A 71464-nucleotide genomic window follows, 5' to 3' on the forward strand; every position below is an offset into this window, starting at 1 on the left:
CAGGGATGGGGTGTTTTCTCCCTCTGCCTTTGTGGGAACAGGATAGCGGTGTGCACAGGCACAGGAGGCCAGGGCCCGCAGGATCACGGGGCAGGTTAACGGTGCAGAGAGATGTATGTGCTGTAGATAGTAGAAGCAAAGGAAGCCAACCAAGCTCTTCTTCCCCAGAGTGTACAAGGATTGACACCACCTGTGTCACCAGGGAGCTTATCAGCTAGGCGCAATCTCAGGACTCACCCCACACCAGGCATGAGAAGTTGCATTTGAACCAAATTCTCAAGTGACTTACAGGCATGTTATCATGTAAGAAGCACCACTGTTCTAACCTGCATTCAGGGCCTGGGCCTTCAAACCACTCCCAGAACCCTCCTTTTGCTGTCCAGCTGGCCTAACTCAGACTTTGTCACCTGGATCTTAATCTGTTTCCCACGGGTCCATCCCTGTGGGTCTCTCTGTCTGCCCTTCCTCAATGGCTGGCTCTAACATTCTGTGTTCACCCCATAGCCCCAGCCCTTGGGCACTGCCTGACTGATAGCCAGCTCCATTCAGAAGGCTGGTCAAGTCCATGACTAGACCAGCTCACACACGGTCCACACACCAGAAAGCAAAGCCTGAAATTCTTGGAAGGTTAGGTATTTATTTCTGTTGTTTAAGACAAGCTCCATACAGTAAAAACAAAACACAGAGGCTGAATGGCATAGATATTAAACATCCACCTCGGACCATAGCATTTAGGATTTCCAGAGCACGTGGGTGGAGGCACTTTTGTACCGAGGCACATAGACTTTCCCAGGCTGCAGGGAGTGACCCGCTCTCTTGGGGATGCTGTTGCCAGCTGCCTAGTGAGGTAGGGAGGAACAGCAGTAGACACGGGTCAGGGCCAAAACCCAGGGCCCCTTCACGAGCTGATTGTCTGGTGGCAGATGACAACGACGCCTATTTCCTCCTGTCACCCACCTTGGGACCATTTCTGACCTGAACAGCTTTGGCAGGAGGCGGGTGGAGAAGGAAGGAAGGACTTTGTTTGGTGTCATCCTCTTTGGTGTAAGGAAGCACCCCCAGCTGGGGAGCGATGGAGAAGGAACGGCTGACACCCACTGGGGCTGGGATCGTGGGAGGTTCATGTGCCAGTGTTTTCCCTATTTCTCATTAGCAGGGAGACCACGGGCCCTCCCTGTGCCAAGCAAATGCTAATCTCTGCTCTGCTCATCCGCCTTCAGGTGAACCTCTCATAGGCCGTTTCTGGCATTCTATCAGGACCGATTTATGTGACACGCTTCTGCCTCCAGCCTGGGGAAGCACCTTAAAAAACAGACCCCCCCCCCACACACACACACACATACACAGCCCTCCTCCAGCAGCCACAGGCCTAATGAGAGGCTCCTACACTGAGTTTTTATTCTTTATCACTTAAGGACCCTAATGCAGTCTGTAGACATTAGTACGTGAAGCCTCTGGGGGCTGGCAGGGGCATCTCACGCACTCTGTTGGCCTCTGAAGGCCCTACTCTCTTGGCTTCATCAAAACATGCCTCCTGGTCCAGGAGCCCTCTGTGATCTTTGGGTTCAGAGATGACTTTTTGGCGGCTGATCATTCTAACCGGGGGAGGCAGGGCCGTAGGGGAGACTCAACAGAAAATAGCTGTTTATCAACAGAGAGTAAACCAGTTTTAGTCTGAATCAGTGATGGGTGGCATGGGACTGGGGGACAGATGTCCTGTGACCCTGGCTGTGGTCTGGCCTCTTGTGCTTTGGGGCAGCAGTGTTTTAGGGTGGTAACTTTAATGGAAAAGTCCCTCCTAACTGTTCTGAACCATAATACAGTAGTCCCCTCTTATCCTCGGGGATACTCACAGGACACCCCAACCCCCAGTGGATGCCTGAAACCTCGGATGGTATGAACTCTATATGTACATTCTTTCATATGCATACATTCCTGTGATAAGGTTTAATTAATAAATTAGGCACAGGAAGAGATGGACAGAAATAAAAACAGAATAATTATAACAACATACTGTAACAAAATGTGTGGTCTCTCTATTAAAAGTCAAGACAAGTATTCATATTTTCAGACTGCAGTTAACCTTGGAGAACTGAAAATGAGGACCATGAAACCGTGGATAAGAGGAGACTACTGTACCCCAGGAGGGGGAACCACAAGCCACTGTGATTTTCAGGGTGCTGGGAAGGAGGGCAGTTTCTCTGCCTTGCATCAACGGAGGACATTTGAAGGCACCCCGTTGTTTTTCCACAGAGCCAACTTAATGAAGACAGTCCTTCAGCCTTGAAGGCAGGTCCAAGAAGAGGCTCAGCCATGATACTCAGTGAGCAGGTGTGTGTCCCCCTCCTACTGGACCGATCTGTAAAGGGTCTACTCTAAGCCTTCCAGGGAGACATTCAGAGTAACAATGAAAAGGTGAGAAGGCACAGTGGTTTAAAGAACGGTCACCACCTACTTAATGGAGAGAAAGCAATTACACTTGCACGGAAGACAGTTCATTAGTGGCTCCACAAAGAGGTGCCTTCACACCCTCAGAGGAGGATCCATTTGCAGGCTCCGTGGTGACTCCCGACTTTCAAGGGGGAAAAAAAATCTCCCTGGCTCAGTGAGAACCAGGTGCAGCAGCTTCAGCCCCAAAGTAACCCCCACCCCACCGCCAAATGGGTGGACCTTCATTTGGCTCCCACCCTTCCCACCACTGCCCAGGGGAGAAGAGAAGGGACCACAACCCCTGCCCACTGACATCTCCTCATCTCCAGGTGCCCGTCAGGTTGCAGGTAGAGCTGTTGTCTCCCTGCCACTTATGAGTCTCAGCTCCGCATGAGCCTTGGGAGAGCTGAAGGGGGACTAGGGTGGAGGATAAAGGCCGGTACTCACCAAGGCCAAAGCCTCTTCTGTACAAAAAGTGGATATATCTCCGCAAAGGTCACAATTTAACATCTGGCACTTGCTTTTAGCTACAAGTTGAAATCTCAGGGACCCATTTTTTTTTTTTTTTAAGCTAAGTAAATATCATGGGAAGTCCTGTTATATATGTAAAATACACGTACATCTATGACGCGCACACGTGCGTCATTCTGAATATCACTGCGCACCGTTGCGTCCCAGGAATTCCAACCTCAAACCACCGCTTTGTGCGTGGACACTCCACATTGCTCCATCCAGAAAAGAAAACCCGAACAGGGCTCGGGCGGCCGACCCGCCCGGACCTCCGGAGCTGAAGCAGGCACCTCACACGTGGCTCGTCTTCTCCACCAGGATGTGGTCTGTGGGTAGCACAAACTTGATGGCGCCATCCTTCTCCCAGCCCCTGCGGATCTTGGCAAGTCTGCGGCTGAAACAGGGGAGGAGGAAGAGGACTTTGGCCAGGATGATGACGCAGGGGACCAGCAGCGTGAGCGTGAAGGTGGGCGGCAGGTAGAACTTGTAGCGGTTCTCCTCGAAGGCGCGGGTCCAGCCGTAGGTGAGTGTGTGCATTGTGGTCAGCACCAGGGCCACGAAGCCCAGCGTGGACTGCGGGAGCAAAAGGCAGGAATGAGCGCCTGCAGAGGACCCGGCGCTCCTGCCAGCCTGGTCCCCGGGAAGGGGCTGTAGAACTCAAGGCTGTGGTTTCCAGTCCCAGCCCAACCACTCAGCACAGGCGCCATCTAAACTCTCTGACGTGTCACTAGCAGAAAAATAAGACTTCTGTGTTGAAGGGATATAAGGGTTGATTAATGCAGATTCAATAAGATAACAATGCTTCCCCTGCCCCCCCCCCAACTGTGATCTGTGCTTCTGACCGCTGCCAGACAATTTTAGATGGAATTATGTTCAAAGGAACTGAAAAACACTTTAGTAGTTTTGTGTATATTTTAATGAAGAGTAACAAGTGTCCGCCAGCATACCGAAATCATAATTTCACAACTAGTTGGCTTAAGTTAAGGCTGGATTAAAAAAAAAAAAATGAAATTGATTTTGAGTTGGCTTAAAGAGAAACACAAAGTAAATAATTTATAGATGGTATGTGGATATTGCACCAATAGTTAAGGGGGTTCCAGGGACCTGTAGTCTGAAGGTGAGCTGGCACTATACAGAAAGCCTTAAATACCAGACAGATGCACTCAGTGCAGGCTGGTCTTTCACCTCCTGCCATGCTGAGTTATGAGCACCCCAGGTGGAACCCCCTAACCTTTCCCTTGGCCTGCTAAGAGCTGAACCCTAGTTTTTCTATGCAGGTGAGCTGCTCCAATTTGGGAATTTTGTAATGTAATGATGCTTAGCTGACTGAGTTGGAATCCTTTAATGCAGCCGAAACCCACACCAAAATGGTCTTACCACAGGGAGGCAAGACCATTCCAGCTCCAATTGGAAATGGCCTTCTTATATCAGGGCTCCACCCCTTGAGCCACAGATGGGCTTTTGTGGGTCACTGCCAGGTGCAACACATGCTCAGGAAGGGCTGATTCCTATAACTTTGGCCTCTTTTGCATGCCAGCATTCCCTGCACCACACAGGGAAGATGCAGATTCTTCCCAGGTGCTAGTTCCCACAGACACTGACCCAGTTCCAACGGGAGGTCCTGCCTGCCCCTGCTTTCTGTGGAGGCACCAAAGTTGCAGAGATGGCTGGAAAGTGTCTTTTATCCCTGAGCTGACCAGTCTGAAACTGGTTTCAAACTTCCGCTGCACATTAAAATCACCTAGAGATTTGGGGGTGAGGTTGGGGGAATATTAGTGCCTGAGCTCCGCCCCCCCCCCCCCAGGGAATTTAGATTAAATTGGTTTGGGGCAAGGCTCAGGCATCTGTTGTTTTTCAGAGTTCAGCAGATGATGCTAATGTGCAGCCAGGACTAAAGCACTAATTCTGGAAACTCACATCACCCACATCTTTCTCACTTGAGGTTGAAAAGTCCACATGGGTCCCTGTGCCCAGAAAGTCTGACAGGGAGGACTTAGACCTATCTGTTCCTTAGACAAAGACCCCCCTGAGGGCCTTTCAGCGCCTGTGTGCTGTGTTGTGCTTTCCTCTAGATGGGGCAGCAACAAGAAGCTGCCCAGGCCTAGCATTAGCATCTCCCTTGGGTGACATACCCTATACTCCAGAGCCTGACACATATGGGCCACCATCCCCAAACTCTAATCTGGAGAGGGAGGGATGAAGTCTTGCATTGGGACAGCAGCCCCCAGGCCCACCAGAGGCAGCCAGCTCCTCCTGTTCATACATTCTCATGGTGTGTCATCCCAAGTCCCAGGATGCAGGTGCCAGGAAGCACTAGCCTCGGGCAAAGAGTTCATAGCAAGGGACAAGAGCCAAAGGTCAGCCAATAACGAAGGGCCTCTTGACTTCCCAATCCTGGTGGAAAGCCCAGATGATTCCAGCGAGTTTCTGTCCCTAAAACTTTCTCTCCTTGGGAGCAATTTAATAATCCCAGAATGGCCAAAGGAAACCCAACAAAGGGGAGGGATTGTCACAGGGCAATTAATAACCCCCCAAGCCAGGGCCATTTTTATTTTGTGGAAGCTTGTTAGTAAAAAAGAAACAGCCAGGTCCTCGGTGGCTCCTGCTGGTGCTCAATTACTGCAGCATGAAGGGGCTCTGGACAATCGCTCATCAAGCGGGGGTCAGGCTGTTCTCTGTCATTATTTCAGGCAAGTGGCTGGAGTGAACAAGGTCACAGGAAGCTCCTCAAACTCTGGGGCAGAACTGAGGTGCTAAGAGCTGAACCCTAGTTTTTCTATGCAGGTGAGCTGCTCCAACCTGGGAATTTTGCAATCTAACGATGTTTAGCTGACTGAATTAGAATCCTTTAATGCAGCCGAAACCCACACCAAAATAATGAAACCGCCCAAAGAAATACAGCCCAAAATTAAAACTTTGAAAACAGCCTTGGAAACAAAAGGACAAATGAAAATATGAGTTGCACTATCCCAATGGCTTTTAGATAAACACAATATTATAGACCCAGGGGTCAGCTCATTGAGACCACAGGTGGTTTCGAAGCCCTGGCGGCTGTGTGAAGGTGCATGGGAGAGGAGGAAATATAATCTGGGTAGCGCCTCACTGGCCACACTAACTTGACAAGATTTGGTTTGAAACTTCGCTAAAAAAAAAAAAAAAAAATCATTCATTCAGCCAGCCACGCATGGCGGTGCATGCCTATAATCCTAGTGACTCAGGAAACTGAGGCAGGAAGATCACAAATTGAAGGTCAGTCTAGGCAACTTAGCAACTCTGCCTCAAAATAAAAAATAAAAAGAGCTGGGGGTGTAGCCCAGTGGTAGAGTGTCCCTGGGTTCAAATTCCAGTAACCCTCCAAAAAATCATCCAGCTATTACGGGGTGCATGGATCCTTAGTTGACATGTACTGGGCTCACATATTCCCAGTGACCACATGAGTGAACTCAGGCACCACACCAGGGAGCAGAATCTCCAAGAGTCTGAGAAACTTGTCTGATGGTGCAGGGCAGGAGAGGGTCTTGGCACTGACCCTAGATCTGTGTTTCCACCTCCTGTGTTCCAACCACCAGGGGGCGCCACACACTGCAGCACATGCACCTAGGGGTCACCCAGACTTCCAAGTCATCCCTCAGTATGAGTTCACAGGTCAGGGGCAAGTTTGGGCATCCCTATTCTCCAGGAGTGCTCTGTGTCGTCAAACCTTTCTAATGGTGGCTTGCCAGTAAGAAAGGCATTTTACATCACTGCACAGGAAACAACATGTATGTAGTTCCTGAGTCAATATAGCTGAAAACATCTATCCTTATACCATGTAAGCCCTCAATGTGAAACATTGAGGGCTTGCATGGTATAAGGATAGATGTTTTATTCTATTTCATTTAGAAAATGCAGGGAGCAACCCACTGGATGGATCGCATAACCCACTCAAAATTTCTACCATAGTTGGCCAAGTCTGACTTGACCTGCTTGGATACCCAGGGTTGAAGCCTCTTGGCCTCTCTCTTGCAACCTCCAATCAGAAGTGGGTGGTCAGGAGCCACTATAGTGGTGCACGACTGTAGTCCTAGCTCAGGGGCTCAGGTGGTGGACATGATCTACTCAGAGTGGGAACACAGGCGGTGGAGCTGGAAGCCAGGCTTCCTGGCTCCAGGGCATCTTGCATATCAGCTCTCTTGGGGAGACAGAGTGGCTGGGTTTTGTGGACAGAGTGAGGATATTTTGTTTCCACAAACAAAATCCTGCCTTCCTACCCATATGACCCCCATCCCCAGCTCCTGCAGTGGCAGAAGGACTTTCATATTTTTATTTTGACTCTTCAATATGTAAAGCAGGGTGCAGCTACTGGGGTCTCAGTCAGCTTTTGCTAACAAAATCAAATCCAGAGGCTTTCTCTGGCAGCCAGAGCCAGGGCACGTAATCTGTGGCTGCTTAAGGGAGCCACTTTCTGGTGAGAGGAGCAACCTGTGGTCTGTTTTAATTGTGGACAAGCCATGTACCCAGGATACTCTAGGCGGGAACAGGCAAATCCTAGATTTGAGTGTGAGACACACGGGGATTAGTGGCAGATCAGTCAAATTCCCTTCCCTCCGCCCTCTTGGCTAGCATGTGTCAGCCTGAGCACTCCTCCAGGACTTCTGAGACGAGCAGAGCCCTGGAGATTCACAGACAACGCTTTACAAAACAACCACAACCGTTTTGTTCTAAGGTACTCTAAGGATCCCCAGTCACGAATAATTAATCGCAATTACATAAAAGCAACACACTGTCACTGTCCCTGAGTCCTCACTGCACAGGGAAGATACTCAACAGATTTTTTTTGCTGACAGTGGGGGTGGATAACATTGCTGTTCTCTGCCCTGATACCATACAAAGGCAGGATCCAGCATTAGTCAGCGCCCATCCGTGGAGGAGATGGGTTAATCCACTGACCACGTGCTCTGTGTAGAGAATGGTGGGAGATGCCCAAGGAATGTCAGGAGGGTTCCTCATCCCAGTTGTCTCCATTATCATTGGAACAAGGCTCTGCCTGCCTGCTCCCTGCCTCATCCTAGCGTGATGTCCCGCATACAGCAAGTGCTCAATCCATGTACAAAAACCCTTCTGCCTCTGGCAGCATTTCCCAGAGCATGCTCTGAAGGGGGCTGATAGCTTTGAGAGCTGTCACCTGAAAAACAGGGCAGAGGTGGCGCTAAACGTCACATCAGTCTAGTTAACAGGTTGTGTATGGTACACATTGTTGGAATCTTTGATGTGCCAAAGAGAGCTATGAGTCTCTTAGGCCCCCCCTAAGGTGTAAGGATTTCTCAAATTTATTGGATGACAGATCTTCTTTTTTTCTTTTTCTGGTGGTGCAGGGGGTATGTGTGGCTAGGCAGGCAGGCTACCACTGAGCAATACCCCAACCCTAAGACATCCTTTTCTCTGGATTTTCCCAGGAATGGTGTCCTTTGGAGATGCTGTGACTCATCCCTCATGTACAGTGACCCTAAAGCTCACCTCCCCTCCTGCCCTGCATGCATCCGAGGCTTAAAAGGAACCAGAGTGCCAGGTTGGGGCATGGGGGCGTTGTGGTAGGCTGGCTTCAGTGATTCACATCTAGACCTGCAAAATGTCCCATGACTACAGGGCACAGAATTTTTGTTTGGACAGTTCAAGAACTGCAGAAGCTGAGAATGCTCGATCTGGGATTCTGTGTGCTGTTCTCTAAATTTTTTTGCATTCCTCTTCTTGGCTTCCCCTGATATCTAAAGGTGAGCTTGTCATTGGCAGTCCTATTGTCAGGAGGCCAGGAGGATCCCCAGGGTAGGAAGGCCCTGGCATCTGACTGGGTGGAAGGAAGGTTCTTGCTGGGGACAGGTGGGTGGGGCCGCTGAGGCTCCCTGGTAGAGAAATCACTACTTTACCTGTACAAAGCTGAACTCCCTCCAGTTGAGCGAGTTCGCGATGGATGGCAGAGAGGTGACGGCCAGCAGGGACAGCGTGCCGAGGGCCAGCACTCCCAGGGAGACGTATATCTCCATTCGCCAGACTTCCTCCTCCACCCAGAGGTGGCTCTTGTTGGCTACCTGGCATGGATGGAAGGAAAACCATGAACACAGAGGCAAAGGCTGGTGCCCTGGGAAGTGGGGGAGTGCATGCTAAAGAACAGGCGCTGCTACCGCCTCTACCCCCATCTGACACCCACCAAGTGCCTGAGTGTGTTCTAAGTGCTTCTCACGCATTCCCACAATCATGCCCTGAGATGGAGATCATTATTAACCCATTTTACAGGTGGAAGCGTAGAGGTCAAGTCACTTTCCCCAAGTTCTGGCGGTTCCCAGAGTCTTACACATATCTGTCTGGGAGCAGCCAACCAGCCAAGAGCAGCCAACCAGCCAGAGAGATCAACAAGAAATACACTTTGAGCAAAACTATATCACATGGGTTTTCAATCCCCACATCACAGGACAGCAAGAGGGGCTCTTTTACTATCCCCTCAGCCAGGTGGGCTCACACCTCTGCAGGCTGCCTCCTCTCCCAGCCCATCTCCTGCTGGACCCTTGGTCTCCCTGGTCCCCACAGTCTGCCTCTGGCTCATCCCTCAGGACACACAGACACACAGAGTTAATGACCCCCCCCCCAACGTTTCCTGACTCAAGTCCCCAAGTCCCCATCTTCCCACCTACTCGTTCATTTCTGTCTGAGGCATATAGCTTTGGTCCCACTGTTGCCAGGCAACAGAGACTGAAATCCATTTGCCAACCCGTTTAGCAACCACTTGGGAAGTACCTACTATGTGCTGAGCCCTGGGCTGCAGAGAGCAGGAACACCTGCTTTCACAGAGCTCTACGATCCTTACTAAGCTCCAGGGACTCATACACGGGAGACTCTCTGCAAACCTGAAGATTCCCCCTCCTCTGCCCGCCAGGACCACCCCTGCAGATGAGCCCACTCCGAGCCTGGTGACAGCCAGAGGCAGAGCACACTCAAGAGGAAGACCTTGCGTCAAGGTCCTTCCATTAGGGATCATCATCTCCCAGCCCGCCCAGGTAGCCGAGTTCCTGGAAGTCGGTGTGTTTTCTGAGAAGCCCCAAGAGATGCTCGTTACTTTTATCTCCCAGCAGAACCAGCAGCAGTAAGTGTGACAGAAAATGTGACTCTTCTTCAGTAGGCTGGTCCCTGCCTCTCAAAACAGAATGACTCACATAGGTTTATTTTTTGAGAAACTACTTCAGCTAGGAAAAAAAAAAAAAAAAAAGAAGAAAAAAGAACGTAAGCCTAGTTACCAGATAAAATATTAAAAATGAATCCAGGGGCTCAGTTAAAACAGCTGAAAGGCTTATTGAGGGGAAGTTTAAAGAAACCGAGAAAAAAAAAATTATGGGCTCTATGTTATTTAAGGCTATTAGGGGGAGACGGCTCATGTTGGAGGTATTGCTTTTTCTTGCTTTCTGCTTCTTCTTTCCCACCCGGTGCTGTTGGGATGGAACCCAGGGCTTCGCACATGCTAGGCAAGCACTCCACCACTGAGCTGCACCCCCATGTCTTTAAGCCATGAAAGGACCTGGAGACCCTGCTTCTTGTCCTGACCACTAGTCGTGACTCTGGAAAACTGTCTTGGGCCTCAGTTTCTCTACCTGAGAGACATGGATGAGATCATGTCTGAAACTACGGCTTTCCTCATGGGTCAGAAACCGCTAGGGCAGTATTAGCTAGTAGGTTGCAGCTAGGACCACACGAAGGGCACAGGTCCCCTCCACAGCAGTGCCCAAAGGGGACTGAGTCACTCCTGGCGGTATTATCCATGCTCCCAAATAAGTCATCTCCACGTGGCAAGCTGTTTGTTCATCAACTCCACTTCATTACTCACTCCTTCCTGTGTCTTGGTAAGACCAAGCAGTTAATGTCATAAGTCAGAGTTTGGAGGATTGCACACATATACCACGCCGGCTTGCAAAATGTCTTGTTATTTTCCTTTGGATGTTTCCATTCTGTGGCGATGCTGGCAAGGGAGAGGTGGGGCAAGAGAGCAGTGGACGGCCAAGGACCTGCGTCTTGGTCACCTGACAGCCTGTGAAATACATATGTGACCTCCAAGGTCCCAGTGCTACCCAGGCCTGATGGCTCTCTGCTCCCCTAGGAATCCTCCTACAAAGGACTATAGACCTGCAACTGGGTCCTCCGTGTGAGGTCTTGGTAGTCAGAAGAGGCGACCACAGAGGGGTATGGTCACTCTGAGGGTACCAAGGAGAGCGGTCATCAGCCAGAGAGGGACTCAGTTGTGGGATTTTCTTTCTCTTCTGGTTGTGGATTGGATGCTATAGGATGCAGGGGCAGGAGGCCCAGTGAGGCTGCAGCGGTGTCCCTTCTCCAAGCCCCCGTGGTGGGCAGTGGTGGGGAGAGGGTGATGCCCATGGCCTGCCACGTCAGAGGAAGAGCAGGGAGGGAAAGGGGCAGCCAGGGCAGTGGAGTCGAAGGAAGCATCACAGCTCCATAGATCTGGACTCAGATGCCAACTCTGTCTTGGGGACAGTCATGAGACCGTGGGCAGTGCCTTCCTTGCTAGGAGCACCACTGTGTCTCTGGCTGTCACCCAAGGACTAAGTGGATGGTGTGTGTGAAATGAGTAGCATGTGACTGGTACGTAGGAGAGGCTGGATATAACAAATGGCTGGGGCTCAATTCTTAGTGGCAGTTGGGCAATTAAATGAGCACTTCGCCAGGCACAGTGGCACACACCTGTAATCCCAGCGGCTCTGGAGGCTGAGAATGGGAGGATCAAAAGTTCAAAGCCAGACTCAGCAACTTAGCAAGATTCTGTCTCTAAATAAAATACAAAAAAAAAAAAGGCTGGGGTGTTGCTCAGTGGTTAGCACCCTTCATGTCAAGTCTGAGCTCTACATGCTCCTCTTAGGAGATGGCTGGCATTGGCTTTGTGGCCATTTTCAGGGTCACTCAGTGAATGTGCATGGGGACTCTGTTAGGAATCTTGGCCCTCCAGGTGTGGAAGAGCCGGCTGATGAATTGTTGTTTTAGAAAAATGACAAAATAACAGAAGAGTATACCAAACACAGCAGGTGGGTATGGAGAAGCAGATAGAAAAGCTGGGAGAGCTTAAAAGAGGCAGGGTTTTGAAGGAGGAATAGGAGTTTGCCAGACTGAAGGTGTCCCAGGGCAGGTATTCTAGGCCAAGGGAGATGAGTTTTGCCCATTTAGAGGACAATACAGGACCCAAATGAGATGTATCACAGAAGTGGGGTAGAGGAGGCTGGAGACGGGGTGTGGCTCCACTGTGAACCGTCTACCCTTATCCCAAAGACATGGGGAGTCACCTTGCAGCAGTGATGTGGCCAGAGGAGAAGTTTAGACTGTTCTCTGGTACTCATATGCAGATCAGATTTGGAGCAAGGGGGCTAGGGAAACAGTGGGCGGGTTGAACACTGATCTTGATTTTTGATTTTGATTTTGAAATGTATCTCTAGAGAACAGCACAAGCAAATCAGAAAGCACTCTTCAAATATTAGTCGCTGCTGCTCATAATATGGTCAACAAACATGGTCTCAAAGGTCTGTGCTTCCAAATCTGCAGACTCAGGGACTTCCAGGAAACCCAGAAGGAGTTTCTTGCGCCCAGGCTAATGTGTTCCTTAACCTAAAGAGCACAGTGGGCCCCTGGGTGCAGAGCAGCACTAGTGAGGTGCTATGGTGAGGAGGCGGATGGCAGGCAGGGGAAGCTACACTCGAAGCACGTGTCACCAGGGAGGCCTGCTCTGGGGGACTGGATGCATAACAGGGTCAGGTGCCCACGTACAGGACCCGGAGGATTCAACAGGTTTAATTAAGCACCTCCAGGTTAAGCGACTCCCTGCTCTGGGCTGCTTCATGTCAACCCTAGCAGCCTTCTGACCACGCCCCCAGACACAAGCTGCCCTCTGACCACGCCCCCAGACACAGCTGCCCTCTGACCACGCCCCCAGACATAGCCCCTTAGTCCAGTTCTACCTTGAGAACTTTGTGGAACAAAGTTTGCATGGCCAGCCTTTGATGCCATCCCATCCTGCAGAGTGATGGTTGCCTGGCAACCTCCACAGAGCCTGCAGCCCTAGATGGCTTTGGAATATGGGGAAAATTACCTTGTCTGTGCCCCTCTGTGCCCTGGTATTGGCATCAAAGCAAAATTGGTTAACATGACATCAAGGACCGCCTTGGCCAGGTAGAACATTTAGAGAAAGGCATAGGGCACTGTGGTCACAACGGTAATCCCAATTTAGGAGGTAGAGGCAGGGGGATTGCAAGTTCAAGGCCAGCCTTGTCAAGGCCCTGTATCAAAATTTTTAAAAAGGGGTGGTGGTGGTACTAGGGAGAAAAAAAAAAAAAGAGGAATTTAGAGAAAGGCCTGAAACACCTGCTACTCAGAGGAGAAGGCTTCCCGTTCCCCAAACACAGGGCTCAGGTTCTTCCACTCTCAGGGTCTGCCCCGTCCTGGGCAGCACAGTCCTCCCAAGAGCCCCACAGAGCCTCCTATGGAGAGGAACAGCTCTTTAGGAGTAAGAAAGAATCTGCCCGCTGGTGCCGTGGCTCACACCTGTAATCCCAGCCACTCGGATGGCCAAAGCAGCAAGTTCAAGGCCAGGCTGGGCCACTTAGAGAGACCCTGTCTCAACATACAAAATAAAAAAGAGGGCTGGGGATGTGGCTCAAGCGGTAGGGCGCTCGCCTGGCATGCGTGTTGCCCGGGTTCGATCCTCAGCACCACATACCAACAAAGATGTTGTATCCGCCGAAAACTAAAAAATAAAAATATTGAAATTCTCTCTCTCTCTCTCCCCCTCTCTTAAGAAAAAAAATAAAAAAAATAAAAATAAATAAAAAAGACTGGTGCTGTAGCTGAGTGGTAGAACACCCCTGGGGTTCAATCCCCAGTATCAAAGGGAAAAAAATCTAAGAGCATCAACATTAGAGTAGGAGAGACCTTGATCTACACACCACAACACGGGGCAAAAGAGGACCTGGGATTTGCTCAACGTCAAGACACTGGAGGGTAAGAATCCAGGGCCTGGCCTTCAGGCCTGCACACGACACCTGCTAAGGTCAATCTTACTTTTCTCTGTACCCCGCTCCTCCCCAGGGCCTAGCAGAGTAGGTGCTCAGTGAATGAGTAGAGGAATGAATGATCCAGTTCTGAGATCATATACTCTACTGCTAATTTGGCTGTTTTCCCAGGAAAAAGCACCATGGGTACAGCGTTGATCTGGAGTAGAATGGCCAAGTCTGAATCTTAGCTCTGCTCCTTATTGGCTTTGTGACTTTGGTCCAGTTACTTAACCTCTCTGTGCTTGAGTTTTCTTCATCTATAAAATAAGGTTAGTACAGTACTTGCCTTACAGAGATAAGCCAGGGATTAAATGAATTCACAGTGGGTATGTCTGTAACACTCTTAGAATGGTACCCGGAACACAACAAGCTCTTTTTTAAGGGTTCGTGACTATTATTTTTTTTTTTCCTTGCCTCTCATTTCTAGCAGGCCTCGCGCTTCTCTGCCTGAAGTCTGGGGTTCTTCCTCTCCCTTAGGAGAGACTGAGCCCACAGAGGCGATGGTGCCAGGTGTCTGTGGGTGGGGAAGACAAGGGCCCCTGAGAAGCTGCCAGCAAGAGAGCAGGAGCCCCAAGAGGAGCAGGGGCTGAGGTCTGTGGTTCCTTGGCAGGTGCCAGCCTCACTTGCCCGTCCCCTGGGTCCCCATCCTGTGAGGCCATGTGCTGGGCGTGCCTGGGGAGGGTCACGGCATCCAGAGCGGGGTCAGGAGCTGCAGGCCCACCCAGGCTGGACCAGGGGTGGAGGAGAAGCGTCTCACAGCGCCTGGGCCAGCCCTGCCGCGCGACCAGTCCTGGAGTGGGAGGGACGCACCAGCCGGCCCAGGGGTGGGGGGCCTGGAGGTGGGGTTCAGGAGCTGGAGTCGGCAGAGCGGGGCTTGAGCGCCACGGGCCTGTTTCTGGGAGTCCGGCTGCCAGCTGACACCGCCTCTGTTCCACCTGGCTTGGCCCAAAGGCGCCCCCCCTTCCCAGGGCTGCTGCTGGCAATGGAACACCATATGGCTTTTCCAAATGAATAAAAATCCCAGCCCCCCAAAATTAAAAAAAGCCACAAACCAGAAACACTGACTCTGGAAGGCCTCTCTGCATCTTAGCTGATGGCAGCTGAATCCTCCCAGGTGCTCTGACCAAAATCCCCCGAGACACCCTTGCTCCGTAACCGGCGACCCCAAGCCCATTCCATCTGCAATTCTGTGGCGCTCCTGCTTCCCAATCCGCCTCTGGTCCCTTCCTGGCCCTGTGCCGCTCCATCCTGCTGCTACCACCTCCACTTCTAGCGGTGAAGCATCAGGCAGATCACCAGCAAGACTGAGTCACTGGACCCTTCACTGGCTCCCTGCTCCTCTCAAGGGCCAAGGGCCAAGCCCTTCCTTGACCTTCAAGGCCCTGGGATCTGGCTTCTCTCTCCCAGGCCTGCACACCACCTGCCCCCTGGCTCCAGCCTCCCAGGCCTCCCAGCTGTCCCTCAAGCATGCCTGAGGGACATGTTTCTTGTGAGCTTCCACTGAATGCACCCTGACACTCAAAGTCATGGGCAGCTGGGCGTGGGCACCACCCAAGGAGCAGGATCTGCAGGCAGCCACTGGGCCAGCAGCACCAGGTACATAGACAGTGCTGGACCGACAGTGCAGGCCAAGGGGCAGGATGGGGAGGGTGTGGGGCTGATACCTGCTCGACAGCCAGGTTGACCAGCTCGTAGCGGGAGGAGCGCAGCAGAGGCAGGCAGAAGCTGTAGACGGCGTGCAGAGCCGCGCAGTAGAAGCTGAGGAGCCCAATCTGCTTGCGGTGCTGCAGCCAGTGGTCCAGCCAGTCGGGGAAGCGGCGGTATTTGGTGCCTCGTCGCAGCTGCAGAGCGGCCGCCAGCACGCCAGGCAGGTAGACCAGGGACAAGAGCACGTAGGCCACACAGGGCAGCGTGGTGTTGACCACAGACACGGGCAGCTTGTAGAACTTGTTCTTGCCGTCTTGCACATAGGGGTGCAGCACGTCGCGGACGAAGTTGTAGGCGTAGAAGCAGACAAAGAGCCCCAGGGCCAGGAGGGTGGGCACCTTCCAGCCTGGGAGGAGGCGCAGAGGCATGGCCTCTACCTCCCGGGCTGATGCCAGGGATCCCATGTCCACGGGCATGAAGCCCATGGTGTGCACCATCTCTGAGACGGTACGCTTGGCTTCTGGCTGGTCACTACAGATGGGCACCTGTGAGGAGGAAGGAAGACAATTATATGAGGTCACAGGCTATGGGAGTGGGCAGGATCTCAGTGACGGCCTGGGCCAAACTCCTCACTGTCAGCTGAGAAAAATGAGGCACAGGGGGCTCATCCAAGTGAGTGGTCAATCAACAGTCAGCATAAGGTGGCTGACTCCCAGGCCAGGGGTCTTCTCAGGGCCCCCTGTGGCCTCCCGGGCTCAAGCTCAGCATGCACAGCAAGGTCTACCACTCAAGGAGGGACACTGCAAGTGAGCGTCCTGCCCAGCTCAGGGATATCAATAGCCACAGGCCAAATGCCCACCTAGGTAGCTTCCCTGGTCCCCAGGAAGAATGGCTTTCATGACTGCAGCCTGCCTTGGAGTTACTCAGTGACAAGGTCCAGACACGGCCCAGAATGTGTACCCCTGGCTGCAAGCTCCATCCCTCAGTATGGAAGTGTGCCCTTTGATGATGTCCCTTGGTTCCGCAGGGACCTCAGCCCACCCAGAGCCTTTCTCATGCCAGCCCTGCCTCCCTTCTCTGCCCCTGGCCCAGCTGTTTCTTGTGAGCGTCCACTGAGTGCACCCTAGTGTCCTTGGATCTCCAGGCACTCCTGGGGTCATTCTGGTCCCCCAACACTAACTGAGCACTTAGTCTGTGCTGTCTTAATACACATGATCCTTGGCCTTGCCACAAGCCTGCAGGTAGGTACGACTGTCCCCGTTTTTCAGATGAAGATACTGAGGCCTGAGAACATTTTTTTTTCCTTGCCTTTTCAGGTTGGCCCCTCAGCCTGGAAAGCCCTCTCTGCTAATATGAGGCAGGTCCAGGTCAAAGCCCACTCAGTCTTCTCCGGCTAGCTCGCTTGCTCCGGTCCCTCCAGATCCTGCACCCCACTCTCGCCCACTGCAGGAGTTCTGCCATGCAGAGTGCACCCAGGCCTACAGTCAGGCTGGCCGGTTTCTCTAGACTCTCTCACAGAGCCTGGCACCCCGGCTGGACTCAGTGGTGGGCATTCTCCCACAGGTGTGGAGTCTGGCCCTCTCTCCCATGAAGGTGCAGGTGACCTTTTTGGCATTAAAACCCACCTTGTCTGGGTAGGAGCTCCTCCCGCCGAGAGATGCACACAGCTCGTCTATTCTCCAGAGATCTATACCCCCCCTCAAAAAAAAAAAAAAAAAAAAAAAAACACAAAAAACCTGCTGCTGATTGTTCTAAGAAACTTTCTCAGTTCTTAGAAGTCTTTGGCATAAACCTGATAAAGTGTGGGACCCGCCTGTCTTCTCAGGGCCTGGTATGGAAATGGGTTCTTTTTTTTCTTCCTGACTCCAGTTCTGCAGGCAAAGTCTCTCCTGTTTGGCTCCAAATACTAAAAAGTCACCACCCTGTTCTCCTCATCCCCTAGGAAGCCAGTCACCATAAGAGAAAGAGCATGGGTGCTCTGATTTGGATCAAGAACTCCTCCAGGGCTGGGGATGTGGCTCAAGCGGTAGCGCGCTCGCCTGGCATGCATGCGGCCCGGGTTTGATCCTCAGCACCACATACAAAGATGTGTCCACCGAAAAAATTAAAAAATGAATATTAAAATTCTCTCTCTCTCTCTCTCTCTTTAAAAAACAAAAAACAAAAAACTCCTCCAAAGGCCTGTTGAAGGCTTGGTCCCCAGCTGATGGCACTGATGGGAGGTGGCAGAAACTCTAGGAGGGAGTAAATAGCTGACAGTGTATCCCTGAAGGGTATATTTTGTCCCAGCCTTTCTGTCTCTTTTTGACTAGTCACCATGAAGTGAGCTGCTGTTCTCCACCATGCCTTCCTGGCCAAGATGACCTGACTTACCATTGGCCCAGAGCAAGGGAGCCAGTTGTCTGTGAACTGAAACTTCTGACACCATCAGCCAAAATACATCTTTTCTCCTTTAAGCTGATTTATCTCAGGTATTTTGTCACAGTGACAAAAAGCTGAGCAACACAATAGGTTTCAGACCCATATGAATAGGATTCAAATCCTTCATCAGCTATATGCTTTGAAATAAGATCATCAGCATCTCTAAGCCTCAGTTTCCTGGCTGGACAATGGAATTTGGCAGTGATGTGCAAGACTGGCTAAGACAAGGTGCATATAAAGCTTGGCATGCTGATAGCCCTCAAAGAAAATGAGCCATTTATATTTATTGTGATGATACTTGTTATTCTCCCTGAACATACCTGCCTGTTCCCATCCCTTGGGCCAGCCTGCAGGGTCCAGGCGGAGATGACGTTGAAGGCCTTGACCACCGTGCAGGTGGGGAAGAGAGAGGCCAGGTATTCGGCGTTGGACTCGCGATGCTGGAGGTGCTCCTGCTCCGTGGGATTGCTCACGTCCACCAGGATCTTGCCGGCTAGCTGGTCACTGAGATCACACAGCGAGGAGTAGTGCTCTCGGAACACAGCCAGGAAGATGACTTCTGGGGAGCTCACCGCCTCCTCCCTCAGAGTCACCTGGGCTGAGGAGGGGAACAGCCCCGCTGTGCGCTTGGGATTACGGCTTCCCACCACCACGCTGAAGCCAGAGCCTATAAGGCGTGTGGCCAGGGAGCGGGCAAAGTCCCCACTGCCCAGAATGCCCACTTTGGGGGCCTCGCTGGGGGCCTCCGCCAAGCTGCCGTCACTGTCCACCAGACGGCGACTGATCAGTGGCTTGTCCATCTCTCCTGACATTTTGGTGGCTGTAAGAGAAAGCAGGAACACCATCACTGAGTGTTCCTTCCCCCCGCTCCATGCCCCCTTTTGTCCACTGTGGAGGGTCACACACTCACTTTGCAGGCGTTCTCTGAGTGCTACCATGTGCTAGCATCAGGGGACATGCTGAGCAAGACCAGCTCCTGCCCTGAGGAGGGCACAGACTCAGGAAGAGGAGGGTGACGGACTCCTGTCCTCCATCCTTTGCCTCTCCTGCAGAATTACCTCCTCGGGACAAATTGGCAGGGGTGGGAATCCTGGGAAGGAGGACATGGCGCTTACACAGCCAATGCTGTGCAGTCACACACTCCTTTTCCAAAGGATTATGCTCTGGACAGTGTCACCAGCCAGGAGTGGCCACTCAACCCAGCCTTGTCATGGCTGTGTGTTGTCTGTGGTCACTGGCAGGGTTAACATGTTCCTGGGCAGGGCCTCCTCCTATGACTCTGGACGTCACTATTTGTCACCGGGCCTGGCACAGACCTGGTGCTCAATGTTTGCTGAATGAATGGATGAACACCAAAACCCTCCTCCGAGGGTCTGGGGAGACATGGGAATGAATCGGACCCTGAGATACGGTGGGTGTCCTTCGATGGTGTTATGGTTTAGAGTGGTGTCCCCCAAAAGCTCATGAGACGATGCAAGAAGGTTTGGAGAAGTGATTGGGTTATAGCCTCAACCTAATCAGTGAATTGATCCCCCGATGAGATTCACTGAGTGGTAACCGGAGGCAGGTGGGCTGTGGCCGGAGGAAGTGGTTCACTGGAGACGTGGCTCTGGGGTATCTATTTTGTATCTGTCAAGTGGAGACACTCTCTGCTTTCTGATCATGACGTGAGCTGATGCTCTCTGCTACTCCTCCACCATGATGTCGGGCCTCACCTCCAGCCCCAAGGAAATGGAGCCAACTGTCTAGGGACCGCGACCTCTAAAATCCTGAGCCCTCAAATAAACTCTTCCTCGCCTACAGTGGTGCTGGCCGGGTCATTTAGTCACAGTAGTGAAAAAGCTGACGACTAAAGCAGGTGGGAAAATGACATTTTAATTGCTACCAACTTCTAATTGAAATTGGCTCTTTCCTTCACGTATGAAGCAACGAACCACAGAGTATTGGCAGGACCTGTGTGTCACCAGGACTGATCGATGTCAAATCACAAATTCAATTGTCAAAGAGTTCTCTGAGTACTAGTTAAACTTACCTTTAATTTCAAATTACAGTAGAGTGGGGATTCAATCTGCAGAACCCCGCCTCCCCCCCACACACACATTAAGGTAGATATTAAGCTTGCTACTAGATCTTGTTCCTTATGTGAATACATACTACATGCATGCATGTAAATAAGCATGCATATTACTAAAATGCATCTCTTTCGTGGTACTGGGGACTGAACCCACACATGCTTTACCACCGAGCTATATCCCTGGCACTTTTTATTTTGAGTCAGGGTCTCACAAAGTTGCTCAGGTTGGCCTTGAACTTGCAATCCTCCTGTCTTCAGCCTCTGAAGTTACTGGGATTACAGACGTGTCCTAGTTTAAACTGGAGAAACTGAGGCTCAGAGGATTGAGAACCTGGTTCCAGGCAGTGACTGTCCCTTGAGAATTACAGGACACAGTTCCCATCCTGCCTCTGCCCCCTTAACCTCTCACTCTTTCAAGTGGTTTTAAAACATCACCCTTGTCTCTTATAGGACAGCAGGGACTGGCCAAGCTAAGCCCCTGTGGGTGGTTTTGTGGCAACCATGCCTGCTTCCTGACTGCAGATGGAGGGGCCACGCCCACACAGGACACACGGTGCCAGGCACTCCCCGCACCCCATCTCACCAGACTCGACCTCCTGCAAAATGGGAAAGGAGACTTTCTGCCTGGTTCTTGGACGTTCCCCAGTGAGGGAGATGAGCTACCCTTTGTTAAGTGCCCATGGGCTTCCGGACCCACCCCACCTTGCAGACTTGGAGTCACATACCATGACAGGAAGGGCTATGCTCTAGAAGGAGCCAGACAGCCCGGCATGGGAGGCTGAGGCAGGAGGATCATGAGTTCAAAGTCAGCCTTAGCAATGACAAGGAGCTGAGCAACTCAGCGAGACCCTGTCCCTAAATAAAATACAAAATAGGGCTGGGGATGTAGCTTAGTGGCTGAGTGCCCCTGAGTTCAATCCCTGGTACAAAAAAAAAAAAAAAAAAAGCCAGACTGCTGTGTTCTGATTGACTCTAGTACCTATGGAGTGACCTAGCGATAGCGCCTGTCTGTGACTCAGACTCAATTTCCCCAGCTGTAAAAGGGAAACAGAGAGCTCAGAACAGCACTGGGCACGTGTTAAGCACTTGCTAAAGGGCAAGTGATTACTAAGCACATACTGGTCGCCAGAAGAAGCCGAGCTCTGCACCAGCAGCAGGCAGGAGGTAGAGGAGGAGGTGGAGGAGGAGGAGGTGAAGACCCCTCCAGAACCCTGCTGGCCCCAGGAACAGGATGAGAGCTGGTGGGAAGGGAGCTGGGGCAGCGGCTCCACAGACCAGCATTAGGGACCCTCCCAGAGATTCCAGGGTCCTTGTGGTTGGAAGGATGAGGCTTCCCCTGTGGTCAGGCAAGGCTGGAATGGGCATCCCAGCTGCGCAGAGCCAGGGGGCAGTTCTGCCCTGAGAGGGAGGGAGGGGAGCACATAGAGGCTTCCAGACGGTGTTCCCACACTTGCTAGCATGTGGATCCCAAGCAGATCCCCTCCTGGACAGTAGCCTGTACTTGTCTTTGCTCACTTCCTCCTGTCTCCTAAGTAACTGTGCAGAATGCTCAGAGAAGTATAAAGATGGCCAAGACACAGGGGCCACTCTTGGCTGGTGCCCATCTCATCTGTGCATGTGGGGGAGGGGGGCTCGGATAAGACCATTCATCAAGCACTGGACACGGGTGCTGGGTAGCTCGGAGGGGTGCAGGCCTGGCTGGGGCTCTTGTCCAGGGGACTGACACCACCTCCCAAGGGGAAGCCAAGGAAGGCTACACACACACACGCATGTGCCACCTGATGGTGCTTGAAGAAGCCCGGATTGGCTTACTGCCTAAAAACAAATGGAGCCAACCCAAAGTTAGGGAAGGCTCTCAGACTCAGACTTTGAGTCTTACCTACGCTATACCCCAGATCTAGCATCACAGGTGGGAAGGGATTGTATGGATGGCCCTCAAGTTCATTGCTCCAAACAATTTTGGAGCAAATTTGGTATCTGCTTCCTTTTAGGGAGTTGAAGGGCAGCCACAGCAAAGGGATATCAGGGGTGGAGGCCAGGAACCTGGGGCTGGGCCCATCTCTGTGCCCAACTGGTACTGGGACCCTGGAGTATCACCAAATTTATCTGAGAGGCTTCTCTGACACGAGCCACTGAACTAGATCCTCTCCAAGTCCCTCCCAGTCCTGGCAGTCTAGCAATCCACTTAAAAGTCCCTGACAGCTGGGCATGGACCTGGAATCTCAGCTACTCCAGAGGCTGAGGTAGGAGGATTGCAGGCTCGAGGCCAGCCTCAACAACTTAGCGAAAGCCTCAGCAATTTACAGAGACCCTGTCTCAAAATACAAAATAAAAAAACGGCTGGGGTGTAGAGGTAAAAGCACCCCGGGTTCCATCCCTATTACCACTCCCCTCCTGCCTACACAAACATGACACACCTCTAAAGCACTTCTTGCCAGGACATCAGTCCTTGGGACAGGAAAATGCTGGGTGGACAGGTCACTCTGTGAGACCTCCCTGCCCCAGGGCAGCTCCTTCCTCTGCATTCCCAAGGCAAAGACAAAGCCCACTGGAGTCAGGGGAGCTATTAGGTGGGTGGCTGAGGGTCTGGGCCAGGCTGCAGGGGTCAGGTCATGGTCACAAGGTCACTAGCTAGCTGGACACCTTTGGGCAAGTTATGTAGCCTCCCTGTGACTTAGTTCCCTCTGTTTCAAGGCAGGGACACTGGTTTACTTCCTTAAGGGTTGTGCAAGGACAAAGGGGCTAATGTGTGGAGGAGCTCAGAGTTCTGTGTGTGTGTGTGTGTGTGTGTGTGTGTGTGTGTGTTGTCCTCCAAGTTCCTCATGGGCAGTGGTCACATCAAATTCTGCCCTCCTGGTGCCCAGCATGAAGCCTGCTGCAGGTCTGAAGACCAGTGGGGGTGGGGACAGGCTAGGTGATACTAGTCCTGGAGGCCCCAGAGGCCCAGCAGTGGTGTCTACCGGCTCTTGCTTGTGCCTGTGGCCTGAGCGTGAGGGTGGATCCACTGGTCTGGGCCCAGGCTCTCTGAGGTTCTATTTATAGGTCCGGTGAGAGAGCAGAGAGGGGATCAAATTGCAGCTGCTGGGTGGAGGCCTGAGGCCCACACAGCCCTGATCTGTGGAAAGGGCATAGAGGTTGGTTGTCCCGATATCCTGGTCTCTGCCTAGACTTGCCTGTCCCCTCTCACTTCCTAGCAGGGCCAAAACCTGGGCTGTGATTGTGGCTGGGAGACTCACCTGGCCCAGAGGCTGCCTGTCAGCTCCCCCGTGCTCTTGGGCAGGCTACTGACTGTCGTAATGATAGCACACGGGGCCCTTCAGACCCGCGCCAGAGCAGAACTCCTTCCAAAATGCATTATGCACTTTAAGAGCAGGCAGCCAAGCCCTCACCCAGAACCCAGCAATCATCCCAAGCTGCTGGGCTTCCCCTTGATCTTTTTTTATCCTTTTTTTTTTTTTTTTAAATCAAGGATTTAACCCAGGGGCCCTTAACCACTGAGCCACATCCCCAGCCCTTTTTATATTTTATTTTGAGACACAGTCTCACTAAGTTGCTCAGGGCCTCACTAAGTTGCTGAGGCTGGCTTTGAACTTGTGATCCTCCTGCCTCAGCTTCTTGAGCCACTGGGGTTACAGTGCGCCACTGTACCTGACTAATCTTTTTGTTTTTCCTTTCTTGGTGCCGGGGATGGACCCAGGGCTTTGTGCATGCTAAGCTCACGCTCTACCACTGAGTAACACCCCTCGTCCCTAATGGTTTCAGAAAACATTTTTGTAGGTTCTCCACCTCCTTTCTCACTGTCAGAACTTTGCCAAAGGTGCCTGTCTGACTCTGCAAATCTTCCCCTCACCCCCACCTCCAGGACCTCCAACTTGCTACAGACAAGAAATATCCAGAGCAGACCATGAAAAAAGTGAAGATGAGCCAGGTGCAGGGATGTACACCTGCAATCCCATCCACTCAGGAGGCAGAGACAGGAGGATCACAAATTGGAGGCCAGCAACTTAGCAAGAGCCTTAGCAATCTAGCCATACCCTGTCTCAAAATAAATAAAATGGGCTGGGTATGTACCTCAGTGGTAAAGGGCTCATGGGTTCATCCCCCAGTACCAAAAAAGAAAAAAAAAGGAGTGAGTTGGGCATTGGGGGGTATGTACCTCTAATCCCAGCTACTTGGGAGGCTGAGGCAGGAGGATTTCAAATTTGAGGTCAGCCTAGGCAGGGCCAAGATACTGTCTCAAAATAGGAAGTAATTTTTAAAGAGAACTAGGGGAGTAGTTCCGTCATAGAATACCTTCCTGGGTTTAATTTCTATACCACCAAAAAAAAAAAAAAAGTGTTCACCAATGTTCATAGTCTCATTATTTGTAATACCCCAGAAAGTATAAATCACCAAATGTACATCAACGAATGAATGAATGGTGAAACAAAATGGCCTACCCATATAACAGAATAACATTTAACCATAAAAGGGAACTAAGTGTTAATACCTGCTCCAACATGCATGAACCTTGAAAGTATTATGCTCAGTGAAAGAAGCCAGTTGCAAAGGGCCACACATTATATGACCATACTTATATGAAAAGTCTAAGGTAGGCAAATCCAGACGGAAAGGAGATCAGTGGTTGCTAGGGAATGTGAGGCTCACAGAAAATGGCAGCAAATGCCCACCGTCTAGGGTCCATTTTTGCAGTGATGTAAATATTATAAAATTGATGGTGGCGATGGCTGCATAGTTCAGAACAGACTAAAAACCATTGACTTGGAGACTTTATAAATGGGTACATTGTATAGTATGTGCAGTAAAACTCCATAAAGTCAACATTAAAAAAAAAAAAAAAAGGTTTAGGAGCTGCATCTCATGATGAGTTTCTTGCTGGCAGTATCCTGAGGGGTTGCAAGGTATCACATGGTGAGTGACTTTTATAGCAAACCCCGAAAAAGCTTTCTATGCTTTGCCAGCATGTGAGAGGCCCTGGGTTCAGTTCCCAGCACTGCAAAGAAAAAAAAAAAAAACTATATATATATATGGAAGAAATTGAGATGTCACTGACTGTTCTTAGTGTGTGATACACTAAGAGGAAGCAGGACTGGGTGAGCCCCTAGGGATGCTCCGTGAGCTCCATGCATGGATTTTGCAGCATCAGTGCTGGTGGCTCTGCAGCTTCTAAAGCTGTTCTCTAGCTGTTTTCCACACCGCTGAGGTCTCTAAGCCCCGTGCCTCTAGAATTGAGGCTCATGTCATGGGTCCTGCAGACTGTTGTTGCAGGGACAGGAATGGTACCTTGGGTACCTCTTGGCCTTGGTGGGCGCTGTGGCTTTGGCTCACGGCTCCCTCTCTGTGCTCCCACCCACACAAGCAGACAGCTCTTCCAGGGCCGTGTGGATTGAAGACATGTGCTAAGGGCTGAGGTCCACCCACCCATTCCCAGGATGGTCAGTGAACTGGACGGATGTGTCCCAGTGGGTGGGAGGTGGGAGGCATCATCCTCTATTCACCCAGATGTCTGGGCGGTTATGTAAGGGCATGCGACTGGAGGCCGGCTCACAGATGCAAATCTGCTTGCTGGGCTATAGGTCTGATTCCTTCCCCTGCTATGGTTTAAATATGGTTTGTCCCCTCTGAAACTCATGTTGAAATATCCCCATTAGGAGACACTAAAAGGTAGGATCAGGTGGGAACTTCGAGAGGTAACTGGGGCTCTGCCCTCATGAATGGATTAATCCACTCATATGATTAGCAGATGTATGGGTTAATGGGTCACCTCCAGAGGGTTTGCTATAAAAGTCACTCACCATGTGATACCCTGCAACCCCTCAGGACACTGCCAGCAAGAAACTCATCATAAGATGCAGCTCCTAAACCTTAGATCAGAATTGTGAGCTAGAATAAACGTCTTTTTCTTATTAAGTACCCCGCCTTAGGTATTTTATGATAGCAACAGAAAATGAACTAAGACATCTCCTTTTCTCCCCAAATTCATATCTTCCCTAATTAGGCAGAGGATCAGACCAGCCCCTGGGACTCTCCAAATCACACCCCCAAGTCACAATCAGTCCTTGGGAACTTGCCCAACCAGGCCGCATTGCTGCCTGCAATGTAGCCATCAGAACATGAGCTCAGGAAAGCATTTGAACATTCTGGATTATTCAGGATCCATCGCTTTAGTAAATTGCAAGCAAGGGCACAGCACGGAGGTAGTTGAATTCATATCCCATCCTGACCACTTACTAGCCAGGTAGCCTGGACAAATCACTTTACTCTGCGTCCCATCTCCTCATCGACACAATGGGGCAACAGCACTTACTTCATTCAGTTGTACTTGGGGTTCTAGGAGATAAATGCTATACTCTGGGACCGTTAAATTCACTCAATTTTCATTTTATTCCTCTCTCTCTAGGATTTTTTTTTTTTAAAAAAAAGCTTTGTATAAAGCAGAAATAGATGCACCCAAATCAATATAGCGTTCTCTGCAAAATGGAAAAATTTACTTGCAAACTTTCTAACATGTGCTCTGAGATAATGCCCTGGAGGTATAAACTCATTTCCCCCCATGACAGCTGGAGGAGAGGAGACACAAATGTCTGGGACTTGGGGAAGAAGAGGGGGACAATAGACCCAGGGGAGAGGGGTACAGGGGGGAGAGAGGTAGAGTAGGGGAAAGGCAGCATAATGGGCAGATAGATATCAGGGTGGTTTGGCATTGAAGCAACAGGCTCCCTGCCAGGGACAGTCCTCATGCCATGGGGTCACCAAGCCACCCCTCCTCAACAGTTTCCAGCTCTTGATCAAGCCTGTACCAGCTGCCCCTCTGCCTCCACTGCCCTCAAGAGCAACCTCTGTCCCTACTTTCCTGTCCATCTCCTCCTAGGACTCCAAGCTCCTCAAAGACAGGAAATAGCAAACTCACCTCTGTGACCCCAGCACTCAAAGTGGTGGCTGGCACATGTTAGGTCAAATTGAGGTGCATGAGCATCACCTGAGGCTTGAAACCTACTGCTGGGCTCCTTCTTTGGAGCTCCCGATGTTGCTGCTCCAGGGACCACACTTGGAAACTACTACAGTAAGCGCTCCGTAAAGGACCATGGAAGGGGATGACTTATTGAAACCACTTGCATGCAAGAGCCCCTCTAGATCTAGATGTGCTCCTGGGTCTTTACAGTCAAACCCAGCTCCCAGCCCACCACCTTCATCAACCCTCCTTGACCATGCAGACTCCCATATTTCCCTATGTTCCTATCGGTCTTGAGGGTCAGGTGCACGGGCCCTATTCCTGCACCCTCTTGGCTGCTCAGAGAGGGGTCTTTCTGGTGAGCCAATACAGCCAATTCTATGCCCCCTCCCCTGCCACATATGGTCACCAGGCCCAGAGTAAGCTGGGGGAGAAGAGTGGTACTGGGGATCATAAAGATCCTGGGGGCTTGGGAGCACCTCACCTCCTCCCAACTAGAATGAGCCAGACCAGCATGGAAGACTCTCCTGTTGGAACACTCCATTACTACCTATAGGGGCAGGAGGGCAGCTAGTGTCGGGCGGGAAGGGGAAGAGGCTGGCCCAGTGCTCAGCACCAAGACCAGGAGCTCCAGGCAGCACAGAATGCTCAAGCCCTTGGGTCCTCTTGACACCCCCAAGGGTGTCTTTCACTTTGGAATCCATGTGGGCGGTGCCTATGAAGAAATGGTCAGACCTTCCAAGGCTTCTCCATGAAATGCCCTGATTCACGATTGCCTGAGGACCTCCTATATTCCCAGCAGGGAGCAAGGCACTGGGGCCCTGCTGGTGGCCAGATGACAGCCTGCCTTCTTTTTCTTTTGGGTACCAAGGATTGAACTCAGGGGCACTGGAACACTGGGCCACATCCCCAGCCCTACTTTGTATTTTATTTGGAGACAGGGTCTCACTGAGTTGCTTAGCAGCTTGCTTTTGCTGAGTCTGGCTTTGAACTCAGGATCCTCCTGCCTCAGCCTCCCAAATGGCTGGGATTACAGGTGTGCACCACCACACCTAGCTGACAGCCTGACTTCTTAAGATCTGCTATAAGGGGCAGCAGGAAGTAAAATGCTCCAACAAAGGTACTGCAGGCACTGGGAGATCCAGGGAGGAAGGACTTCGTTCCATTCAGGGACGGGCATGTGGGGGCAGCCAGCTCCCAGTGGGCTGGTTAATCCAGCCGCGCCACAGACCATCAGCAGTGGTGGCTGAATTTGCAGTCTCAGCGTCTGGGGTGGGGTTGTTTCTTGCTTTCCAGGGAGACTTGGAGCTCTAAAGCCTGGGGCCAGTGGGTCTTGTGGGCTGTGGCTGTCCCTCCCCACCCCTCCCCTTCCCATGGTGCAGGATTTGCAGAATCAGGAATGAGCTCTGGCCCTGCTGTTGAGAAGGATAGATGTGGGAGCAAAGAAAGGGCAGAGGCGGCCAAGACACACACGGGCAGCTCCAGGGCATCTGCCAGCAGGCTCAGCCTGCCTCCCTTCGCCTGAGTCTTGGACTCGGAGGTGTACGTCTCCCGTCTCCCCCTGGGCTGCCTAGTCATGAGCTGCCTTTTCCAGTAAGCCTCGGGGGACCCTCCCCTGACCCTTGGCAGCCTCTTCTTCTTGGCTCATAGGGACACTGAACTTGGCCTCCACTCTTCAGCTGCTCTGCGTGGGGAGCATCATGCAGCCACCTCCCTATCCCTGTCAGGGCCACCTCGGACTTTCCCAAGAGTCCCAGGGAGCTCAAAGGGATAGACCCAGAAACAGCCCTGGCTTCCCCTTAGGCCAGAACAGAGGGGACCTCAAAATCTGAGGCTCCTTCTGCTCTTCTATGCCATTACCATTGACTATGCGCCCTGGTTCTCTTGTTGGTCACCACACCAGATGGACGCCACTTCTTTCTCACTTCTGTGCCTCTTGCACCTCATCTGTGACCCAGTAGGTGCTCAATTAATGTTTGCAGTTTGAGAGACTAAACTCCCAGATTCTGTGCCTGAGGACAGGGTGTGCTTGTGGGTCTTCACTCAGAACCTAGCTGGAGCCTCCTAGCACCTAATGAAGTAACATCAGGAGCTTCTAACTCTACTGCAGCCTGGAGGTATGGCCAAGCATTTCACTATTTGATAAACTTACGAACACAGCAGCCTTATGTACAGGTGAGTTTAAATACTGCCAATAAGTATGAGAATCTGAGTAGACTCCTGCAGCTTTGGCCTAAGTGGAAAATCAAACAACAAATCTGAGGTGCACTGATATGCAGCCTGGTATGGGGGTACCCATGGAAGGAGGCTTTAGAGATGCTGAGGGTCAATGGCTCTAGGGCCCAAGGGCTTTTGGGGCCATTGCAGATATGCGGTCTCCTTGGCCCTTCCCAACAGGCACCAGTCTGGTGTACAGCCTTATGTCCACCTAGACCCTTTGCTTTTTCTCTGACTTATTCTTTTTTCCTGCAAAGTCCTTTCCCTCCAATTAATGAAGCTCAAGTTCCAACAAGAAGGCCTGACTCCTCTTTAAGACAGAATTGATCTCTCCTCTGCCCCCCCACCCCGGCTTTCTGCACACAGGTGACAGGATAAAGCCAGATACCTGCCTTTAGCGGTCCAAGAAGGCAATGGGGGAGCCTTACCCCTACCCCCATCTATCTCTATCAACCCTTCCACATGCCAATGTGAATATTAGACCTAACGCCCTTTGATATGAATAATTCACATTTCCCCAGTCAGGTAAGATGAATCATAGCTTCTAGAAAGTTTCTCTCATTTTATTGACTGAAACATACCCAAGTTCCTTGACTTAATGATGGGGTGACATCCAATAAGCCCATTATAAGTTGAAAATATCAAAAATTGAAAACATTGTAACTTGCTTACTGCTAGCCTGGGAAAAAGATCCGAATCTAAAATATGAAGTGTGCAATTTCTACTGAATATGCATTGCTTTCAGCCCACTGTAAAGCCAAGAAATCCTAAATCAAACCATCCATTGTCGGTTGGAGACCGTCTATACAACGTAAGTAAAAATTAGGGCACTTGCTATGCAAATAGAAGCAAGTCTTAGGGAAGTCTCCTAGTTGCATGCTTCTGCCACATGACTGTCCTTGTGTGGTAACCCAGGGTTTCCCCTGGGGCACAGAGGCAGTGGGCAGGCACATCCCAGCACCCCGCAAGTGCCTGGCACAGGAACATCAATCACAGTGCCAGGAGTCAAAAGCCAGAAGTGGCTAAGGGGCGAGGCCAGACTCACCCATGGGAGGATCACGACAGTCGGTGGCTGTGGGCTTGCGGGTGTGACCTGTGGAAACCTATCATTACTTCCACTTTGCAGATCTCAAAACAGAGGCTCAAACAGGTTAAGGGACTTCCTCCAGGACCCAGTTGGCTCCTGCCTGCTTCAGGCTGCCTCTGTGTGGGTGAGGGTGGCAGGTGGGCGTCACATTGGGTCCCCTGGTCAGCATGAGGCTCAGGCCAGCTCTCTTCCTGTCCTGCTCCCTTCTCCTCACTGAGCTGCTTAAAACGCTCCTCAGCCTCACGTTCAAGGCCAGACTTGCAAACCTGGAGCTGCCCTCTATCCCAGACCCTGGACCACGGCAGCACAACCCCAGGCTGTCCTTCCTGGACCTTCTCAGGATTAGAAGTCCAGTGCTCCAGGTCCCTCTCCTCACAGGACCCCCAACCTCCCACAGTTGACCGGAGGGGAGAGGCGACAGAGGATGCCAGTCTCAAACCGGGGTTTAAAAGCCAGCAATAGCAACATTCAGTTAATCAGTGCATTTCTATTTTCTCTGTGGGCATTTTTCCCTTTCTGAGGGACTCTTACAAACATTTTACTGTTACATTTCTTGTAATACTGCCTGGAATCGTTATTTAGACATCATAAAAAAATCATTATATTTTTAAAAGGAAGGCGGATATGTTCCGACCAGAGAGAAGACAGAAAGCTCAGGCGGGCACGCAGGCCAGTCCACACGTCCACATACGTGCGCCTTCAGTCTGAGAGAAAACAGAATTTTTTTTTATCCCCACACCACTTTGCAAAATAAAAGTGAATGAATAATTGATAGGGCTTTTTACAAACATCGAGATTTTCAAATCATGCTAGAAAAATCCGGTTCAATTACTTGCAGCAGCAATTCCGTGATAAACCAGCACACAAATGGATACCAAGAAGTAAAATTTATAATTCCCAATGGGCCTGTATTCTACAGAAATGCGTCGTAAACATTAACTTTTTTTTTTTTTTTTAAACAACACACCCGAACCCACAGAGCTATTGCTCTCGCTACCTGCAGGCTCTCTGCGTGATAAATACTTGAACCCTTTACTTTGAAAGCGCTCCTGACAATCGCCTAGACGCCCATCCCTCAAAAGATGTGCACACAAGATGATCTCCCACTTTATTTGGGGATCCTATTAGACAGTGCTCTTTGCTGCCAATTCCAGTCCTTCAAGAGGAATCAAATTATTTGGACTCCCTAGAGATGCGAAGGACACAGTCCAGCAGGCCAGGGGACTGGCCGGCAAGGAGGGAGCCCACCCCTCCCCATGCCACCTCCCCCCAGGATCGGTACCCCAACAGGACTTACCAACAACAGGCAGGTGCGACATCTGGATGAGAGGGTCTGGAGCTCTGGAGCTCCTGGCAGCCCCACGGCAAGCTGGGTCACCCCTTTCCCCTATGGATCTCCAACCTGTGGCCAGGGCTGAGGGCTGCCTCCCCTTCGGCCTGCACTCCAGCTGGCCACAGGGAAGGGCCCGGGGTGGTGACTGCTGCTCGGTTGGAGAGTGCACTGAGAGACAGCAGTTCTGGCCCGAGACTTCCTGTTTGGGCAGGAAACCTCGCTGGGGATAATTAGTGGCTCAGACTCTAGTGCCTTTGCTACAGGAACTAAGGCGGGACAGCCAGCAGAACCCAAGATGCATAAAATGAATAAATGTCATCCAGCATCCAGCACAAGGCAGACTACCTCGCAGAAAGAGAGAGGGAGAAAGAGAGAAGGCGTTGAGATTCTCCAAGATCCAAAGCCAAACATAATGGCTACAGAACAGGGCGATTTATCAGTTTCTGCAGGGGTAATTTATTGCAATCACCCTGACATTGGCTTAGTGATAATTCTCTCAGCATTTTGCACTTACAAAAGCTTACTGTCATCTTTACTTTCCAGACAGACGGTGAGGAAAAAGACAGACGGATGGACAGTCCTGTTTTGTGGACAAGTATATTTGATTGTTTTCAATTTGTTTGAAAACTAGCCATCTTGGAATATGGAATCTGAGTAACCCCGAGCATCTGATAACCAGAATACCTCCCCCTGGGATTCAGGCAGGGTTACTCTATATGACAACCAACCAGAGCCAGGCTGCATCATTCTGTCTGCTATGACCTCCTGTGTCTTGTCTCTCCTACTGTAGGGAAAACTTCTGAGGACAGGGGTAAATTCTGGAATCTCCCTAGAGTCCAGCACTACCCTCCTTCCAGTCCCCTGCTTCCTCTCCAGTTTAGCCAATTACTTCCACTTCCTGGCCCATCCCAATCCCCCTTCCTTGAAGATCCATTCCAAGCTCTTGGGCACATATGGTGCCTGCCAATCCCCTAGAGCCTCCAACAATCTCTCCCACTCTGAATTCAGAGAGGCAGCTGTGTTAGTTGGTGGCTACTAGATAGGCCTGACTCAGCCACCTGTTACTGTGATGTTGGACAGGTTGCTTTCCCTCTCTCTTCTGATGATACTGCTCATGTCCTTGCTCTTTGGGGACCACTTACCACCCACCATGTGTGGCTCTGAACTCCTCCCCCTCTGTGGCTGTGGGTGCACTACCATCACCACCCTGTGTCAGCTGAAGGCAGGGACCTGCACATCCCTCACCCCTGCAAATCTACACCACCCCACATCTTCCATGTTCTGCTCCCTGTGAGGTTGGCAGATGCCTGTTAAGCCAATGGAGCTCAAGCAGGGCTTTCAGACATTCGAGAACCCTGGAATCCACTGAGATTGCCCGGGGAGCTTCAGGGGCAGGTGTGCAGGCAGTTCCAAGCCTAGAGTCCCTGATTCAGTAGACTGGGGCGGGGTTCAGGGCTCTGTGTTCCTATCAAAGTTGCTGAGTGCTCTCTGAATTCCCTTGGAAAAGCCATCCTGTGCAGAAGCCACACTTCCCTAGAAAACACAGCCCCCAGACTCGAGTGGAAAGGGGCTTGCAAGCACCCCACAGTCCCTCAGTGCTCCAGGTCAGCTGTGACACCTCTCCTGGAGTTCTGAGACCCTGCTGCACCCTGAGCTCCCCAGTCTTGAAAGCCCTCTCCCATTGGTATTCCAGATACCAGATACCCTGCCAGATGTTCAACAGGAGTTGTAGCAAGAAAGAACAAAAGGCAGCCACACTGGAACTTTCAACAGCAGAGCATGTGGTCTCTACCCTGCAGCTCTCTGAACTAGGACAACGGGAGGGCCGGGCTTTCCTGATGGCAGCCACCTCTGACCCTTGCGTCACAATCCTTGATGGCTAGGTCTAGACCATATTGCTTCTTTCCTTTCCATTTGTGGGTACCACCACCTCCCCACAGCCTGACAGCCATCCCACAATGCCTATAGTAACAGGAGGGGTCCCTCCATCCCAGACCCTAGCCCACCAGCCTTAGGAGCCCTACTGTCTGCAAGTAAACTAGGCAGCCTACTCCCCCATGATAAGATTAGCGGTGCCAGGCCTGGTGGCACACGCCTATAATCTCAGGGGCTTGGGAGGCTGAGACAGGAGGACTGCGAGTTCAAAGTCAGCCTCAGCAACTTAGCAGGTCCCTAAAGAACTCAGCAAGACCCTGTCTCTAAATAATATACAAAAAAAGGACTGTGGAGGTGGCTCAGTGGTTAAGTGCCCCTGGGTTCAATCGCCGGTACCAAAAAAAAAAAAAAAAAAAAAAAAAGATTAGCAGGCCCCTCCCCATTCCATTCCATTTATACCACTAATTGGTGTTATAATCTTGGTGTTGTAACTTTTTTTTTTTTCCAGTTTAATCTCCTAATCTTACCGCTCAAAAAGGCTTAAAAACCAGCTGTTTGACGTTGGGGGTGAACTGAATGGTAGAGCATTTGCCTAGCATGCTCAATGTCCGGAGTTCCATCCCCAGCACAGTAAGAAATTATTTAAAATATGCAGCCAGGCATGGTGGTGCATGCCTATAATCCCAGCAATTTTGGAGGCAGAGGAAGGATTGCAAGTTCAAGGCCAGTCTCGGTAACTTAGTAAAAACCTGCCTCAAAATAAAACATTAAAGGGACTGGGGATGTAGCTCAGTGGCAAAGCACCCCTGAGTTCAATTCTTAGTACCCAAGACAAAATTGCTCTGCTTGGTTAGAATCTAACTACCTGTCATGAAGTGGAAGATGGAGGTAGGAAAATTTTACCACCTGATTACAGAACAAGTTGTGCTCACCTGTTGCAGGTGACGATGTGATGTACGAGGGGAAGAGTTTAGTATGGAGGAATTCCACAGACAGGGTTGCTGTGGTACTGAAACAACTGAACCATGGTCAACTCAGAGCAATGTTTCTGGAGAGCTGGCCACACTTGAATAGGAGGGACACACTCTGCCCTGGGTTGAGAAACCATGCAGTTTATGATTCACTAGCATCCATCGACCCTGGCAGCAACACAGCAGTCAATATCCCCAACTTGAGGGTGGGGAGGTGCTGTCTCTGATTTTGGATCCTGGCTTACAATAGCTGTGGGTCCTGGGCCTCTCTGAGGTTGTTTCCTTACTTGTATTAAAAAATATGTAGATGGTAAGTGCCTCTGGGAGTGACAAATGATGGTTGTGACATTCACCCTGGCAGAAGTGGGGCTCAGAGTACCTGGCACAAAGTGAGTGCTCAGTAAGTGTTTGTTGAATGAATAAAAGATGAAGCAGAATTTGGATAGGCATATAGTTAAGTGGTTAGGAGTCTCAGGACTGGGGATGAAAGAAGAGACTGGAATCTCATCCGTCCTTGAGAACGTTATGTGGTTGGGAGAACAGCATTATCCATCTCTTAAGAGTTTAGAGGAACAAATGAGCTCATGCCTGTTCTCTGCTTGGTCCAGGGCCTGGCACATGGGAGGCTGAATGGCAAGGGTGAGGACTGCATTTCAGGTGTGATGTTGGGGGTGTGTGAAGGGCTGACAGAGGAAATGCAAAGAGGTTTGGGAACCATGAGAGGTAGAGTTGGATAGGTGGGTGGGCCTAGGTAGCAGGGGGCAGCCAGGAGGAAGTGAAACTTCTATAGTCAAATGTTTGCATTCCACCCAGAGCACCTGCCCCATCCTCTGCCTTCCTGTCTCCAAGTTCTCCTGAAATGGGATGGGGGGTTTGGGGGGCAGGGGTGTGGAAGAGGCACATGCTCCTTTAAGTTCCAGGAGGAAGAATACAGCCAATTTGGCCTTAGATTTTTAATAACTACTGAAATTGGCAGACTTCCTCCTTTTAAATCAAGGGGGCCATTTCTGATTCCCAAACTAGAAACCAGTTACATACAGTGCTTAGCTTAGCTCCCACCTGGCAACTAGGCATGGTAAAGAGGGCAAGAAGAGGTGCATCCAGTCGTAGTTGAAAGGCAGAGGAACCCAAGTTCCTGAATGGCCTCCTTCCTACTGCACCCCAACTGTCTGAAGACCACCCTAGCCCACTGAGCTTCTCCTCTGCAGGATGGACACAGAATGAAGCAGACTTCTCCTCCAGGCTGAGAGGCACTGGCCAAGACTTCGAGCTGGCAACCCTGGACCCTGGAGCTGGAGCCAGCTCTGCCACAAAGAGAATCTTGGAGGTCACTCTCTGAGCTTCAGTTACCTTTTCCAGGGAACCCAGGGTTCAGACTAAAACAGCAATGAGTCTGTAAAGTCCCATTGGATTAACGCACATATCCTAGGGGAAGAGAGAGGGCCTGATGTCTCGTAACATTTCCACAACCCAGTGCTCCACACAGTGAACCCACAAGCTGCCATCATCATTCCTGCTTGATGGGATGAAGAAACAAGTTCAAGACTTCAATGAAAGCTGAGCTGCAGGCTCTCTGCCCTATAGGCAGTCAGCTACCACTTCCCCAACCTGGCACTCAGGTGTTCCACTTTGGACTTTGTCCGAAACTTTCACTTTTTAATTTCCCCGAGACTTTGCCTATCACTCTGGTCTCTGATAAGTTCAGGGAGGAAAGGGCTACGGGACAAAGGACAGGAAACATGAATGGGAGAGGAATCCACCTATTTGACGTCTCTAGGCTGGACAGGGCACATCTGTGGTCCCAGCTTGACCAAGACCTTAACAGGATCCCCCAAGATCTCAAAAGGCTTGGGCTAAGGCTGTTCAACTCTCAAGTGACTGACCAGGGATCTGGCCTAAAAACTCAGTGGGCTCTAAGGCCAGCATCACCTGATGTCAACTCCATACCTTCCTCCCAGGTTGCCTGGTTGAGGCCACCTGTGCACCACTGAAGGTCTCTCAGAGAGCTTTCTCCTCCTCCTCCTCTCCCAGAGACACCTTCTACCCCACTCTATCCACTCATCCCTCAGACACTGAAGCACCTGCTCCCAACAGCTCCTCTGCAAGCTGCTGTAGAGGTGGGCCCAGGCCCTCCAGGTGCACCTGACTGATTCCATCCACTGAACGTGGGACTGGGGATTTGCATTTTTTTAAACAATATTTTTTAGTTGTGATGGACCTTTATTTATTCATATGTGGTGCTGAGAATGAAACCCAGTGCCTCACACATCCTAGGTAAGTGCACTTCCACTGAGCTACAGCCCCAGTCCAGATTGGCATTTTTTAACAGAGCCTCCAGGTGACTGAGAGGGCACACCCATTGAGACCCTTTGGTCTTGTGGACATGCTGGTCTCTAGCACTGCATTGTTTGGACTGCCAGGATCCTCTGAGGACCCAGCCTGTCCCTCTCCACTAGTAGGCTCCTCCTGGCTCCCAAGTCAGATAAATCAGGGTTCAAATCTTGTGCAACTTGCTAACTGAGTGTCTTTGCAAAATACCCAGGCTCGCTGAGGCTCAGCATCTCCATCTGTAACAAGAGATAATAAAGATGCCTTCCTGCTGTGATGATTAGCTGGGATACTGTGTGCAGAGCCCTTAGCAAGAGGCCTGGAACACAGAAACGTGCAATAAATGTTTGCTATTAATTATATCATGACTGCACTCTGATGGACAGAAATACTTCCCTGGGGCATTTCCAGAACCCCACTTCTGGAGCCTGTCGCAGAAGTGGCTCCGAACACCCTCCTGCCCTGTGCCAGGGCTTCAAAAGAACCTGTGGGAATTTTCCTTTTCCCGGCAGATTGCGCCTCTTGACTCCCACACGAAAAAACTGCCAGTCGCACCCTCCTTCATCTAGCCAGAGTGACCAAAGTTCCCATCACACCTCTCCGGGCAGCCTGCCCCCAAATTTCAGGGAACTGGATAGGAGGGGGAACTTCCCAGGCAAGGGCTCTGTGGGCAGGGGCGGGCACTGGGCAGTCCAGCCTCCTCTGGACCAAGGTCCCGCGCCCCTGCTGGGACTGTGCTGGAGCCAAGGGCCGGGAGAGGAAGATCCAGGAAGGTCCCGCCCATGGCTGCCCGCCCTCCCCGGGGACCCGCTGCACAGAGCCTGAGGGCTTGCGGAAGGCTCTCGGCCGGGGACCGCCAGGAAGGGCGCTTGGAGGTGCACCCCGAACTCTGATCGCCTGCTTCTCCCCAGTTCGGTCCCTGGCCCTGCCCACCCCGCCAGGTGCGCGCGGCTTCTGTCCCTAGAAGAGGAAGCGCACCGGGTGGGGAACCAGGACCCGGTTCTTCTACCACCGGTCGCACGTGGCTCGGTCCTAAAGCATGGAGGTCGCCAGGCGAGTGGCGATGGCTCGGGGTGCAACTGGGTGGGAGATGGGCTGGGGTCCCGGTAACGCGGCGCAGCGCACGGGGACAGGGAAGGTCACTCACCTCGGCGGCCCGCCGCTCGGTGCAGCGGCAGTGGCTGCAGGTCCGAGGCGGAGGCGGTGGCTCGCTCCCAGGCTCCTCCTCTGCCCGCGCCCCGCCCACCCGCGGGGGCAGGAGCTGCGCTGGAGGTGGCCTCCAGCCAGCCCGCCACTGCTTATCCGGCTCGGCCACCTCTCTCCCGGCCGCAATCAGGAGTGGCAGAGAACTCGGTCCCTGCCCAGCCCTGCAACCCCGGCAGCGGAGGAAGCGACCAACCAGCCTCCGCCTCGTGCCCTCGGCGGGAGGTTTGGAAACAGCCCTGCAGCTTATCTGTCGGCACACAGTTAAAGCGAGCAGAACTCCGGCGTGGAGTACAAGGTGACCTCGTCCCCAGCCCCGACCTGAGGGCCAGCTCAAATCCAAGTCCATTTCATGGCCGTGGTCATACTGGCAGGCCAAGTGGCAGGTTAAACATGCACAGGTGGGCAGAGCCCCCCCCCCCCCCGCCAGCCGGCTAGGTGGACACCCCTTTCTTCCCCTCCAATGGAAGTGAGGGCAGGAGGCCCCGCCCCCTCCTTCTAACAAGGTCGCATCCAAGTCCTCATAATCTGTCTCTTGTCAGCCTTTAGGGTGGACCTTTGACCTTTCCTTATAGTCTGCAGTTCCTATGCCTGGGGGCTGGGGGTCAGCCTCAGTTCCCCAGGATGTGCTGGACCTTTGCCTAACCCCTTGCCCCAGACACTGCCCACTGCTGCCCGGACCCCTCATTCCACAGGCACAACAGGGAGGTCCTTACAGGCGAGGAAACGGGGGCTGATGGTAAAGGGGAGACACCAACTTCACTCAGCATCTGGAAGGCTGAATGGAGGTTTCCTAACCCCTGGGACTTTTTCTAGAATACTCCTGGGAGGAGGGGGCGCATATTCCACCAGCCCCTGATAAGCAGCTTCAAGTTACTCTTAGGAAGTGTAAGACTCCTGTTTTCCAGGAAACCAAAATGCATGAGCGATAAGCTCTGGGGAGCCAGAGGTGGGGGTGCTAGGCCTCCAGAATGGCCCTGCCCTAGGACCCCAAAAGGTACAGCAGAACCAAGGAGGCAGAGTTCTGCCCTAAAGGCTGATGTGAGCCCCCGTCCGGCCCTGTCCTCCCATCAGCTCATGAGACCCACATTGAGCACCTTGTGCCTTCTCACCACCATGGGCTTCCTCCTGCCTGCAATGTCCCCCTCTCCCCAGCTCTGCTGGCCTGGACTGTCACCTGTCTTCTTCAAGGATGTACTGACAGGATGTACCGAGGTGCGTTGAACACCTTCTATGGGTCAGACTCTGGTGTCCTGAACCAGCCCAAGGCAGAGCAGTCAGATTCACCCTTGAAAGACCTTTAACAGATCATGTCACTCCTCTGCTCAAAACCGTCCCTTGGCTCCCAAGGGTGTGTCAGAGCAAAAGCCAAATCCTTGGAATAGCATGAGTGGCTCTGGACCCCATCTTCTATCCTCCTTTCTACTCAAGCTCCACCCTACTGAGCTGGCCCCCTTCTTTTTCCTCAAATAGATCAGACAGGGCCATGACCCTTGCAGTTCCTTCTGCTGACCCAGAAATCCCCACCACCCCTCCTTTCCTCCTTCATTTGCTGAAATGTGGCCTTCAGGAGCCTACCCTCATCTCCTCCACCCTGGATCCTTGGATGACTTCCTTCCTTCCTTCCTCCCTTCCTTTCCATAGTCTTTATCATTTTCTAATACACTGTAGCGTGTACTTTTTTATGTCTATTGTGTAGTAACTTTCTCCCACGGAAATGGAATCCCTCCAGGGCAGGGATTCTTGTCTGTTTTACTCATTGCTAAAGTAGCACGTGGCATGTAGTAGGTGCTCAGTAAATATTTGTCAAATGAACACACTTCCTGTCGCCCTCTTTCAACTCCTTCAGCAGCTCTGAGAAGTTTCCACCAAGGTTCCTGCCCACGCTGCTGTCCTGTGTGCTCAACAACCATGTGATGCTGTACCTGCATTTATGGGTCTCTGTGCCTGGGGTTGCTGAATGTTCTATGTACAGAGGCCCTAGGATCATCTTTTCCTTGAAGAGGAGACTAGCCCTTTAGCTATAAGGACAAGAGTATCCAGAATGAAGCCAGGCACATGCCTGTAATCCCAGTGACTCAGGAGGCTGAGGCAGGAGTTCAAGGCCAGCCGAGGTAACTTAGTGGAACCTTGTCTCAAGGTAAATTTTAAAAGGGCTGGGGATGTAGCTCAGTGGTAGAGCAACCTCTGAATTTAATTCCCAGCACCACTAAGTAAACAAGAGTCTCTAGGGCGATAATCTAGATTTATCTTCTACTTGGGCCAGAGGAAACTGGGATGTTGATCACTCTCAGCTTCTTGGATTGATCCAGCATTTGTAGGCTGGGACAGCATACATCCATTTCACCAAATAAATCCTCTAATTGACTATTAAAATGAGATGTCCGCAGGAAGCCATGAGCCTCAATGTACTCTGACAGCCCTGGCCAGGAGCCAGGCCACCTGGATCTGTTCCTGCCTGGCTGGATGGGGTAGGCTGAGTCCCAAGGAAACTAGTGTTCCTTGCAGAATTGTGTGCTTTTCCCAGTAGACGGAGCACCCAGAGATTCCCTTCTGTGAGGGAGGGGATGAGGCTGTACTCAGGCAGAAGGGTCTTGAGGGTGACAGGCAAATGAGAGAATTGTCTTTGCCTTCATGAAGACCCAGTGTCACCCATGTTGGCCACACCCAGAGCCGAGAGAAGGCCAGGCAACTGGACCTTGAGGCAAGCTGGCAGAAATGTGTTGGGCCCTGGGATTTACATATATGAATGGTGGTGCCATGCATGCACATGGCCCTGGGTTCCATCCCCAGCACCACAAAATAAAACAAGGCCAGGTGCAGTGGCATATGCCTGTAATCCCAGTGGCTTCAAAGGCTGAGGTAGGAGGATTGCAAATTTAAGTCCAGCCTCAGCAAAAAAAAAGTGGGGGTGGGGCTGGGGCTGGGCCTGGGAATGTTGCTTAGTGGTTACAAGCCCCTGGGTTCAATCCCTGGTACTAAGGAAGGAAGGAAGGAAGGAAGGAAGGAAACAAAAAACAACAATGATAACAAATCTTTTAAACATATATGAATATGGGCTGGGGTTGTGGCTCAGCAGTAGAATGCTTACCTAGCACATGCAGGGTCCTGGGTTCGATCCTCAGCACCACATAAAAATACATAAATAAAGATATTGAGTCCAAGTACAACTAAAATATATATATGAATACACAGATGTCTTCCACAGCACATGATTGTGAACCAGTGTTGTATATTGCACGGCATTGTATGGCGTGGCTTACAGGACATTGGAAACCCCCCATCCACATCCCAAATCTACCCCAAGGTCAGTAGTCTGCTGTGGTGCAAGGTGGCCCTCCTTGCAGTCCTCTGTTGAAACCTGAGGCTCTCCAGAGCAGATAAGTTTTCTGAGCTCAGGGTAATAAGACTGTGAGTCCACAGGGAGATTTAACGGTGGCTGACGCAAGAGCATGAGGAAGGTTCTACAGGCAGGTGCTGTCGGGAGGGTGGGTAAAGGACTGGGTGGTGTAGGGAGGATCCCATTTTTCTATGGAATCTGCCTGGTATTTAGTAGTACTCAAGAAACTTGGCTTGTGATTAGATCAAGGTGACCAACCAAGTGTAGGTGGCCCAGTACCTCTAGGAAGCATTTGCTAAGGCCAGGCGCAGCTGCTTCGTATCTACAGCAGTTATAGTATTGCCATTCCAGTCGGGGGAGATTAGAATGGCACCCTAGAAAGCTTGAGAAGTCTGGGCTTCAGCTCTTTCTATTCCGTGACACCAGGAAGGGTTTTAGAACTGCAGCGTCAGGCCAGCTCCAGAGTTCCTGGATTAGACTTGCATTTTAACAAGCCCCCCTAGAACATTATGCACATTCAAGACTGAAAGCACTGGTTCACAGTACAACTGAGGAAACTGGCAGCTCATTGCACACCTGGGTCAAGGCGGGTCAATAGAAGCCTGTAATTGAACGACCCTCGCCCTCACCAGGTTGCACTTCAATATTATGTTCTGCTTTCCCGAAGGTCCTCAGGAGCCAAAGACCCTCTTTAATCTGATCTCAATTTCTATAAATATGAGGCAAATGAATCTACCCTTCATAGCACTCAGTGCCTGTTACACGAAACTTCAAAGGAAAAAAAAAAAAAAAGACAAATACACTTACTCTTTCCTGAACGCAGTTCCTTAGACAGCTCAGCCATTCCATTGGTGGGGCTCCTTTCCAATAACTGATCTTATTTCCCTTTCCACCATGGTGACTAGGACACTCAGAACCATGTTTCTGACTCGATTATCCATATTAAACACATATGATTTCTACATTCTTTTTTTCCTAATCCATGAGTCTATGTTTAGTTTACTATCACCTTATTGTTAAGCTTTCCATTGTAAATTATCCCAAGCCAACACTAGGAACAAAATAAATAGGAAAGTTGTGTGGACTACCATGGCAAATTCCCCCTTTCTTTTTTTTTTTTTTTTCTTTTTCCCAGTGCTGGAGATTGCGCAGGGTGTCCTGCATGCTCGGCAAATGCTCTCCCACTGGGCTAACCCGCCAGCCCTCCCTGTTTTCTTTGGATTACTGTCATCCTTTCACGGTCATGGCATGACTTCTACCGAATTCTGGAAAAAGGATGAAGGGGCTGGAGGAAGCATGCCTCCCTGGACATCTGCCAGAAGTTGTTAAGAAACCCCAACAGCTGGTGGGGGAGTTGGCACAGGATGCTCCCGCTGGACTACATGCCACTCCCTGCGTCCTCCCGGCCCATCAGAGCCCAGCTCACCAGGTCTGCAGTGGGAGGTGCTGTCCTCATCAGGTGACTTTCCACAGTCCTGAGGAGTGACGGTAGGGCAGGAGCCCTGGTCACCAGGAATCTCAGCCGCCATGTCTCTGAGTGCTGCTCCTTCTGCTGTGAGGACCCGGGGCTGGGTGGCTGGAGCTCACTCAACACAGCTCCGGTGGTGGAGACCAGGATGGACAGAGGCTTAAGGGCAGGCAGATTACAGCTGGACTCTGCAGGCGGGGCATGCAGGTCAGTGGCCCCAGGATCATCTGCAAACACTGAGATCAAGGACAGAGATAAAACCTCCCTCCAGGGTTGGGGTTGTGATTAACCTGCCCAGTTCTCTGCTCCCCTGGTCTTGGCCCCCAAGGGGACGTGAGGGAAGGGAATGACATTTGCTCATCTGGCAGAGACTCTCCATTTTTCAGATGAGGATGTTACCTGCTTAGCGTCACATAGTGAGGAAATGGCAGATCTGGAATTTGAACCAGGTTCCCCTGATCTTCCCAGATCTTACCCTACCTCTCTTCCCTAATCTCCCCTAACTGGAAAGGCAGGACCATGTCTAACTTAGACAGGAAGCAGCTGCTCCTGGGCTCAGCTTCCTGGAGGTGTTGGGCCAGCTTCCCTAACTTGGGCTGGTCACCTTGGTCTAATTATGAGCCAACTAGAGGCTTCTGCAGGGAGTGGCCTGCACACCTTTGGTGACAGCTTGAGGACTGGGGGCAGTGTGGCTTGGGCCCAGCAAGGGTAATGCATGCAGAATGACTGGAGGGAGATAATTCTCTTCCAAACACTCCCTGCAGTGCACCTCCCCCTGCTTAGGGAGATCTCTCCATTTGTCCCCAGTCTCTTAGCAAGGCTGTTACCAAAATCTCAGTCCTTGTCCCTGAGGCCAATCCAATAACAAGGACGTGGTTTTGAGAAAAAGGAAAAAGAAGGTTTATTGCTTTGCTGGCAAAGGAGAAGCACAAGGGACTCCTATCCCAGAGGCTGATTCTGCCCTTCCGGGGGAATAGGAGGCTTTTATTTGTTTATTTTTTTAATTTGTTCTGTTTCATTATATACGACAGTAGAGTGCATTTTGACATATTTTACACACATGGAGTATAACTTTCCATTCTTGGGGCTGTACATGATGTGGAGTTACACTGGTCATGAATTCATGTATGAACATTGGAAAGTTCTGTACAATTCATTCCACTGTCTTTCCTTTTCCCATGCCTCCTCCCTTCTGTTTATTCCCCTTTGTCTAATCCAATAAACTTTTATTCTTCTCCCCAACAGGAGGTTTTTAAAGAAGTGACTCAAGGCTACATTCCGTGGCGTTCTCTGTTGGAGTTGTAATTCACTCCTTAATTTGGGAGATAGTCACTTCTGAGATCTTCAGGAGCCATCCCCAAGTCTGGATGACTTCCTGCCTGTGGTGGGTGTGGGCTCAAGGACTCCCTAGGATGGGAAGAAAGGTAATCCAGTTTCCCCTGAGATTAGGGAGGGGAAAAGATTAGGGAGGAGCAGGGAGAGAAACAGGCTCTTTTAAAAAACATAAGTTGCAGTGGCAGAGCAGCAAGGGCTGTGTTCCAAGCATGATGTGGACCACTGTTAAAAGGTGACTGCTCCGTATATCGCATCTACCTGTGGTCTGTCTGGTGTTCTGGCTGCCTTCTTGATACCATGCAAGAGGGCCGTCATTCAGAGCCATCTTTAGTCACTACTGATGACTGTGAGACTAGGGCAAAGGACAGGAAGTCAGTGTAGATAATAAATGGTCAGGTCGGAAAGATGGGAGCTAATTATCAAAGAAAAGGAGATGGGATGCTAATACCTCATTAGGGGGAAGGATGGGACTTAGACTTTCCAACACAGTGATTACCTCCTGTGGCTGCTCTTTCCTGCCTTTGAACAAGGCAAGTTCTATTTGAGAGCCATATGTCTCCCGGAAGGCACCCCCTAGGGAAAGAAAGGAAGTGGAGGGGTCTATAAAAAAGCAAGACACTCCCATTCCCATGAGTACCAGCTCTAGGTCCTAGCTTCTCTCTGGAGAAGTTCACTATCTCTGTTCCTTCTCTTAACTAAAACTTGCTTTCTGTGCTTGCCTGGGTGCTTCTTGGGTGGGGGTGGGGGTGGGGCGGAGTGAGGACCCAATCCTGATTTCCAAGGCCAGTCTCAATGCAGCATGGGAGAAGCCTGGTCCCTCTGAGGTGAGTGGGGGGATGGAGAGGAAATGATGACCCGGGATCTGCTTCTGTGCCCAGGGTCCTGGGCCACAGCAAACCAGGCCTAGGGTCTCCAGGGAAGTGGAGGGGCAAGACTTTGGCCTCTGGAGGCATTCACAGTAGGTGGGATGGAGCTCAGTGGTAGAGAGTTTACTTAGCATACAGGGACCTTGGGTTCAAAGCCCAGCACTGCAAAGAAAGGAAAAGAAAACAAGAGGAGAGGGGAGGGGAGGGGAGGAGAAGAAAAAAGAAAAGAAAAAAACATGTGCAGACTTTGGAGCCAAACAAACCAGGGTTCAAATCCACCCTTTCCACTAGCCTCATGGTTTCCTCCCCTGCAAATTGGGGACGTATATACATGTGGAGCTGGTTGTGAACATTAAGTGAAACATCACTAGGAAAGTGCCTGACATTTGGTAGGTGTTTATTAAAACTCTGTTAGACCAAGCAAGCATGGTGGTATGTGCCTGTAGTCCCAGCTATTCGGGAGGCTGAGGCAGGAGGATGGCTTGGGCCAAAGGACTTGAATACCAGCAAATGCACAATGTAGCTAGACCTCGTCTTAGAACAACAACAACAACAAAAAAAAAGCAATCAGACTGAGACAGGGGCACAGAACAGGTGGTCAGCCTAGATAGTAAATGATCAAGTTGAAAAGATGAGGGCTAATTGGCTAATTATCAAGGAAACGGGTTGCTAACACCTCCTGGGAGTCGCTCCTCCCAACCCAAGGGGTTGCTAATGATCATCCTGGGGCTGCTCTTTTCCTGCCCTTCCAGACATAGGCAGGTGGGTAGGGAGAGGGCACCTGGGATCTATAAAAAAGGTGAGACACACCCACTCCTGGGGATACCCAGCTCTGGGTCCCCTGGTCTCTAGAGAAGTTATCTGGGTGTCTCTCAAATAGAACTTGCCTTGTAAGCTTGCCTTGGTGTTTCTGAGTGCTCAGTGTTCAACACCTGGGGAACCAGGACCCCCTCCTGATTTCTAAGACTGGTATCAAGACCCTTGCAGTGGAAAGTCTGCTGAAAAAGTCAGTTCTCTGAAGACATGTGTCTCCTGGAAGGCCCACCTAGGAAGTTCCTCCCCAGGAAGAGGACTTCCTGGGAGAAGCCCAGGGAACTTGCTGTCCTCCACTGACACCTGCCCAGGGCAAGGAACTCTGGTAGGAAATGGCCACCAGCCTTAGTGAGCACCCGAGGACCCTGGTGTGGGAATCAGGCATGGTGGCTGGCCACTCCCAGGCTCTCTTCTTGCTGGGCCTCTCTCTCTTGCCAGCTTGAGGTAGCTGAGGCCTTGGTGTTGCAACCTCCCTCACTGCTGTGAGAGCTGCTGGGAACAGGCTCTGGCCTGGGCACAGATTGGGGGCCTGGGAGGCACAGCAGGAGCCAGGGCTGGGGAGGGCGGGATGAGCCAGGGGAGGCCTTGGTTCCTTTGGTGAGAAGCCAGGCTTCATCATGCTGGCAGGGATATTTTAAGAGTGTCTTTGATAATAATGGCAAGCATTTGTTTGATCACTTGCCACATACCAGGCCCTGTTCTAAGCATTAAGCATTAGAATTTCAAGACCCCAGGCCTACTTTGACACCTAGAAAGAACAGGCTTTCAAGCTTGCTTTATTTTTATTATTATTATTATTATTATTATTATTATTGTTATTGTTATTATTATTATCTGCAGAGCTCAGGATGAAACCCAGGGCCTCCTGAACATGCTAGGCAAATGCTAAGCCTCACCCCAGCCACTGCTTTTTTTTTGAAAGAAGCTTTCCTTAGAGAAGAAAATTCCAGAGAGTTTCTCCAATCAAGGTCAGAGGAACCTTGATTCTGAGGCAATGTCCACTGCCTCTCAACATGTTGCAGCACAGTAATCTTTGGGGTCATTTTGTGATTCTTTGGACGCTTAATCCCCTCCATGTTCCCAGGTATAAATGAGGGGGGTCTCAAATATTCTGAGGTGCCTGAAGCTTTTGCAGATGCCCTTGGAGGAAAGTGGATTGAACAAGGGTGGGACTTGAACCTTATCCAGTCTTATCCAGAACCAGGGATTTTGCCTTAAAAGTCTACCCTGAGTTTAACATCCCTGAAGTTCCCTCCACACCCAGTCTAATCGGGGTAAATTATGCTTTTTTTGAAGTATTAGAGATGCCAAAACCCACCAATCCAAATGGAAGCCAGCAAAGGCAGTGCGCATAATCATGGGGACAGCACGGGACAGGTTCAGGACACACACTTTGCTCAGAGTAGGGGAGGGGCTTTGGGGGTCCACTGTCATGAAGCCCAGGAGTCCATCTCTCTGCCGATGCCCCGTTTCCTGGGACTAAAAGCTGCCTGAAGACATTAATTGGCTACAGGACGCACTTGGAATATAGAACGTATGCAGATTTATGCAAACACATGCAAATGAACCTGGCCTTAGGCTGGGTGCCCTGGGATGGCAGCTGGTTGCGGTGGGGTGCTCCCCTCCTGGTTTTCACTTCCAACTTTGCCTTAAGCCTCAGAGGACTCGGCAGGGACCCGCCCACCTGCTTTCCTTCCACAAGGTCCCTCTTCTCAGCAGGACAACAAGGAGCTATGGAGCACCAACTAGGAACAGGTGCCACAGAGCAAGAAAGCACCATGGGCTTGAGGGGATGCCCGTGAGGCTGGGAGAGGTGTAGGGGACTTCTCTGTCCCACAGCCAGAGGCAGAGGAAATGGACTCCTATCTACAGCTGCCTGGCTTTGATTCTGAGATAGCAATTTGGTGATAGAGGGGGACCAAAAGGGATAAAGTGCTGGGCATGGTGGTTCACACCTGTCATCTCAGCTACTCAGGAGGTGGAGGCAGGAGGATCACAAACTTGAGGCCAGTCTCCACAATTTAGGAAGGCCCTAAGCAATGGGCTTAGAGATGTAGCTTAGTGGTAAGTGCCCCCTAGGTTCAATCCCTAGTACCATAAATAAATAAATAACACAAAACAAAACAAAATAAAAAACCCCATAAAATGAGAGAAGTGCCCAGGAACCATTGGAATGCAGGAAATGCTCATGAACTTTGAAATGCCAAATAAGCATTCCTGAGCACCCTAGCCCAGGTCTTTAGCCTGTGACCTTGGCCCATGCCCTTGACCCATGCCCTTGCCTGCAAAAAGTGAGAGGAGGGCAACTTGCAAGCACAGGGAAAACAGGCATGAAAACTGCATTCGTCCGCCCCATCCACCTCTCCTCCAGCCTCTGCAACTGTTCCTCTATAAATATTAACACACCCACACCCATGGGTTGCTGCCTCTCCCTCTGGAGGTGCCCCCCTCTTTCTTGATTTACACCCAAAGCTTCTCACTCTCAAGATGGCTGGCATTCTCCTTTGCAGTGAAGATTCTCCCTTGAATGTTGCATTTCTTACTCGCCAAGACATCCGTCCGTCCCTTGAGATAGCCCACCTTTTCTCTCAAATGTGTATCTGCTTTCCTAAATAAATCTGTCGGTGTCTCTACCTGGCTCATGCTGAGATTCTTTTCCGTCACAGACGCCAAGAACCCCACTTGTCCTGAGTCGAGGTTCTCTCCAGAAACTCCTGTGATGGCAAGTCCAGCAGCCTTCGCCATGCGCTGCTGTGCTACCAGGTCCATAAGTAACGAGGGCTGGGCTTGTCACTCCATGGTAGATAGAGCACTTGCCTAGCACACCTGCTTAAACAAATAAATAAACGTTGGAAATAAATAATTCAAGTGTGTGCATACAGCTGGGCACAGGGTCCCCTAGTGCCTGGCTCTGTAAATGTTAATGCACAAAAGCTGGACTTTAAGGTACACAAAGCCTATCAAAGGTGTGGGGGTGGGGTAGGGGGTTGGTTTTGTTGCTATTTTCTTAAGTTGGCCAAGTCCAGGCCAGAATGCACCCTGGTATTTAGGGTGGGGTCTTCTTGCTACAGGGAAGGGGTATTCCGGTCATTTACCAAAGAAGTGAATGGTGTGGGAGTGGTGGTAGGGGAGCCTTGGACTTGTCGAGTGAGGTCCCTTGGGGCCTGGAGAGCTTTGGCTTGAACACTCTGATGGGATGGAGCTGCCACCTTCCTCCTTCCCTGCTCACATCATGTAGTCCTCAGGCCCAGGAGTCACCACTTGGGCACAGGCACAGGTTGAGGGAAGCAGGCTGAGGTCTGAGTGAGCCCAGAGGACTGGACTGGGCTAAGTACAGCTTCGAGTGTGTTTCGCTTAAAGTCATAGCTGGGCTTGGTTTGCGATCAGGGATTCATCTCCTTCCTCTCCAAAGCCAGCGGGGACATCAGTGGTCCCCAGTGGATAGAACTCATCTCGTGTGATCAACATCAACGAGACATTATTGCAGTGGCCAGATGCAAGGCAGGGGGCGGGCTCCCTGCTCTCGGCCCTGGGAGACCGTTTTCTGAGAAATATTCAGAAATCACAGTGGTGGGGCGGGTGGGCATGCGTCCCTTGGGAGGGGATGGATTTTTGGGGTAGGTGGTGGTAAGGGCTTGTGTTATAGAGATTTCAGCCTCGAAAGCAAGAGTGATCCCATTAGGGCATCACAAGGTGACAGGCTCAGGGACCCACATACCTCAACTTCCCTCTGTCTCAAGGACCAGCCAGGCAGAGCGTGGTGGGACAACACAGCTAAGGACAGTGTGGTGAGCAGAAATGGCCAAAGGTGGCCAGGGATCCAGTATCCCCAGGGTGGGATACCCCGCAGCCAGGCTCCTCCACCGCCGACCTCTGAGCCCTGCGGATCTTTCCCAGTCCCCTGTACTTCAGGATTCGACTGGGCCCTAGTGAAACAGGCATAACTCTCACTTCCCGGAGCTATCAGACAAGGAGCAGGTACAATTACCAGTAAAATAAGACGCCAAACCCCACAGCAGACGCTCCAGTCCTTGGCAGAGGGCAAACCTGAGCTGCTGGCGGTGTGACCCTCTGGGCTGCGGGGCAGAGGTGGGGGAGGCCTGAGCACTTAGCGGGGTGGGGGGAAGGCTCAGTCCTTTCCCAGGTCCATTAGTGCTCAGGAGGCGAGCAAGTGCTGGCAGATGAACCACAGGCCTCGAACGTTCCTTGGACAAGGGCCTCCCCTCGGGGGCTCACACGGTGCCAGTGGCCCCAGAGCGGGCATAAGGCAGCCAGGGCTTCTCTGCCTTTTGGAAAAAGGAGAGTGAGGAGGAAAACAAGAAGCCTGCCTTATACAGACTTCCTCAAGAGTGTGTTTGGGCAGTGAGCCTGAGGACTGGGGGTCTCTGGCATAGACCCACTTGAGTCTCAGGCCTGGGAGCCATTTTTTGACCTCTCACCAGAAGGGCTTCCCACCTGACAGTCCCACAGTCCCCATTCAGCCTCAAAAATGCTCTTTCTTGCAGCACTACAGAGGCCCTACAGGAGCGAGGCAGGAAACATGCTGGGTGAGGGGCTGAAGGCTCTCGTTCTCCCCCTGACTGACCCTGGGCTCCTTGTGGATGTGTAGGTGGGTTTTGCTGCTCCTGTGAACTGAGGCTGCACATTCATCCTCGCTAACATCTCTGTGCTCTTGTAAGGGAGGACCTTTTTGAGACCTTCCCTTCCGTATGCCCATTTTGCAGCTTTGAATACTGATCTCCTGCAGTGAGACTGGAAGGAAGCCATGTGATGGGTGGCACCTTATGAATCATCAAATCAGTGCCATGCCATGGTTTTTGGTTTAAGAATGTTTCCTTAATTTACAGCAACAGGAAATGAGCTGGGTTTTATTTTGATCCCAACAGTGATACTTTGAATGTTGTACACAGTATATTTTTTAAAGGACCATATAAAAATACCCTGTCATAAGCTACAAGAAAGAAAATCCAAAGATTGATCCCACTGCTTTCCTCTTTGCTAGAACTATGACCTGCTGCTACAGTTTTTTTTTTTTTAATTTTAAATAGTTTAGAAATATTTATTTTTTAGTTTTAGGGGGACACAATATCTTTATTTTATTTTTATGTGGTGTTGAGGATCGAACCCAGTGCCTCGTGCATGCCAGGCGGGCACACTACCACTTGAGCCACATCCCCAGCCCTGCTGCTACAGTTTTAAGGAGATTTTCAGTTGTTTAAACTATACAGCCAGGAAAGTCTAAGGAATTAAAGAAACATGAATTAAAAATGATGGTGTAGCAGAACATGAACTGCAACCAGTAAAGAAATGGAAGTTAGAGCTGGACGTGGTGGCACACGCCTGTAATTCCAGCTACTAGGGAGGCTCAAGCAAGAAGATTGCAAGTTCAAAGTCAACCTGGGTAACTTAGCAAGGCCCTCTCTCAAAATAAAATAAAAAGGATGGGGATTTAGCTCAGTGCTTGCCTAGCATACATGAAGCCCTGGGTCTCTCTCTCTCTCTCTCTCTCTTACACACACACACACACACACAACACACACGCACGCACGCACAAATCCTTTGTTGGATGGTTGGTTTATCAAATGGGTATAAAACTATGGTTTTCAAGTTTGTGTCATGTGATTGCACAACCTGATCCTATATGTACAGAATCAAATGTTTTGTACCTATAAGCTAAATAAAAAGCACTATGAGACACATTTACTCTTATGATGTGTGATATGATCTGACTTCCCCCTACCCTGTACTGAGAATCAAACTCAGTGATGCTTTACCACTGAGCCACATCCCCAGCCTTTTTCAATTTTTTAATTTTGAGATTGGCTTCAAACTTGCCTCAGTCTCCTGTGTAGCTGGGATTATGCGAGTACCATATACCATTAGCCCAGCTATAAAACTTTAGTCTTTTTCAATAAAAGGAAATCTTGTCAGTCCATATCTTTCTCTTTCTGTCTTTATACTAGGGATGGAACCCAGGGGTACTTTACCACTGAGCTAGAACCTCAGCCCTTTCTTAAATTTTTTATTTTGATACAGGGTCTCACTAGGTTGCTGAGGGTCTCACTGAATTGCTGAGGCTGGCCTCAAACTTGTGATCTTCCTGCCTCAGCCTCTGGCATAGCTGGGATTACAGGTGTGCACCACTTCACCCAGCTTTGACGAGTTACACTTTCTAATGGTTACCAAAGTTTGCAAATCCAGCTTGTGGCCACCTTGACATACATCATGGTTATTATGGTGCTGGGTTGGTTCTAGCTTTTTGGTTGAGTATACTGGAGCCTGGGTGGATGAGAAGCAGAGATGGAGAATTTTCCCAATTGCACATTTTCTTTCTTTTTGTACCCAGGATTGAACTCAGGGTCACTCAACCACTGAGCCACGTCCCCAGCCTATTTTGTATTTCATTTAGAGACAGGGTTTCACTGAGTTGTTTAGTGAGTTGCTTTTGCTGAGCCTGGTTTTGAACTCATGATCCTCCCACCTCAACCTCTTGAGCCACTGGGCCAATTACACACTTTCTTTTCTTTCTTTCTTTTTTGGTAGTTGTAGATGGACAGAACACCTTTATTTTGTTTGTTTATTTATACATGGTGCTAAGGATTGAACTGGTGCCTTGCACATGCTAGGCATGTGCTCTGCCACTGAGCTACTGCCCCAGCCCCAATTATACACTTTCTTTGAGCATGTACCTCTAGGGCGTGTATTATGGTTTGGATATGCAACAATCCCTCAGAGCTCATGTTATTGCAAGAATGTTCAGAGCTGAAATGATTACATTATGAGAGCTGTAACCTAATCAGTGGATTAATCCATCTGATGGATTAATAATTTGAATTGACTTACTGGGTGGTAACTGTAGGTGGGTAGGCATGGCTGGAGGAAGTAGGTCACTGGGGTTGTGCCTTTGGGGTTTATATTTTTTCCCGATGCCTCTTGCTTTCTCTTTCTTTGCTTCCTGGAGGCCAGGAGCTGAGCACCTTTCTTCCCCCAAACCCTTCCACCCTGATATGCTGCCTCACCTAGGGCCCAGAACAACACAGTCAGCTGACCATGGACCATGGACTGAAACCTATGAATTGTGGGCCAAAATAAACTTCCTCTTCTATGTGCCAGGTCTTCTGGCATGAAAAGCTAACACAATGATTGCTTAGGTCAGAGGTATCCACTTTGCATCCTGAAGGGATCCAGGATTCCCTAAAGGGCTTGGTGTCTCTGTGTCGTGAGGGGGCAAAATTGTGACATATGCAGTTGAGGGGAGAAATAAAAAATGTCCAAGCGCTTCTGCCCCTTTCAATGCTTTATTCACTCAAATTACTCAATACAATTTCACTCTATAGGTTCTTTTTTTTTAAATATTTTATTTTTTAGTTTTTTTGGCGGACACAACATCTTTGTTTGTATGTGGTGCTGAGGATCGAACCAGTGGTACTGAGAATCGAACCCGGGACGCACGCATGCCAGGCGAGCGCGCTACCGCTTGAGCCACATCCCCAGCCCCACTCTATAGGTTCTTAATCAAGAAAATGACAATCCTTAATGCTAGGCACTGCAACAGACAAAATCAATTCACAGCAAACAATTCTAGATTAATTCTAAGCACTGAAAAACACACTTAATCATGACAGGCTAATGATAGACATTTCCTCTGCTTGCTAAGTTCAAATGTCAGATCAAAAGTCTCAAGCCTTAGGCTTTAAGTCCAGCAGATGCACACTCACTCAGACTGCAGTGACCAGGTCTGGAACCAAGGCAGGCTTTTCCTGGCGTGGAGTGGACGACCAGTTGAGGAGAGGGTTGTAGGGAGAAGTTGTGGCTCTCACCAAGGTTCAGGCAGGGAGGTAGAGTAGAGAGTGGTGGGGCTCACGCAAGAGGCTCAGGAATGAGGACAAGTGATGGGGTGTCAGGTCCTCATCAGGCTCTCCAGCTAGAGTGCATCCTTGTCTCGGCTGGCTGAATTCTTGTTCATTTGCTCTATTATTTATACTAAATTTTGGGGCTTTTAACCCCCCCCCCTTTCAATCCTTATCAGCTACCACTGGATTTCTCAGTGACATCATTTACCCTGGGGTCAGAAACACCTGGTCTGGTGGTCTCCACCCTGATCTTCTCACTTTTCCCTTCTTATCAGACAAGGACAGCCTGCCAGGGGCTTCACTCTGTTTATCAGGGTGAAGGGAAGTGACTTGTTTGAGGCCACAACTGGAGGGCTCTATGGGTTCTGTGGGTGTGTCTTGTGAAACTGCAGGTTTTCAAATGGCTCGGGCCTAAGGCCATCCTCACACTTTGACTTAGCCACACTATTCCAAACTCCTTATCTAAACACTGGGAATGTGGAGCCAATAACATCATGAACCTTCTATCCAGGGCACACTGGGATTGTCCCAACCTGAACTTGACTTCCTTCTCCCTTAACATTTTCCATTTTTCTTTCCAATCTTTAAAATATCCTGCCCAGAGTAACTTAGAAATACCTGAAAAAAAAAAAAATTCATAATGTAAAATAAAATACCTTACCCAGTTAGAGGGATGAGCCACTAGAGGCTGGAGTGCTGTGTGTGTGGCAGGGCTGCCTGGAGTTGGCCAGGGTCTGAGCGAAGAAGAGGGACGGGCAGGCTTGCCTTGGGGACTTTGGGGACTCAGTGGGAGCTGCACAGGTGTGGAGCCCTGATGCAGAGGAGAGGGTACCATACCACCTGCCATGCCCCTCTTTCTGGGCCTTCTCCAGCCCCTCAGATGTCAGCACCAGAACTTACACAATCCAGCACCTGACCTGGGCAAAGACCTGCCCAAGCTGCCACTTACATGATGGTCAGCAGCCCTAGCTTTTGCCCCAACTGTCCTGCTCTTCCCAGAGAAGAGTGCTCTTCACCCCTGAATGGCCAGTCTGTCTCCTTTGCATTGGTCCAGGTAGATGTTTCTGAAATGAGGACAGACGTAATCTTATTTCTAAAAGGCAAGTTGAGCTCCTGGGTCTGGGGGAGGAAGGCAGATGGTGGGATCCTTTAGAGAGAGATTGTAGAACTGCTCCTTTGGGACAAGGCCTCTAAGGAGTCATTTAGCTGAAAAAAGGCAGACTCCCCTCCAGGCTCTCAGCCCATACCTGGGGCAGAGAGCCAGACACATGGAACATAAATTGTCCTGCATCTCCAAATGACAGGGATTTTGAATTTCAGGCTACCTGGTAAAGAATGAGAGGCTGGTGCTCAAAGCCAGGTAGACGGATGGGATGACACAGGGGTCCCTTAAACTCGGGGCACCCCATCGCTTCTTTCTAGAAATCACGATGTGAGATGTTCTGCTAGGAGTTATTTCCAGCCCCACATGTCATTTCTGCACCAAGGTGCCAGCCTTTCCTAGAGCTGTGGTCCTGAGTTCCTTCCCTGTCCTCTGAGGGGGAGGAACAGGGAAAGGCTGTGTCCACGCTAGGAGTGCAGGACGCGGAGTGTGAGTTCTGGAAGCCCACCTCTCAAGTTGTCTGAGAGAATCTCTTGTTTGCATATTTCAGCCTGGGATCCCACAGTCCCCCCCAACCCCCCCTTGGCTGGGGCCCACAGCTGGAGCCCTACACCCAGCTTTCTTCTCTGGTCTAAGCCCAAAGTCTCAGTGATGCCTTCACGGGAGTCCCACTAAGCCCACAGTCCCAGCCCCTGTGCATTGAGTTAGAGGCAGGCGTGCGCATGCGCATAGGTGCAGAATGAAGGTTGGGGAGCAGGATGAAGGAGGAGTCAAGTCAAAGGTGCATTGTTGAGCTGATCTCTGCTCCATTAGAAGCTTCTGGGGAGGGTGTAGGCATTTGCCCATCACCCTGCAGCCACACACCTGGATTAAGGGCTGCTACAGGGACCCTTGACTGTCCTGCTTGCTGCCAGTGACGCCTCTCAAAACCAGAAAAATCCTGGGGCCTCATAGGGAGTGAAAGCATGCAGAAAGCACAGGCTCTGTGAAAAGTCCGCAGGAGCTGAGCTCAGCCCAGGCCTCTGATCCCAGAGACTTGGGAAGCTGAGGCAGGAGGATCACAAGTTCAAGGCCAGCCTGGGCAACTTAGCAAGGCCTTGACTTAAAATAAAAAAATAAAAAGAGTTGGCGATGTGCCTCAGTGATAGAGCACCCCGGGCTCAATTCCTAGTACCAAAAATAAAAATAATAGAATAAAGCCTGCAGGCAGCTTGGCTATGTTCAGAGGGTGGTTGAGGGGGTGTGAGATGGGGCAATACATCTGATACAGCCAGGGACAGTCCCAGAAGGACCACATCATCCAGATTGACTCTCAGATACCACAACCCCTGCCCTTGGGCACATCTTTCACCATCAGGCTGAGGAAAAAGCCTGAAGGTGCCAAACAATTGGTGAGGCCAGAGACTCTTACCAAATCCAGTTTCACAACCACTTAGCAGTACATGATGATGCCAGAGCTGAAAGGAATTTCTTTCTTTTTCTTTTTCTTTCTTTCTTTCTTTTTTTTTTTTTTTTGTCGGGTCTTGCTATGTTGCCCAGGTTGGTCTTAAATTCTTAGGATCAAGTGACCCTCTTGCCTCAGCCTCCCTAGCAGGTGGGACTAGAGGTGAATGCTACTTGCCTGACTTGAAAGGAATTCCAAGAATCCTCTAGTTAATTCTAGTCCAATCTTCTCACTTCAAGATATGAAAATTGAGCCAGGTGTAGTGGCTCAACCAGAGACCTTGGGAGGCTAAAGCAGGAGGATCACAAGTTGGAGGCCAGCCTCAGCAATTTAGCAAGATCCTCAGCAACTTAGTGAGATCCTGACTCAAAATAAACAGTTAAAAGGATGTGGGTCCGTGGCAAAGTGCCCCTGGGAAAGTTGAGATCCATTTGAAACAGTCTCTTTGAAATTAAAGGCAACATCCTGATAACTGTTTTTCTGCATCTGTGTTTCCTCATCCTGAAGGTAGAGGCTGAAGAGCTGCACTCCTGGCCTGACAGGGTCTTACTAAGGTTTCCCAGGCTGGCCTCAAGCTTGGATTCTCCTCACTCAGCCTCCCAAGTAGCTGGAATTGCAGGCATGCACCACTGCACCGGGCTTGCTTCCTCTTTTCTTATAAAAACTTTCTGTGTGGGACTGGGGATATGGCTCAAGCGGTATCGCGCTCGCCTGGCATGCGTGTGGCCCGGGTTCAATCCTCAGCATCACATACAAAAAACAAAGATGTTGTGTCCACCGATAACTAGAAATAAATATTAAAAATTCTGTCTCTCTCTCTCTCTCTCTCTCTCTCTCTCTTTTTCTCCCTCTCTCACTCTCTCTTTAAAAAATCAAATACCCCCCCCCAAAATAAAAACTTTCTGTGCCCTTGAGTCCCTTAAAGACTCAAAGGTAAGCTTTGTGACAGAAAAATTTCTACTACCTTCCTCAAAGTCAGTATTTTCTTTCTTTCTTTTTTTTTTCTTTTTTTCTTTTTTTTTTTTGGTACCAGGAATTGAACAAAGAGGTGCTTCACCACTGAGCCACATCCCCAGCCCTTTTAATCTTTTGAGACAGGTTCTCACTAAGTGGCTGAGACTGGCTTTGAACTTGTGATCCTCCTGCCTCAACTTCCTGAATTGCTGGGATTATAGGTGTGGGCTGCACATAGTTCAGAGTCAGCTATGAATAAACCTAGGTTCATGCCAAACTGCCTCCAGGGCTTTTAGTGGAGCAATGAGAGGTAAATGGATTCCCTCTTGTAATACATGTATTAATTTGTTCAACATTTTATGACAGGGAAAAGGGAGAGAAGGTAAGCAGCTTCCAAAGTTGGCCCCTGTGTGATGAATTCTTAGGTCCTAGGAGGGCCCAATCTCCTCTGTAAAGATGGGGAGACAGAGGCACGCAGAGAGGAAATATGGCATGCCCTCCAAACACCCACCAGCAAATCAAGAGGGCAGATGCGTAACCACTACCAGAGGACAAATGCTACAGCAGAGGTGCATTTCAGGAACCCAAGCGTTCCCAAGATGGGGTGGGAGTGGGCGAGGCGGGCTTCCAAAACACCTCTGCTGACTTAGGGCACCACTGGTGAGTGAGTCCTCATTATTTCGGACACATCTCAGAAGACCTCTGGGGACCTTTGTTAAAGTCTTTGACCATCTCCTCCAATTATTAATGGATATTGATCTGCAAATAAATGCTGAAATGCAAAAAGTATGGGTTCCATTTAGACAATAGGCATCAATTTTTGTGGTAGAATTTGGAGCTACAGTAACACGAACACTCCTGCCTTTAACCTCTTGTTCTCTCTCTTTGACCTTGGATGATTGATTTTTCTTCTCTGGGGCCTCAGTTTCTCCACATATATAACCCCTGTTACAGTCTCGCCCTACCGGCTCCATGACTGACAGGCTGAAAGTGTGGGCCAGCCCCTAGGGCCACACACAGTGCAAGCAGCCTTCCAGATAACCAAAACCAATCTCCTCTGTAAAGATGGGGAGACAGAGGCACGCAGAGAGGAAATATGGCATGCCCTCCAAACACCCACCAGCAAATCAAGAGGGCAGACGTGTAACCACTACCAGAGGACAAATGCCACAGCAGAGGTGCATTTCAGGAACCCAAGCGTTCCCAAGAGCTGTGTGGCAAAGTCTGTCCAGGAAGCTTCAGATGATGGGAACTGGGCCGAAAGCAGCCTTAAATTCCCAGATGCCACAGGGGGTGGCCTCTGCCAGCATCATGTGCCCCTCCCTGTGCCCCTTCAATGATCATCATGGCTCTGCCTACAGGGGACCTGCCTAGACTCCTCCGAGAATCTCGGGAGACCTAGGGGAACATGCAGGTACTCGAGGTAGTCAGAAAGACAGATGAGGTTACAGGGCAGGGACTGTCTGGCAAGGGCACTGTGGCCATCAACCTGGACATCAGGTGCCACCATGTGCCCTGCTGCCTCTGCAGCTAGGGTCTGTGACACTACTTCAGCCAGCAGGACTTCTGACCTGCCCTTCTGTTAGGTGTCACTGTAGATCCCAAACCCTGGTTGGAATATCTGACTCTCTGAATGTGGGCCTGCTGCCCAGCTGCCCAACTGCCCAGCTGCCCAGCTGCCCAGGCCAAGGAGAACAAGGCAGGGAGGGCCTCCCTATCCCCCCCACTCAAGGAGACAGGGCCCACCCTTCCCCTACACTCACCCAAGGCCCATTCCTGAAATTGGGCCTCTCCTGTGGATTTATCCTGCACCTCCTGGGCCTCTGTGGCCACCTATGGTATAGGGGTGGTGGGAGCAGGAGGAAGTGTGCCGGTGCTTATTGGAGCCCATCGGCATGACATTACCCTGTGCTCGGCTGCAGAGATCTTTTCATAGTTCTCTGCCTGTGTTATAAATGTTAATTTTCTGAATGCAAAATGTTGTGCCAGGCCTTTTCCTTCCTGATGGCAGAGCTAGTCTCAGGGGCCTCCGTTAGCCCCCGGGTTGGTGGCTGTTGAGGGGTGGCAGGAGATTTCCCCTGACCATGTACTCCTTGCATTTGGAGCTGATTGGCCCTGTGGCATGCTCATTGCTCAGCCAACAGGAAATAGCAGTGGCCCCAAAAGATCACTCTGAGGCAAGCATCCCTTCACTGGCTTACTGTCCCGTGTGTCCATCCATCCACCTGTCCATCCTTCCATCCATCTTTCATGCATCATTAATGAACACCTGCTCATGTGTGCCCGGAGACCTGTGAGGTGAGGGAAAGGCGGGGGATGCAGAAATTTAAAAAATGAACAACACTCCCGTGTCTTATGCGCTGAAGTACAGGGAGGTTGATTGCGATAGATATCATTTGTGGCAGACTCACTGGGTTCTGGGTCCTTGCTAGGCCTCACCTGGGCTGCAGATGTGCTGAAAATCCCAGTATGTCTCCCCTGAGATTAAAGTCTCAAGGGAGGAAGGAGATTCATACAAAGGGCCCATATCAGGAAAATGCCTTCTACTTTCTAGAAGCACTGGAGAAAGTGGGTTAGCTCTTGCTGGGGGAATGAAAGAATGTCACATTATTTTAAATACTCAAAAACAAATTAAACTGGCTGCAAACCCCCATTTGTCAAGCTAGATGAGAAACCTGCATCTGTCAGGTTTGGGGCAGGCCTTACCCCGGGGAAGCATTCAGGCAAGAAACTTGACCAGTCCCTCCTTTGGGCATCCTTGCATGTGCCCTGTAGTGGATGCTGTGGCATGCCACCCAGATCCTCCTTCTGGACATTTCCCAGCTGCCTCTGGTATTAGCTACGGATAAAGAGATGGCTGCATCCCTCTCTGAAGGCAGATGACTTGTGGCAGTTTATAGCACCTCTGAGAGCAGCCCACCTTCTGGCAGTGGGTTGGGGCCATTCCACTTGCCTCAATTTGGGACAACACTAAAGGGCCATCTAGTGTCAGAGCACCTCATGGGGTCGGCTGAGGCCTTAGTTGTGGCTACATTTCTGTCTAGCTTTATCCTCTTCCCAGTCTTGCTTTGGTCTTTTCCTTGCAAATGTCTGTCCCCTGCATGCAAATCCCACCTAAGATACACTTTGGGCATTTTCTCCACATCTGACTATTTATTGGCCTCCTCCAATAGTTCTAGAAACTTCTTGAGGGCAGGGACTATGAGTTTTTACTAGGTGCTCATCAGCTGGCCCAGAACAACAGAGTATCAAGGTGGTCCGGAGAAGAATGGGCCAGCTAGGAAGAGTGGTTTCCTGGTGGAGGTGGCTTCAGAGCTGAGACCAGAGCTCACCCTGCATGTACCCGCTGGCCTGGATAGCCATGCACAGGGGCTCAGGCGAGGGACTCCAAGACTGGTGTCCATCAGGCTCTCAAGGAGGGTGGCCATCATGAATCCCCAATGCCCTGCAAGGGAATTCCTAAGCTGCAGCGAGGATGAGAATCCACAGAGAAAAGTGTGGGTAGTTGAGTCCCTCAGTGGGAAGGCTGGCAAGGTAGGAGAAGCCAAGGTTGACCTTGGAGCCTGCAGCCTGAGTGGGCAGGAGGATGGGGAACAGTGGCCCATGATGCTGCTTCTGGTGGACGGAGCGTACGGAGAATGGGTGAAAAACACCTTGCAAACCCATCTCTGAAGCTGAGGAGAAGTTGGGGAGGGCTGGATGGACACACAGACTTGGCAGGTATAGGGGGAAAGCCAAGAAACCTCAGGTGTCCACTGGATAATGTGGAGGGAGAGGACAGCCTGAATTCAACTCAGAGGTAGGGGAACAGAGACAGAGCAGGAGAGCCAGGAGTCAGCGGTTGTGAGACCGGGAGGGAGGGCTCATTAGGGATGGCCTGCCTAAGTTCCTTTGGCTGATGTGGTCTCCATTAGGGGAGTCGATGTTGCTTGGAGGTCAAGGAAGCCTGGGCCACCAGGAGCCTGGTGGGGAGGCTCCTGGTGGCTTTGAGAGGCTAGCTAGGGCCCCGGTTGGGAGTGTTACTGGAATCCCAGGCTACAGGCCTGACTCTGAGGGTTCCAAAAAATCAGGTCCAGCCACTCACCCCAAAGCCAACTGGAAAAAGTAATGGCAAAGAACAGGAAAGGAAGTTGAATCAAGATGCTACTTTGAGAAGAGGAGTGGGAGGAACCTCTCAGCCCTGTCTTCAGAGACTGACAGAGCTTTAGGGTTATGCAGAGGAAGGACAGGGGTAGAGGGTGAGGGGACACCTGATCAAACACTCTCGGTCAGACTGCGGTCTGGTTGATTGTTACCTCGGTTCCGGTTCTGCTGGTGGCTCCAGGGAAGCTTTTTTTTTTTTTTTTTCCACTGGAGGGGACAGTCTCCTTGTGCTTCACAGCATGCTTATCATCAGACCTGTGCTTACGGAAGGGGACAATTCAGTTCCCATGAGGTGATTGCTCCTGCTTAGGGGGACAGTGTCATGGTGGGGTGATCGGCCTGGAAGGCTGTGCTGTTCCTGGAAGGTGAAGGGCTATGGCTGTGTCACTGGAGAAGAGACACCCCCCGAAGAAGGTCCTGAGGAGTTCCCAGAGAGAGGGGACTCTTGACTCAAGACATGTGGGCTCCTTGAGGTACTGGCGGAAAATAATTTCAGCACATGTCGGTAGAGGCCCAGAGATTTATTTAGGAAAGCCAGGGGTACACATTCAAGGGAGAAGGTGGGTCGTCTCAATGTTTTGGGGGTTCCTGGCTCTTCTTTGAAAAGAAAATTGGTGAGGGTTGGATATGGAAAGGTACGTAGGGACGACATCAGTTTGGTGATTTCAAGATGGTGTATGGTAGTCTGGTCATAAGCCCAAGTTCCACTCCAGGAGTCTGGAACAGGACATTGTAAAAACTGGTGATTGAAGGTTCCTGCAAAGCAGAAAATATCTCAGCTGCTCTTGCAGGCTCAGCCTAGAGGCTGATGGTAGATATCGGACTGGTAGATAATGGTGGAAAGTTCCCCTAACTTATTGGTTTTTCAAAATAGCCTATTTCTCTTTGCTTGATCTATTTATTGGTGGGCTAATTAACATTATCATCAGTGAGTGACTTTATGGTTTACAGATTTCCCAGAGATTTGGGAGTGACAGGCCTGGTAGACAGACTGGCTTAGGGAGAGATGGACCTGGAATATTTTTGTGGAATTTTGGATTAAAATTATATTTCCACCAGGTATGGGAGTGCATGTGTATAATCTCAGAGCCTTCAGAGGCTGAAGCAGGAGGGTAGCAAGTTTGAGGTCAGCCTCTGCAACATAGTGAGACCTTGTGGCCAAATAAAAAGTAAAAATATTTTAAAAAGTGCTGAGAATGTAGCTTAGAGTTAAAGTATCCTTGGGTTCAATTCCCAGTACTATTTATCTATCCATATCTATAATATATATATATATATATATATTTACACATATATGTATACATATGCATATATATATGTGTGTGTGTATATATATAGAGATGTGTGTGTGTGCATGTGTGTGTGTGTGTGTGTGTGTGTGTGTGTGCATATTTCCTTGAATTCCCTTTATGTCTTCTTTCTACCTTTTTTTTTTTTTAAACTTCTCTATCCTACTTCATCTGGAGACTTCCAGGTGCCACTCCAGGAGTCTGGAACAGGACATTGTAAACACTGGCAATTGAAGGGTCCTGCAAGGCTGAAAATATCCCAGCGGCTCTTGCATGCTCAGTCGGAAGGCAGGTGGATGGCCTGCTCTAGATGAACACTCCTTAAATGATTAACATGCCTACGTGCAGAGTTGAAAGAGAACTGAACCAAAGTCGAAGGCAAAGGGGACAGATGCAGAATGAAGGCAGAGATGTCCGGCTTTATCCTGCTTTTAGTTACCTATCAGGCAACTGCAGACCCAAGGGAAGAGTCGGCACTTTTAGCAAGGCTGCCTCCGGGTCCCTGGTGTAAGAGCACAAACCCCGGGGTAAGGATTAGAGTTGTGCTGGGTTCAGGCTGCAGCTCATTTACTTGCAGCCTCTGTGTAACCGTGGAGTAATGGACTCCTCTGTGCCTGTGACACAAGGATGCAACACTTAAAAAATCGCATGGCATCGTGCTTTTTGCCTGGCCACTGGGAGTGCCAGTAGCCTGCAGTTGCTGTCATTGCGGGGAAGGGAAGGCAGGAAGAGCTTTGAGAGGCTGGGGCCCATTCCACTGGGGTTTGTTTCTGAAGGGAGGGCCCAGGAGTGGGCTGAGGGAAAGTGGGAAGCTGACCCTGGAGGCAATGGCTGATGCACAGGTGCAGGGAGAGGGAGATCTGGAAGCTTCCTTGGGCTCCTCCGGACTGGCAGGAGTGGGCCCAGCGGCATGAACCATTTTCTCTCATCACAGGTCTGCTCATGACTGGAAAATACGGGATGATGGTAGATTTGGTCATTAAGTAAATGGGATAAAGAAATAATTGGAAAATGGATCCCTGTCCGGAAGGAGTGGAATTGTTCCCTGGGCTATTGTCCGTGCCCTGGCTCTCTGAGTAATCTGCCTGAGCCAGGCAAAAAAAAGGACGTCAGGATCAAGAGCAAAGAGAAACTGTGCCTTGAAAAGAACCGGAAATTACCTGCTGCAGTAACAAGAGCTTTTGTTTCCTGAACAGGAGGAAAAAGTGCCTGAGTGTTCCCTGGGAGTGGGAGGAAGATGGTTACAGTGAGTCCCCACTGGCCAGCAATGCGGGAAGGAGTGGGGGTGGGGATCCAGACCCAGGGGGCGGGGGTGACAGGAGTGCCCCAGGCTGGACAGGGCTGTGTGGGCTGCAGGTGCTTTTGCCTGCAAGTCCATCTAACATGGGATGTCGACTGCCATGGCCTCTGCAGTCGACATCCCATGTTCAGCCTTCAGCAAACCCACCCGACCAGATGGAGCTCCTTGGGCAGAAAGGTGGGATGGTTACCTAGGACACAGACCTGGGGGTAGGGAGAATGAATTTTCTGAAGAAGAGAGTATGGGTAGGATGGATGGGTATCACCTCTTTCCTGTCCCCCCAGATGCTTTATGAAAAATTCATGGTGTTGTATAAAGATGCTAACCTGATGGGGCACACCAGTGATCCCAGTGGCTCTCAGGAGGCTGAGGCTGGAGGATGGCAAGTTCAAGGGCAGCCTGGGCAATTTAGCAAGACTCTATCTCAAAATAAATAAAAAATTCAAAAAGGGCTGGTGTCATAGCTCAGTGGTGGAATACCCCTTGATTTCATCTCCAGTATTGGGGGTGGAGAAAGGAAATTCGGATGTTCCAGGTCCATCCCCTCACCCCCAGGGGCACTCAAGGGGAACAACCTTAATGCCCACCCCCAGCCCTCCCTACACCTGATTGTGAAATGCACCAATAGAAACGGTGCTTTCTCCTCCCCGTGTGACTTCATGGCAGCAAGCACTGTATTAGGCACCTGCTAATGTTTAAAAAGTTTTCTCTTCTTCTAAAAGGTCAGGGTCAGTCCCAAATGGAGCTTCCCAAGTTCAGTCAAATATGTGAGTGGGACTGTGCTCCCTTTCCCCGTTCTAAGCTGGAAGAGCATACCGCAAACCTTGGTGGTGGGGGAGGGCCGTAGCATCAGACTTACTTCACTTGCTTGTGTAAAGACAAGTTTCTTGGCTTTCATCCAGGGTCACGGAAATAAAATCCATACAATCAAGGACTTTAATGAAATAACTAGATGCTTGACTTGAAGGGAAAACTCTATTTAACGTGCCATATTCCCTGCTGGGGATATAGCTCAGTGTGGGCCCTGGGTTCAATCCCAAGCACAGCAAAAAAAAAAAAAAAAAAAAAAAATACAATAAAGTAAAGTGCTCTACCTCTACCCAAACATAGGTTACCCTGGATGAAAGAGTTTTATGCAGAAATTGTTACAAATTGTCCTTGGTTTTACAAAGAATAAAAACATTGCAATTCTCTGAACAAGAAATGTGAGGATTTTTTGTTTTGTTTTGTTCAACATTGAGAGCCAAACAGCTTATTAGCAGAGATGAAAGTTGAATGGAGGAAGGGGAAGTTTCCATAAAATCATTTCTTCCTTACATTTTTATTCGATGTCCATCAAAACATAACATTAGTCAGGCAAGAGAGAGAAAAGAGGAAGAAAGGAAGGGATTGGGGTGTGGCTCAGTGGTACAGCACTCGCCTCACCCATGTGAGGCACTGTGTTCAATCCTCAGCACCACAGACAAAAATTAAAAAAAAAAAATAAAGTTATTTAAAAAAGAGTAATTGTAGCCGGGCATGGTGGGTACATGCCTTCAATCCCAGTGGCTGGGGAAGCTGAGGCAGGAGGATCGCGAGTTCAAAGGCAGCCTCAGCAAAAGCAAGGCGCTAAGCAACTCAGTGAGACCCTGTCTCTAAATAAAATACAAAATAGGGCTGGGGATGTGGCTCAGGAGCTGAGGGCCCCTGAGTTCAATGCCCAGTACCAAAATAAATAATAAATAAATAAATAATCATTATTATTATTATTATTATTATTTTTTTTTTTTAAGGAAGGAAAGGGGGGAAAAATCAAAGCTTTTGCACACACATTAGTGTGTTGTTGTTTGTCCTCAGAGCTTCCTGTGTGCTGGCTTTTCTTTAGCTGCCGTCCAAAAAAGAGGCTCCGGTTCCACACCAAGGATGCCCAGGCGCAGCAAGAGCAAGATACCTTTACTTCCTGGAAGTTCTGCCTCCTGAGTCAAGAACTTGCTTGGGCCAGTCTCATCTTCTGCTGCTCCATATCACCTTCACCCTCCTTTCTGGTAATTTCCGTTCTTCTCAGTCCAGGGAATTCCACAGCCATTTCTCCTAGAAGAGGAAAGAACAGCCAGGGGAAGCTGCTGCCTCCCATTTTTTCCCACACAGACAGACACATGTGCTGTGATGGTTGATTTTAGATGTCAGTTTGACTGGGCCCATCACCTCTCACCATCACTATACTGAGGCCCAAACCTCCCACAAGGGACCCCTGGGGACAAACCACATTTAAATCACAGCAGTCTCCAAGAGGTGGACCATACACGTGATGGTTTCTTCGTGTGCTTGGTGTGTTCTTCCTTTTTCTTATTTTTATTTTTTAAGCTCCAGGATGCTGGGATAAAGGCCCTTCTGTTGCTACTGTTCAGAGTGGATCTCTGAAGCCACTTCATTTTTGGTGGGTGGAGGGTGTTACTGGGGACTGAACACAGGGACACTCGACCACTGAGCCACATCCCAGCCCTATTTTGCATTTTATTTAGAGACAGGGTCTCACTGAGTTGCTTAGCCTTGCTTTTTTTTTTTTTTTTTGAGGCTGGCTTTAAACTTGCTATCCTCCTACCTCAGCCTCCTGAGCTGCTGGGATTATAGGTGTGTGCCAGGCCTGAAGCCACTTCTGGATGGAGGACTCCCCTGGCTAAGCAGAAGGCACTCAGTTCTCCACTCGGGCTGTTACCAACGTTGCCAAAGGCTGGTACCTTTATAGTCCTTGGCAGTCTGGAGCAATTGCTCACCCAGAGTATAGGCACATTTTCTTTTCTTTTTTTGATACTGGAGATTGAACCTGTGGGTGCTTTACCACCTAGAATAATTCTCAGCCCTTTTTAAATTTTTTATTTTGAGACGGGCTCTTTCTAAGTTGCTTAGGTCCTCACTAAGTTGCTGAGGTTTCAAACATGCAATCCTCCCACCTCAGCCTCCTGAGTTGGTGGGATTACAGCCATGTGCTACTATGCCCAGCTTCTATGCAGTGTTTTCTTGCTTCAAATTTACTGCATGCCTTCAAGCATGGTGACTGGTATTAGGCATTTAGGAATATAGAGATATCTTATATGGGGAAAGAAGTTCTGTATCTATCAAGTTGTATGCTAACAATTAATAGGTGAACTCTAAGGCTTCCATTCAGATTAAGAGATAGGCTGGGTATGGTGACCCATACTAGTAATCCCACTGAATCTGAAGAAAGATCACCAAGTTCAAGACCATCCTGACAAAACCCTGTCTAAAATAAATAAAATAAAATAAAGTAAACAGCTGGTGATGTAGTTTAGTGATCACCTATCATGTGTAAAACCCTGGGTGTTCAATCCTCAACATTGCAAACCAACAGAAAAACAAACAAACAAACAAACAAAAAAAACTGCACTGTAGGGCTGAGGTTGTGGCTCAGTGGTAGAGCGCTTGCCTAGCACATGTGAGGCACTGGGTTTGATCCTCAGCACCACATATAAATAAATAAATAAATAGATGGTTAAAAAATTGCATTGTATACTTGTGAGTGAATGAGAATGAAAAAGGCAGATAGCCTCTTTGTGTGCTTTTGGGAATAGTTTTGACCTTGTGGACCCCCAGAAACAGTCTTAAGGACTGAGTTCCAAATCACTTAGAGGACCACTCAAGTATATTGATATTGATCCATGTAGATTATTGTTAACAATGTCTTAGGCTTAGTGCTTTAGCTTAGATTCCACCAAAAACCCGGGATAAGGGGTTGTATTCAGCTTGTTTATTTTGGGAAGTGATTCCGGGGATCAGAAATTAGGAGTCAGGGAAGCAGAGAAAGCCAGTTATAGCAGAGGGCAATCATTTAATTGGAGACCTTCAGAGAGATCATGTAGAAGTTGCCTAGAACTGTGTTCCTGAGACCTGAAAGTGTGTGATACTTATATACTGGCTCCCATCTCCTAGACAGCAAGAATTGGTCCAGGAAGGATTCATCCCTGAAGCTTGTAGATTTGTCCCTGCTCCAGGATGCCGGGGGCAGGAAGGAAGACATACCTGGACCTATAAGATTCCCAACACATTGAGTGGGAAAGCCAAGATCCAGAATAATGTACATAGAAAACATCCTTTATATAAATATCAAAACCACTAAATAATAGTATGTATTATTATGCACTGCCTAACAATGTTTGATTCATGGAGGACACTACATACAAGTGTGATCCCATAAGTTTATATGGCCTACTGCCACTGTAGCCATCTTAGTTTGTGTAAGCATACTTTGTGATAGTCACACAATAACAAAGTCACCAACAAGGTATTTGTCAGAATGTATCACTGTCATTAAGCCATGCATGACTGTATACACGTGCCTGTTTACAATTATATACACTGTATCATTTACATGTGTGAATGTACATGTATTTACATATGCAAATATGTTAAATACATATACATGTGTACATATATTTAAAAGTGTTGGATTAACGCATGATACATTTCCAGGGAAGATATTTGGCTTGGAGGTGTGGGTCATTTAAGAGAATGCTAACTTTTTTTTCTGTAATTTTCTACTTTCTTTTTCCCTCAAGCTGTGCAAACTGAAGATTGGAAATCTGAAGAGTTCACTGAAGTTAATTCATAGCATTTGCCTGCTCATCCCTTTCTTCCTGGGGAACAAGACAGGGACTCACATCATGCCCATCAAAGGGGCTTCAAGGGAACGGCTTGTAGAGTTTGGAGTACCTATGTTGTCTTAGTCCATTCATGCTGCTGTAACAAAATACCCAAACTGGGTTATTTATAAACAATAGACATCCCCCCCAACACACACACACACACTAGTGTATGGAGCCTGGGAAGTGCAGGATCAAGGCTCCAACAGGTCTGGTGTCTGGTGAGGATTACGTTCTGCTTTCAAGATGGTGTCTTATTGCTGTGCCTTCCAACATCCCCCTGACATGGCAGATACCTGGCCATGTAAGGTGATATAGCGGGCAAGGCCAGTCTGGACAACTTAGTGAGATTCTGTCTAAAAAAAAAAAAAAAAAAAGTACTCACATGGCAGAAAGGACAAAGGAGTAAATTTCCCCTATAAGACACTGAACCAGTCATGAAAGCAGAACCCTCACAGCCTAATCAAAGCACTGTAAGAGGGAGACACTGGCATCTCTCCCTTAGCTGAGTGCTTGCCCACAGGGCACCAGAGGGACTGGTCAATAAGAAAATGTGGGGGTTGATGTGGCAAGGGTCCTGAGTTTGGGATTAAAAATGAGTAGAGATGAGCTTTGCTTCCTGTTGTGGTTTGGATGTGAGGTGTCCCCCCAAAAGCTCATGTGTGAGAATGCAAGACTGCTCAGAGGTGAAGCAATTGGGTCATAAGAGTCTTGAGCTAATTAGTGGATTAATCCACTGATATGGATTCCGTGGGTAGTAACTGTTAGCAGGTGAAGTGAGCTGGAGGGAGTAGGTCACTGGCAGTGTGCCTTCAGGTGCATATTTTAGTCCCCAGTGAGCAGAGTTCTCTCTGCTGCCTGGTGGCATGTCCTGAGTTGCTTTCCTCCACCCCACCTTTCCACCATGATGTTCCACCTCACCTCAGGCGCAAAGCTATGGAGTCTGCCATCTATGGACTGAGACCTCTGAAACCTTGAGCCCAAATAAACTTCCTCCTCTAATTGTTCTTGTTAAGTCTTTTGGCCATAGCTATGAAAAGACTAAAACTCTTCCTCTGTGGAGAACTCTCAAGGTGGGACACTGACTGGGAGCAGATTATGATATCAGGGGAGGCAGGAGGGTGTGAAATCATAAAAAGTACACATATTGTTCTCTACCCTGAGTCCCTGGCACAGAGCTCCTAAAACTCTCGTGATTTCAAGTGATGGGGTTCTAGAAACACCTTTTGTTCTCATGAGGAGATTCTTGGTGGACTCCTAGGTGGAGTCCAGATGTCACCAGATAGACAAAGCAATACATTTTTTAGGAGGGTACCAGGGATTGAACTTAGGGACATTCGGCCACTGAGTCCCATCTCCAGGCCTATTTTGTATTTTCTTTAGAGACGGATGTCACTGAGTTACTTAGGGCCTCGCTGTTGCTGAACTGGTTTTGAACTCTCAATCCTCCTGCCTCAGCCTCCCAAGTCATGTGCCACTAGCCCAGCTTGGACCTTTGAGACCTTCTCCCATTCTCTTGAAAGGGGAGAGGAGCAGGAAGAAAGTTAATAATCTATTAAGCCTCCATAAAAATCCACGAACTATAGGGTCCAGACAGGTTCAGGGCAGGTAAGCACATATGCGTGCTGGGTAGGGGGGCATGCCCCAACATTAAAGGGACAAAAACTCCTTCAAGTGAGACCCTTCCAGACCTCATCGTAAGCACCTCTCCACCTGGCTGTTCATCTGTGTCCTTAATTAGTAAACCAGTGAATTGAAGTACAGCGTTCTGTGAGCTGTTCTTGGAAATTAATTGAATCCGAAAGGAGGGTTGGGGGAGTCCCAGCATGTAGGCAGTTGGTCAAAAGCTCGGATTTACGTTGCCACCTGAAGGGGGCAGTCTTGAGAACAGAACCCACAGCTTGTGAGATCTGATCCATCTCCAGATGGAAAGGGTCAGGATGGCACTGGAGGACAAGTGGTGTCAGCTTGGGAAGGAACTGTTCTGTAGGCAGGGAAATACCCCTGTGCATCTCATGTTGGACGTTCTGTGTCGCGTGGCATGTGAGTAGGAAACACACCTTGACTTTTCCTCTCTCTCTCCAGGGGTCAGTGTTCTGGAAGCCACCCCGCCATTCTTGGTCAATGCAAAGAGTTTCTTAGGAGCCAAATGAACCCCACAGAAGTCAGGCTTAAGCTATTTGAAAGAAGCCCACCCAAGAGACCTGCCTGCCCTGGGAAGGGGTGCCCTAGGGAAATTCTGTGGGGAGAACGAATCACAGGGGGCCTGAAAGGGAGTCACAAAAGATGACTTCGCTGATGAGCACCTCCTTCACAGCCAGGAACTGCTCGTGGGGTGCAGAAACACTCGTGGGGAGGGGGCCCCTTCAAAACGCACGCTAGAGACCAAGACAGAACGGATATATGCAAAGATTACCCTTGGCCTGTCCTCTGAGTTGTATCTCCTTCCACCAATCTCTTCCCTCACCCTGAACTTGGAGGAGTGTGGGGAGGGAGTGGGACAGGTGGACCCATCCTCCCCCTGTCCACAGGGTAGGTCTGAGCCGGTGAGGGAAGACACTCACGTGAGACTGAATTTTGATTTCAACAAGGCTGTGCTCCCATGCTTGAAATACTACCACGGTTGTGACAGCACAGAGGGACTGAAATGTAAAGCGACTGCCCCAGCTGTCATTCTGGGCCTGGGGAGGAGGGCTGGCTGCACAGAGTTGAAGAACAGTGATGGGAGAAAGATAAAGCCTCTTCTTGAATGTGTCCAGGGAGTTCTGCCATCCGGCAGCCCAGTTATTCTGCTTTGTAT

The 71464-nt window shown here is 50.1% G+C and overlaps 1 protein-coding gene across 1 annotated transcript; it reads right to left on the minus strand.

The window, feature by feature from the left end:
- Positions 1-617: 617 nt before the first annotated feature.
- Positions 618-38131, minus strand: Steap3 (STEAP3 metalloreductase). The gene is given in 6 exon segments (XM_076866313.2): positions 618-3263; positions 3265-3513; positions 8844-9005; positions 15677-16204; positions 18401-18900; positions 38065-38131. Coding segments are annotated over 5 exon segments (1575 nt in total). The 5' UTR covers positions 18893-18900; positions 38065-38131; the 3' UTR covers positions 618-3119.
- Positions 38132-71464: the final 33333 nt, after the last annotated feature.

Source organism: Callospermophilus lateralis, chromosome 9, assembly GCF_048772815.1.
Source record: "Callospermophilus lateralis isolate mCalLat2 chromosome 9, mCalLat2.hap1, whole genome shotgun sequence".
Taxonomy (NCBI): Eukaryota; Metazoa; Chordata; class Mammalia; order Rodentia; family Sciuridae; genus Callospermophilus; species Callospermophilus lateralis.